Here is a 72089-nt window from a genome sequence, read left to right as displayed (position 1 = left end):
TCGATGAGCTGATGTTTCTTCCATATGCAAATGGAATCAACGAAGTGAGTCGAAAAACGAGAGAAAAATGGATGAAACAGAGAAAAAACAGTGGGCGCCAATGAAGAAACACTAGATAAACGACCGGGATCGAAATATCTAGGGGGTTTGGATTTGCATAAAGGGGTTTGTTCTCTCTCGTTCGATTCGAGGTTACCGATCTTCCTCTCCGATAAACTCTGCAAAACAAAGCACTGTTAGCCTCGTCAAGGGGAGAAGGGGGTTCTCTCCTTGACCCGACTCCGGCGTGAGAATAAGTATGTGTTTATGAAGAAGAAGAAGAAGAAGTATTGAAGAAGTGTGTTTAACTTGAATTTCATACCTGAATTGTTCTCATATTTATAGTCGAGAATTTTGGGCGGGAAAACCCGTTGGTGAAATGTTGAGGGAAGATGCTAACCCCGTAAGCGGTTACATTTCCTTCCGTTAATCTTCTTGATCCGATGTGGGTGCACATGGATCGTGGTTTGGATCTATGGCTGGGAGTTTGCCACATGGAAAGTGATCAAGTGAGGTTTCTCTCTAATTACATGCTATCATCGTGATTTTAGAGACGCCTAAGGTGCTGACACGTGTCCAGACGGTTGTAACCGTTTAGTGGTGCACGATTGGGTCTTTCTAGAAGATTACTGTTGTAATCTGGTGTGACTCCTTATCGTGTGGAGTCAGCTGAATAAATAAATCCCATGTCTGGGTATTATCCAGCGGGAGATGCTTATCTCAGGAATTTCATCCTTTGTTTTATGGAGGAAAGCGCAAGGCTTTATGATGCGCAAGTGTTACTTGCTATCTGACTTTTTGAGCCTTCTTTGTAGAACCAATGCGCGGCCGCGCAAGGTAAGAAGGGCTGGAAGACGAAGTTGTGGTATGGTCCCAAGTACTTATTATGAGGTTTTTGGGACCTTACCCCTTCACTTTCTTTAAAACTAACCGGTCTATATTTAAACTTAAATAAGACCCGTTAGGAATCTAATAGGTTATTAAAACCTTCGTTCCAGATTTAGGAGCCCAGTAAAAGATATTTGCACTTGCTGATTGTATACGACTGAGATAAATTTGTATATTTTGCTCAGGTAAATAGTTTTAACTTAATTTCCGTTATACGGGCTTGGGATACGGTATTATAATAATACTGTTTGGTCGGGTATGTAGTTATTTAAATCGGATTGTGATTAATATTTTACATAGCCCTTTTAATCTGTTTTGTTTGGTGCAATGCCTTTGGGGGGTTAATGACCATGTCCTGGATATCCTCGGCTCATTCATTGAAATGGTCACGACTTAAGCACGGGGTGTAGGCATACACCTGACAGTTGCGTATGTATAAAAGGTATCCCACAATAAGGAATTTCCTTGTGGGCATTATACTTGTGGTGTGTCAGTTAATCTTGTCCGGCTCTTCTAACCGGCCCTGACGGACGACAAACATGTAAAACTGTATACAAGATTATCTTTAAATAATTGTCCCAAGTTATAAAAGAATATTTGTGCCTCGTGCATTTAAATCAATTTTCTCAAACACTTTTCAAAAGAGTCGGTTAATTGTATTTACCAGTGTAAACTGACGTATTTTCCAAAAAGGTTAAGTGCAGGTACTAAGCGTAATTAGGCTGGAACTCCTGAGTGAATAAATAAAAAGTCTTGCAAGCTTTTATCACTTTAAATCTGTTGAACAATATTCCTTTTATCTTTGATCCGCCTGTGGATCCACTTTACAATCCGTTTGTAATATTTATGTTACTTTTATTCGGTTTGTAATATTATTACTTTTAGACTTCCTCTGTGCATTGAACTGTGATAAATTGACTATGATGATATCAACTACGTCACGATACTCCCCACCGGGCCACCGGTAATACGTGGAAATATCGGGGTGTGACAGGAGGGTCACATTGATAGCTAGAAGGATTGCTTATGGCATCAACATGCATCCCAGGTAGTTGCAAGGTGGCACAGAGGCCGCTGGTGGTGGCGGTAACGACCACCACGTCGATTGTGCAACAGTAGCCTCTTACATGTCGAAATAGGACAATATGTTCTGGCTTACGGTCCATGAGGACTGTGACAACCGGAATCCATCTTCAAACACTTTATGCACTGTAAGAGGAAGCCAAGCACGTAAGAACGAAATTTAGGAATGTCAATTCTAGTCCCTTAACTTCCATCTTTGATCCATTGGTAGCTTTAGTCCCCCAACTTTTAACAAGTTGTCATGGGACGAGCATCTTGACATGTGTCATAATCCGGGTTGATCTGGAAATACCAGTTGTTACAATGTATGTAATTGATAATATAAGTATAAGATGTATCATGAGGGAAGAAGATGCTTATCTATGAAGCATATCCTTTATAAAGGAAAATATGGGCTAGGATTTCCATGAGCCTCTAAGTGTTAGGCCCAAAACCATTGAGCCGGGTACAATCTAGTGGTATATTCTACACTCAAAATTTTATGGGAGTTGATTAACATCCTACATATGTTGCCTCTCCATCTTAGGAAGTAATTCACCAATCACCTAAGCACGTATGTTGGTAAAAGGGAAGGAATGGACAAAAGTAATTTAAAGGAGAAATAGCACTCATCTTAAAGTTATAAGGAGTAGATATTAAGCAATCAGATCTCCAAACAACTAGAATTAACACAAAGTTGATGCAACAATAGATAGTAGCATATGAATATGTCACGTGAAAATCGCCGGAAACAATCATTGAATGAATTGTGATACATAATGATATTGTTAACCGGTGCGTATCACTCGTAGACATGTTTTAACACATGTTTAAAAAACCCACTTCAAAGAAATTTTATTATCATATATAATTTTTTTTTCTATAAGCATTGTATTTGAGCATTTATTATTTATAAATGGTTCTAAAAATCGAAAAATTAAGTTCGATCAAAGTGATAGATGCATCAACTATACTCTTAAATGAAAAAGAAAGCATAACTAATATTAAAATGCGATCAAAATAACTAATATACTAAAATGCCAACATAAAACTAAATAATTAAACAAATTATATCAATTATTGGTGATTATGGGCTCATTTGTCTATATTTTCATGAATTTCCATCAGTCCACCAAGTAGTCAATCAAATGCTTGGAGTAGGGAATTCAGTTGATGTTTTATTTAGTTTTTCTATTTCCATTAATCACAACTCTCTTTTTGGTTTGAATTTTAATCAATTATTTCATGTTAGGTGGAATGTTTTCATGTGATTGTCTTCTTGTATGCTTCTTATCTTTTTTGATTGCTCTGCTGTGGGTTTCGGAGCCGAGAGTCTCTTTGGAAGCAGTCTCTTTATCCTCAAGGATAGATGTAAGGTTTGCTTACATCTCACTCTACCCTTCCACTAGCTTTGCTAGATGGGGGATTTACTGAGTATGGTTGTTGTTGTTATAAATTTTGCTAATATTTTAATACCCTCAACAATGGGAACACGATTGGTGCCATGAAATTTTATTCATAAATAGTTACTTGGACATCATGGCCACTCTCCACCACGCTGACATCATTTGTCACCTTTAACATGATGATTGTTGCTTTCTTACTCTTGTTGTCAACTTCTAGTCCTTGATAAATACAGCACACCATCATCATTTCATGATTTATGAGCTTCAAAGTTAAAGTTTACATCAAAATGAACATATTCCTTCTCATGCGAGAGGTTAATATAAATGACACCACCTCTTCATGTTCATGCGAGAGGTTAATATAAATACACCACCTCTTCATGTTGACAAGATGTCAATAGCTACGACTTGTGCTACAAACGTCTCCCTTGCTTGGAAGGGGATGTTGAATAACATTGTAGTAACCACTCTCGTGAATTTTATGAAGGTTTCCACCACCTACGCCGTGACACGCGGCTCTTCAAAGATCATATTTATTTTTTCTGGCCTAGCACAGAGAACCTTAAACACACAACACAAACGCTTAAGACCCGTAATATCAGCGAAATGAGGATGAAGATTTATTCAACGTCTTATGTCATCTAGAACACATGATTGCACAACCACGAAAGACGAAAGCGTAAAGCTAAATATGTTCTACAAAATGTTTGATATACCCAAATGAAAGATAGATTATTATAATAACATAAAAGTTCATATTAAACATAAAATTGCTTCTTTTATTTATATGCATTTTTAAGGCATTGGGGTATATTTTAACCCTTCTTAACTCCACCTAGGTGTCATATCACATATTTTTCCCCGTTTCACTTCGTCTCACCCTTAGAAAATAATTTAATCATGTTAACTTCATCTAACCACAATTTTTAGTGGTTTTTGATTTAAAAAAGAAAAAATAATTCAGTCTATTAACATCGCGTAAATATATTAATGAAAAACCCTTTTAACTCCTTTTGGAGGGAATGGTGAATAACGTAGGTTAACATGCCATGTCACCGTTAATGCCTTGGATGTTAGGCTACACCCAAGGGCTAATCATCGGAGTATTAAGTTCGTTTAAAGTGACTTACACCTTGTACCATAGTTTACAACTTTAAATTACAATGAAATTTCTTCATTTTTAAAGTTCCACCTATCAACGTTTACATTACAAATTTACAATGAAATTTCTTCATTTTCTTAGATTTCCACCTATCAACATATGATTCAACCATAGTGGTTATTGGGCTTGTTTAAATTTTTGGTAACCCATTATTCATGTCAGGCCAATTATATAGATCCAAATGTCCTATGATTTTGAAAGTAGGATAATTGAGTAAACCACTTGATGTGTTATGATCTAAAGAATGACATGTTATTAAACTGAATTATTTGGTGCTTGATGAAGACATTGAAGCTCCTTTAGTTGAATCTAAGTTAGACTTGCTTCGTTGATATTGATGATTCATAATTTCATAATCTTGGGTGTCCAAATTTGTTTGGAGAATAGACTGTGTAATGGTTTCACTAAAAGCCATGTCACACTAATGTCACGTGGGCATCGTGGTTCCATTTTTCACACATACTAAATGTGTGTAATGGTCTAGAGTTCCACTTTTTAAATTCTTTTTTTAAGAATGGTTAGTTGGCAGAGTGGGTTTGGGTCATTGTCATCATCATCATCATCATACTCAGTAAATCCCACCAATAGCAAAGCTAAGGTAGGGTCTGAGGAAGGTAAGATGTAGACAGCCTTACCTCTACCCCGTAGGAATAGAGATGCTGCTTTCGGTGAGACCCCCGTTTAATTCATCACACATATCCGCCCCACGCTCGTTGTGCAACTCGCACCTTTGCCCATCACACCCTAACCATGCCCCTTCTGGGCGGTGTTCCACCCCCAATTTGGGTGATTTGGCGAAGGGCATTAGCCCATTATTGATTGTCTTATGGGATAAAGGTTAAATAAGGAAAACAATTATCAGATGTGGCTGTGTTTATCATGGCTGGTATATTGCGAGTTAAGAGATCAAATGGTAAGAAAGTTAAGAGATTGTTGCCATCAAACCTGCTGATCAAAGGTTAAAGATATTGACCGGTATTAAATTCTAGATTTGGGTATCCTATAGAAAATATGGTTAAGTTTAGTATTGCAACCAAGTTTTAATAGATGATTTAAGTTGGAGGCAAATTGGGCCAGGCTTTATAATATCAGTTTCACCGAGGACCGACCGCCCAGGGAACTAAAATTTGTTCCAGTTTTCGGGTTTGTTCGGGTTAGATCCACGTATATATGTGTCATTCATTCAAGTTATCCGTCTTATTTAACTTTTAGGTAAAGCATTGTTCTTGTGAGGCCAATTTTAGGTAGATCCAAATGATCCTATGAACTTGAAAGTTCTTTGTTCAAATCATTAATCATCATAACATAATCTATTAAAACAACTAACAGTTAATATTAGTATACCACCAATGTGATACACTAACACATCAAGGAGTGAAATTGACAAATTGATCATATCTTTTTATTTTCAGGTGAGATTTTTTAGTTAATTATATTAGAATTTCTAAACAATACTATTAATTACAAAGGTATGATGGGGGTACAATGCTACTTGGTGTTAGGCGATACAGGATGGTGATGGTTTTCATCCGAAAACACGATAATCTAACCATATCCGTAATGTGTTTAAGTTATTTTTAATAACACCTTTTTGCTACAGTAATCTTCAATGATAGGTGAGCTACCACAAATCTCTGATAACGAAATAATCATGTAAAGTATGTTTTTACTTGTTTTTTTTTTTTTTTTTTTTTTTTTTTTTTTTTTTTTTTTGCCGTGTGAAATGCCTATGATCAATTAAATCGTTAATCAGCAACATATGCTAGAATCGTGTTAATAGGGGGGATACACTTGATGATTTGATTAAAGTTGTGTGTAAGAAGTTTGCTTATCAACAATTACGATCACAATAAGGAATTCAATGGAGTATATATGTCCTTCATTAACATGGATTGATGGATAAAGGGTAGGAACATTATACATTAGATGCAAAGAGCTACCATATGATATGTTAACCAACCTAGTGTTCATGTTCTCAGAGCTCTATATATAAGGACAGTGTATTGGTTTTTTAAATATGAACAAATTGAATTCAAGATTCCACATGAATCCAATTCGATGAGCTTAATGCCTGAGATTTTACACTGTGTTTCTTGCTGCGGATGACAAACAAAAAGAGGAGCAAAGGTGTTTCAATTCTTTATAGGTTTAATTAGATGACCTTTTTTGTTTACAAAGCCCTCAAAATACTGCATATTATCTCGTTCCATATGTTGAAAGTGATTAGCAAGAAGAGTCTCAAAAGATGTTGGAAATTTAGTGAAAATGAGTTTTTCACTAAATATTTTGGACATGAATAATATTTATATATGTGTTGTATAAATAATTATTTATGGGTTTGTGTTCAAACTATGTCCAAATAGAGCTAAGATGAATGAGATATCGAAGCTTGAAGTTGTATGTTTGGAACAAACAAAGATGAGAAAAATGGATTGAGATTTGTCATCTTGTCCCACATAGGTGGATAGACAAAACTTAAAGTGGTATATAAGGAGGAGCACTCCTTGAAGGCAAACACTAGTGGGGACCCAAAGGGTGCACCGCACCTGCACATATGCGCGCGTGATGTGGGCTATAAGCCCAATGTGGTGCGCTTTGAACTTCGCACACCGCGTTTGTATTTTTGTCCATGAGCGTGTGGTCAGATACATGGCGGGTCCGCTTATGGCGCACCCTTGGGTGGCGTAGGCGGATGCCTTGGCATGGCGCATGGCGCACGTCATTGGCTTTGGCGAAGACTGCAAGTGGCACGCGAGTATGGATGGCGCATAACCAGGTGGCATCCTGGTATGCATAGTGGCATCCAATTAGCGCGTGGCGCAAGAAGGTGTGTCTCCGCGGAAGCGTAGTGCAGGCTCAACTAAGGCGCGCCTGCAAGCGCGTTCGACCGGTTAAACCAGTCTACTTACTAGAGAGTTAATGTTAGACGGTTTCCACTAGTGCCATAAGTTGAATGGCAGTTTCTTTTTACTACCACTTAATATCCATTAAGTTAGAGTTTAACCCTTTTTATTACAAGATTAATTATCTTGTTAATTACAAGATTAATGATCTTGTTAATTACAAGATTAATGATCTTGTTTATGTCACCATTAAGAGGGTTGAATGAGTCTATGCATCTAATTATAAAATGAATATGGTTTATTCATTTGTGTAGAAGAAGAAAAATAGACACAACAAATTGGTCTTTTGTTCCTTGAAAATTTAGAGAGGAGCACTCTCTAAATTATTCTTTTCTCAACTTCATATTTTCCTAATTGTGTGAACACCAAATTATACCCGGTGCTATCTCGGGCATGAGAGTCATCTCCGGCAGTACACATACTGTTCCGGTTGTTGTACCCTGGGAGACAGACCGTCTGAGAGGAGGCGCGGAATCTGTTTTAAGGGAAGCGTGTTGAACACGTGCCTCAACCAAAAACCGTCAACAATTTTGCTTGTCTTGTAGCGGAGTTTTGATCTCGTAGATGCGGTTGAAGTTTTCCAAAGACATTAGCTTTGAATCAAGATTGGTACAATTATATTGTATTTTATATTCGTTTATTTAATTTTTGTAACCGATATTGTACTAGTCGAATTTCCCACAAATAACGAGAGTCTCGTTATTATATATTTTGTAACACATTTTATAAAAAGTGAACCTAGTTCCTACAATCTTAAAACAGACTTTCGTGAAGATTGTTGCTACAATCTTAAATCCCTTCTCTACGAGGATTTAGGTTCACGAAAGTTAAAATATTTAATGGAATTTTTGTTAAAATCTTGAAAATATTTTTTGGGAAATATTTATTTAGTACAATGAGTCGGATTAATTTTATGATTGGAGTACAATCTTTAATCCGAATACCGGGTTGCAATACGACTGTTTTGATTCAGGTTTTACAGTTCATAGGTTTTTGTTCGTGTTTAGATAAACCGAACCATATACAAAATAAATGTATTTCAATATGTTTTGAAATACTAAAATTTTCTAACGAGCGTATTAGAAAAATATATTTTGTAACCCCATACAAAAATGTTTGTAACATTTTATTTATTTATTACAAACATGTTATAAACTTTAATTGGTATATTAATATTGGTTTAAATGTCTTGAAACACATATATTTTCTAATGAGTGTATTAGAAAGTAATTTTTTTTATAAAATTACAAGTTTTAAAACATTAACGTATTCTAACAAGCGTGTTAGAAATAATTATTTTGAATAATAATAAGTTTTAAAACATCTATATGTTCTAACGAGCGTGTTAGGAACAATGTTTTAAAGACGGTTGGATATTCTAACGAGCGTGTTAGAGACAATAGTTTAAAAACGTTTAGATTTTCTAACGGGCATGTTAGAAAAGATTATTATTACAAATAATTGTTAAACGAGCGTGTTTGAAACAATTATTTTGGATAATAAGAAATCTTGAAATGGTTTCGTATTTTTTTTATTTCTAATGAGCGTATTAGAAATAGTTTTTTATAAACTTCAAAACAAAAATTGTAATAAGTTATTTCTAATGAGCGTGTTAGAAATGATTTAACGACTTTGGCAATTTTTAATATTTCTAACGAGCGGGTTAGAAAACGTTTATTTTATATATGCCAAAAACGGCTTATGGAAATAAATGATCGTTTAATTCTAACAAGTGTGTTAGAATTTTATAGAATAATAAGGTTTAATATCATCTATTATATCTAATGAGCGTGTTAGATACGATGATTTTGTAAACCGAACTACTTAAAAGACGATCACATTTTCTAACGAGTGTGTTAGAAAAGATTTTTGTTGCAAATAATTATTAACAAGTGAGTTGGAAACAATTTATGGATAATAATTAACCTTGTAACGGTTTCGTCTGAAACCTTTAAATTTCTAACAATTAAGTTAGAAACGTTTTTTTTTACATAAATGTTAAAACGGTTTCGTATTTGTTTATTTCTAATGAGCGTATTAGAAATAGTTTATATTTTTATAAACTTCGAAACAAATTCTGTAATCGTTTAATTCTAACGAGCGTATTAGAAACCTTTTAACGATTTGCAATCGTTAATTTATAACGAGCGGGTTAGAACCGGGTTAACCATGATAAATTATTTAACATGATTTGTATCCAGTTTATATATTTTCTAACGAGCGTGTTAGAAAAGGTTTGTGTTTATTTCTAACGAGCGTGTTAGAAAATGTTCATTTAAATAAACCAAAATTGGCTTATGAGAATAAGTGTATCCGTTTTATTTCTAACGAGCGCGTTAGTAACGGTTTACTTTATAAAAAAAAAAAACCGAATATTTTGAATGTTTGATAAACATTTAAATTCTAATTAGCACATTAGAATTGGTTATCATACAAACCACTCAATTTAACGATCGGTAATCGTTATTATCTAACAGCGGTTAGAAATGGTTTAAATATGATAAACCAACTATTAAAACGACGTGTATTCGGTTTATTTTTCAAACGAGCGAGTTTGAAATTGTTTTATTTAATAAACTATTATAAGGTTTATTGTTTTGATTTTTAATCAAAACATAAATATATAGTTTATTTTTAAAACACTTGTAAAACGAGAAATGTTTTGAACGAATAAAACATGTCTTTGCGAATTATAAGTGATTCGATATACTTCCACGAGAAGTATAACGTCTTGAACCATATAATAGTCTCTGAAAGACTATTTAGTGAAAAACAACTCGATGTTGTTATAGACATAACAAGTTGCTTAACTACTTGCGAGTAGTTAATTGTAAACAACTTTATATTTTTGGACAACTTGTGATTATTCAAGTTTAGAGTTCCAAGATGAGGGAGTACCTCAAAACATGACACCGAACGAAATAATTGCGTTTATTTCGGTCAAAAGTGTTGAAGATAATAACACTTTGGCATTTAATGTTTAGATATCTTTAGTGTATCCGTTTTATTTTTGTCCACTTTTAATTTATTATAAATGGTAGACTATCGTTTGGGTTTATTTAACATAAACAAATGGTTTAATTATAATAAAAGATAAATATTTATTTTGGACTACCAATAATTTGTCAAAAGGATACACATTTTGGTACAAAGTGTAAAAAGTAATTTACACAAACACAACGAGCGGGTTGTGATCATGACTTATGTAATAAGTCACAAATCAAACATCAAATGCATAACGGCGTCGTAAGAAACGTGGTGAATGGTTTGAGATGAAATGCACGAAAACGAAATATGTCATCTAATGTTGAGAGCATCAACATGGAAATGCACATGTGAGTTTTTCATAGAATATAACATATGAAAGAAATATATGTTATTATTATAAATGATTTTAATAAATTTAGAAAATTTATTAATGGAAATTTACAATAGTGATGGACTTGTAGATGTTTCTACCACCATCAATGTTGTTTAAACTATGTGGAGGCTTGGTTCTCAATTTGGGAGATCCCAATACATGGTGTTAAACGAAACAACAATGTAAATGTATATATCACTATAGGCATACGTGAATGCTTTGTTGTTGAGTGTCAATTTAATTGGCTATATCTCAAGACTCAAGTGATTTTATACAAAGATTTTTCATTAAAGTGACTTGTATTAAGACTTATGTTTAAGTCTTTAGGAAGTCAATTGTGAAGCCTTGGAGATAAAAAGGCAAACGAGTTATGATCCTAATGGATGGAGTTAACTATGGTTTTGAGGCCTTCATAAAACGGATGGTTTTGGAATGGTGAAATAAAATTCCATTATTGTGTCTAAACTAAGAAAAGAATGTTTGGAAGAGATAGTGCGTTATCTCTTAAGGCTGTGAAGAATCAGAATGATGCATCTTCTGTTCACATGCTAAAGTATTGTGGTCTAAAGCATGCTAGACTAATACTTGTTAATTTATATGCTCGACGGAGATTAAATTAACTTTAAACATTTAAAATATGTGATGACACAAGAATGAATTTTGTGCTAAAACAAAACTGTAAAGATAACCTCTTTTTAGTCCTAAAGGATACTTAATTAAAATGCAAGCAATGTGGGGGGAGGAACCATTTAAGAAACAAACCCTTTAGGGTATGAAGAAATGGTAGTTGAGAAGTTTTCTCAAACTCGAAACGAAAGGGAGAACCTTTCATCACCCCTTTTGGATGTTATCCAATTACACTTAAATGTGGGGGTGGCTTGCATTTGAATGTGGAAATGGGAGTTGAGAAGTTTTCTCAAACTCGAAATGAAAGGGAGAACCTTTCATCGCCCCATTTGGATGATATCCAATTACACTTAAATGTGGGGGTGACTTGCATATATTGCAAAGCATGACCAAGTGGAGTACACAATGGTTATATGGAGTCAATCGAGTAGATTGGACTCGAATGCCAATTGGTTAGATTCAAAATCTAGTAAGATGTCAGTCATGACACACCAAAAGCATGGTGAAAACGTGTCTAGCCATGAAATGAGTTTCATGTCATTCTAAAGACAAGGTACATAACTGGATCCAGGTTGAGATCACGAGTTATAAGTCTTATGAATCGACTAAAAGGCAAAAGTGACTAGCAAGTCAAGAACACGTTAGAACAACTGATCTAAACTGAAAAATTATTGTTATTGACTTAACGAAGTCAACAAATAATTTTGGATCCAACAACCAGTGGGTTGATAACAGATCAGGTTGTGGAATGGGACTAAAGCCATGGAAAAAAAAGGGACATGAGGGAAACCTAACCTAGTTGACTGGAGATCCCAAGATCTAGGTTCAATAGGCCAACTTAATCATGAACCGAAGGGTAGTCACTGTGGGGGCGTAGCTAATATATATGTTTATATATAAGCTAGTTTATATGTTTCATATACCCCCCAAACTATAAAAGGGTGTTTAATTACATCCTAGTCCATTCCTATAATATTCAGTGACATTGTTGTGAGGTTAAGCATAATATGTGGTTTTATGATTTGTGTAAATCATAGTAAACCATAATGCTTTTAATGATTTAAAGGGAAATCACCTATGTTGGAGAGAAGTGTGGTCGCTTCGAATGGAATTAGGGCATAATTCCTAGAGCTCCCGCAGAACCAGGAAAGTGCTCCATGACCATTATAGGACACGCTAGTGAGGGGATGGCCCGGTTAGGGAAAGTATTGTGTGAATGTATATTGTCGCTTACACAAATGGGGGGTTGTTCAAGGACATCACGTCTACAAAACCCTAGTAGGCTAAGTATGCTTCACAAAGGAAGGTTCAAAGGCAAAACCTACCTATCCTGCAATACTCGACTGTCGAGGTTTTATCGGGGAATTTTTTTGATGTTTTCATCGATCTCCATTCATGTGGGGGATTGTTGGAAATTTAGTGAAAATGAGTTTTTCACTAAATATTTTGGACATGAATAATATTTATATATGTGTTGTATAAATAATTATTTATGGGTTTGTGTTCAAACTATGTCCAAATAGAGCTAAGATGAATGAGATATCGAAGCTTGAAGTTGTATGTTTGGAACAAACAAAGATGAGAAAAATGGATTGAGATTTGTCATCTTGTCCCACATAGGTGGATAGACAAAACTTAAAGTGGTATATAAGGAGGAGCACTCCTTGAAGGCAAACACTAGTGGGGACCAAAGGGTGCACCGCACCTGCACATATGCGCGCGTGATGTGGGCTATAAGCCCAATGTGGTGCGCTTTGAACTTCGCACACCGCGTTTGTATTTTTGTCCATGAGCGTGTGGTCAGATACATGGCGGGTCCGCTTATGGCGCACCCTTGGGTGGCGTAGGCGGATGCCTTGGCATGGCGCATGGCGCACGTCATTGGCTTTGGCGAAGACTGCAAGTGGCACGCGAGTATGGATGGCGCATAACCAGGTGGCATCCTGGTATGCATAGTGGCATCCAATTAGCGCGTGGCGCAAGAAGGTGTGTCTCCGCGGAAGCGTAGTGCAGGCTCAACTAAGGCGCGCCTGCAAGCGCGTTCGACCGGTTAAACCAGTCTACTTACTAGAGAGTTAATGTTAGACGGTTTCCACTAGTGCCATAAGTTGAATGGCAGTTTCTTTTTACTACCACTTAATATCCATTAAGTTAGAGTTTAACCCTTTTTATTACAAGATTAATTATCTTGTTAATTACAAGATTAATGATCTTGTTAATTACAAGATTAATGATCTTGTTTATGTCACCATTAAGAGGGTTGAATGAGTCTATGCATCTAATTATAAAATGAATATGGTTTATTCATTTGTGTAGAAGAAGAAAAATAGACACAACAAATTGGTCTTTTGTTCCTTGAAAATTTAGAGAGGAGCACTCTCTAAATTATTCTTTTCTCAACTTCATATTTTCCTAATTGTGTGAACACCAAATTATACCCGGTGCTATCTCGGGCATGAGAGTCATCTCCGGCAGTACACATACTGTTCCGGTTGTTGTACCCTGGGAGACAGACCGTCTGAGAGGAGGCGCGGAATCTGTTTTAAGGGAAGCGTGTTGAACACGTGCCTCAACCAAAAACCGTCAACAATTTTGCTTGTCTTGTAGCGGAGTTTTGATCTCGTAGATGCGGTTGAAGTTTTCCAAAGACATTAGCTTTGAATCAAGATTGGTACAATTATATTGTATTTTATATTCGTTTATTTAATTTTTGTAACCGATATTGTACTAGTCGAATTTCCCACAAATAACGAGAGTCTCGTTATTATATATTTTGTAACACATTTTATAAAAAGTGAACCTAGTTCCTACAAAAGAGAATATTAAAATAGATCTGGGCAAACCATTTAATCTGCTGCTTTGTATAGTAAGGGAGAATGACATTCATATGTTAAACCCCAGCCCGGGTAAGGGTGAAATGTCACTGCTACAGAAGGTCAGAGATCAACATAATTCCATAAATGTTAAAAACTTTTCGTTATGGTGGTTACAAAAGAATTGCAACTAATATTGAAATGGCAATGTTAGCACTTTAAGCAACTATTGAGGAGCATATCATGGTGCTGTGATCATCAACCACTTCATGCATGCTGTTGAAATATATATAAATTACTCAGTTCAATAACAAACGTATTTTTATGGTGTTGTTTCTAATGTGAGTACTGGGTAGTATGTTTATTTTTTGCATGTTAAATATGACACTGGGCTGCATTGCTTTGTTGGGCCAAGGAGCGTTACTGGGCTTAAAGTAAGCTGATATAAGGTTCGTGAATATGGGCTAAGTGTATATTTTTTACTTTGCGAAGTTTCAATTCTTTGTATCATTCCCAGTAAAAATCAAGTCAACTCTTTTGTTGCTAACTAGTAGTTACGCCCGGCCCGCGTTGCGGGCGATTGCCGAATAATTCTCAATCAATTAAAAAAACACTACGATAATTTTGCTAGAAAAAACTAAAACAATGATAAGACCGTAATTTTCGGCTCAGGGCAAAACTGTAATTTTTCAGGACTAATAAGCGAGTGTTAGGCAACTCCTTGACAACGAAAAAAATTTAACGGAGTCAACCAATTAAAAAAAACTTTTATAGTTTTGCTAAAAAAAAGCTAAAACGATCGGAAAAACGTAATTTTGAACTGAGGGCGAAATCATATTTTTCATTCAGGGATAAAATCGTAAATTAAATGGACCAATGAGGGAGTCGCAGGCAGCTGCCGGCATGACTGTAATTTTCATTGGGGGCAAAATTGTAATTTAACTAGGAAAACAAAAAAAAAACGATCGAGAAAATGTAAATTTAAGTTGAGAGCAAAATCGTAACTTGGCTGTGAGAAAAAAAGCTAATGGCAAAACTGTAAATTTAAACGGGGCAAAATCGTAAATTTGAAACGATGGCAAATTTGGAATTTTTAGCTGGGAGCAAAAGCGTAAATTTATTTTTATGTGGGGGTAAAAACATAATTTTGAACTGATGGCAAAATCATAATTTTAAGGGGAAAAAACTAATGGCAAAACTGTAAATTTAAACGGGGCAAAATGGTAAATTTGAACCGCGAGCAAAATTGATATTTTTAGCTGGGAGCAAAAGCGTAAATTTATTTTTAAGTGGGGGATAAAATCATAATTTTGAACTAATGGCAAAAGCGTAAATTTAAAGCGGGATAAAATCGTAAATTTGTTGGGCCAATAGAAGAGTACCAGGCAGCTGCCTGGCACTATTCTCTTTGCCGCCCATGTGAGCCAATAGATGGCGACCACCGCCCATTTCACCCAATAGGTGAAAACCACTATTCCCGCACATTAAATTTGTATACGTTGAACCGGATCCCTACGCTCAACGCTTTATATTCGAGGGGCATTGTCCAGCATGTTGGAGCATGTCCTCTTTGCGGCCATGAAGACGAAAATGTAGGACATCTCTTTATCTCTTGCCATTTCGCTTCTGTTATTTGGTAAAAGATTAGTGTATGGTGTCGTATTTCGAGTATCTTCGCTTTCTCTATTAAAGATCTTTTGGAAATCCACAAGTTCAGCAGGTTGGGGTCGTTGGAAAAGAAGATTCTTCAAGCCATTATAATTATCGCTTGTTGGTGTATTTGGTTGGCCAGGAACAATTCGATTTTTTCAGGCTCCTGGGTTTAGTGGTGCACAAATCGGGTTTTTTTAAAAACCGGGTTTCGGGTAGGATCGGGTTCGGGTAGGATCGGGTTTTAAAAAATCGGGTTTTTTTAAAAACCGGGTCGGGTCCGGGTCCGGGTTTTCTACCAAAAATGTATACCCTATATACCCGGGTTCGGGTAGGGTTCGGGTCGGGTTTTATAAAACCCGGGTATTATAATACCCTATTTCCGGGTTCGGGTCCGGTTCGGGTATTCATCGGGTAGGGTTCGGGTATGCATCGGGTTGGGAAAAAACCCACACCGGGTATTAAAAAACCCGCATCGGGTAGTGCGGTTGTGGCTGGAGAAGGCTAGACGAGTGATGCAGGTGGCTGGAGAAGGCTAGACGAGTGATGCAGGTGGCTCAAGAAATTGCATGTTGAGCCGAAAAAAATCAAATGAGAACAACCAGGACCAGCCATGCATCCTATTGCCCTGTATTTCGATGGATGGTGGTCCCCAAATTAAGAAAGTCTGCTGCAAATCCGTGTTCCCATTTAGATTTCAAAACACTTAAGTTTGTTTTAATCGAAATGGTTCTTCTGGAAAATAAGTTTAGTTGATTTTACCACTTGTAGGTAGGTTGTCTCGAGGCACGGGGTGCCCACCTCTATCATTTCGGATCGGGATGCACGATAATTACCTTGAATGATTCTAGAGAGAATGTGGAAGCAAAAGTGATGAATGTCATCCCACCCGGTGGGGTTAATGACTCCTTGAGCTAAGTTCCAATCTTCTTGGGGAAGAATTGGTTCCATGGGAGGAGTTACAAGAATGTTTAACCTTTGGTGTAAGAGGTTGATTTCTTGGAAACCGTTTTCTAGTCACACCGTGAGACCTTCAACTCAACCTCCGGAGGCTCCGGGGTTTTGGTTTAGTTCTTTTGGGCTTTGAAAAGAAATATGTGGATTACATAATTTTGTTTATCATAAGAACTAGAAACCTAATACTTAAACAAGATTCATTACATCAAAGTGCATACATAATTTTGTAAAATCATAAGAACTAGAAGTCTTAACGCATACATCATTAAACAAGATTACATCAAAATCGGGTTTTTTTTAAACCGGGTTTCGGGTATAAACCGGGTTTTGGGTATAAACCGGTTCTGGGTTCGGGTTCGGGTATTTATAAAACCGGGTTTCGGGTATAAACGGGTATAAAAAAACCGGTTCCGGGTTCGGGTTTTAGATCAAATATGCATACCCGGTCCCTACCCTACGGGTAGGGTCGGGTTTAGGTTCGGGTATAAAAAACCCGGGTTTTATAATACCCGGTTCCGGGTTTTTTCTTCGGGTCCGGGTCCGGGTTTTTTGTGCACCACTACCTGGGTTAGAGTGGAGGATATTTTCAGCAATATTAAGTCAATGGGCTTCTTTTGGTTAAAATATAGGTCATCTTTTCAGTATATTTCGTGGAACGATTGGTGTAAATTTGTAATTATGTAGTTAATTGGTGTTGTGTAGTTGGTCCGGCTCGGTTTTCAGGTTCGGCTGTTGGTTAATGAAAGTTTAGTTTCAAAAAAAAAAGTATTACTCTACGTTGACAACCAAGTCATGGAACAAATAAACCACGAATGATATAATACATGCTAGAGATGAGCACACTCGGTTTTTTTTAATACCCGGAACCGGTTCCTAACAGTACCCGGTTCTTGAATGAGTGTGAATGGAACAGGTTCTTGTAGGAACCGGTTCCAGTTCCTACCCAGTTTTAGACCATTAATACTAGAACCGATACTAACCGATTTCGGGTAGGGTTGTAACCGGTTCCTCGGAAGAACCGCTTCCTTCGGGTAATTCAATGAAAAAGCTGCAAAAACTGTAGGAATCGGTTCCAACAGCTATAATGCCGTTAGAAATCGATAAATGGCCATTATGATCTGTTTCTACTATACATATTCATTGTCTCCTTTCATTTTCAAGCACCTACTCAAAAAATACATAACTTACACCTTAAAATCTATATTTTCAAAGCTCCACAATTAAAATGACATGCAACGATGAGGTCGTTATGGTTTTGGAAACAAAGAGAAACCCCACAGTTTGGAAGCACTGTGCTTATTGACCGATAGCCACGAGATGGCACGGTGCAAAGCATGTGGCAAATTCATGAAGGCAACGTTAAAAAACAAACCGATCGTCATTGTTCGGTTACAAAGGCGGAGAAAAATGAAGTCGGTGAAGCATTCGGAACCGGTTCTTCGAATGTACATTGTGTTTTATGTAACCGGTTACTATCTAGGATTTTAGGAGCTAAGTTATGTTTAGTTGTTAAATAAATGTTTAGCGTTTTATGTAACGTAGGATTTAACTTTCGTTTAAAATGTCATGTAATGTAACTGGTTTTAATAAACATTTATATTTTATGTAATGGGCATGTCGGTTAATGCACCGGGTTAGAATTGGTTACCGAGGAACCGGTTCCGGGGTAGGAACCGGGTACGGACCAATTTCTTTTATAAAAAGTGAAACTGGGTAAGAACCTACGTGTTTTTTGAACCCAGAACCGGTTCTTCAATAAAGCGGGTAGGAACTGAAAACCGGTTCCAGGTCGAGTCTACCGGATCAAGTTTGGAACCGGTTATTATGCCTATCTCTAAATGCTAACATCAAATTGTCATAACTTAGTAGTGGCAGACTTTATAAGTAAAAGTTACCGATTGACCTATGAGTACCACAGATTAAACAAAACCCCCATAAAAATAAAATGAAAAACCCGCTGTCCGTCGATGATCTCCAACGAAAGCATAGAGAACTTAAAAAGTAAAAAGAAATTGCTTGTTAATAATTACCTACACATCAAAAATATTTGTATATAAGATTTCGTTACGGGCTTTTTAGTAATTGTTGGGCAACGTTAAATTGTCTACGCACCATGTTAGTCCTTAATCTAAGGGGCTGTTTGTTTAACTCTTAATGAGACTCTTAATGGTTCAGACCTCTTACTGGTTTCAGTACTTAATAGTTCAGACTGTTTGTTTCACAAGCAGATGTCTGAATGGTTCAAACATTTGCCTCTGAATGGTTAAGATTTATACAGAGTCTGAATGGTTAAGACCTCTAATCTGAATTGGTCAGACAATTGCCTCTGAACGGTTAAGCATTATACAGGCTCTTAATGGTTCAGACCTCTTACTTGTTCAACACTTAATGGTTCAGACCCCTTACCGGTTCAGCACTTAACCATTCAGATGTTGTCAAACAGCCCCTAAGCCTAACATTTTTTTTTCAAATTTACTGGATTGTAGCCTTGCTTATGTGGTATAAAAAAGGATAAATTTCTTTTTAGAACCGCTGACTCACACATTCACTCTACTCCTAAACCTACATCTTTTGTACACTATGGGACTAGGACCATTAACATCAGCTCAATCATTTTAAGTGCCCTAGGCAAAGAAAAAAAGATAAGCAAGTTAAATGAGTTGTATAATTTTATTGCTCTTTGCTCTCATATTGAGAGATTACAAATACAAGCACATACCATGCTAAACTTAATTAAAAAGGGCCAACCCTACTCAAACCAATCAGGCCTCCACCAGAGGTTGAAACATTTAATGAAAGATTAATTAGTTCCAGCAAAGCCGTAGAGCGTAAGTCAATACTGAATTAGAGAATCATATAAAATAAAAGATCTAATAGCTGTGACAGCAAGTGAAAAGAAACATAGATGAGACAACCCAAGCGTGCATACTTTTAATAATCACATAAATTTGTATGATAATATATATGCATGACATCTATCCAATCCAATCTTGTCTTTTGTTAGAGGTTCATCGGCTCAGAGTTAGGCAACTGTTTTCTAGGCAGCTGCCTCATCCTTAATGAAACTGCTCTAGTAGTCGGTGTGTTTGTACTAACGTCATTTTTTTATTAAGTGTTTATATAATATTATTTCTGATAAAATTGATTACTTCAAATTAACACAATCTTTCAGAAGGAAATAACGTTGAGAATAAATACGGAACAAACTAATGTGCAATATAATTAAGGTGATACGTACTCTAAGAAAACATATTGTTGTTTAAAAATGTGGAAGTCAGGAATTCCTTTTTAGTAACATAAACAATTAGAAATGTAATGACGGTGAGAGATGTGGACATGTAGTATCGAATCTTTAAATTTGTTAAAAGAAGGGAAAATGTAACATATGATAGATAGTATGAAAGATTGTTGCTTTAAGAATAAAAAGGAGAATAAGAGATATATAAAGGGATTGAAGATTGGTAAACTATGTAGTTTTCTTTGATCGAATGATTGAACAGAGAGGAGACGAATGGGAAAACCCAAAAAGACGAGGGTTTGCAAGTATGGAAGAATTAGCTTTTGGTTTCAAATCGAAATTCATATAAACGTACTTGAAAGATCTCATTCATGCAGGTAAAAACTAAAACATATCTTGACTTGAGTGTTATATATAGGTCTATATTCGTTATTGAAAAATCTTGGGTATATGACTCTAATTTCTTTATGAAAATACGATTTTCTAAAATCCACTCAAATCAATAAAAAATCGCACATTACTTGGTATTATTCCAAATTCGATTTTGAACTTTTGGAGGTTTAAAGCAAATTTGTTTTTTTAGTTTTTTGGCGTAGGTATTCGATCTCTAAATTGTCGTATAAGTGAGCATTTAGACGACACTTAATAATATTATTTTAGAGAAATAACGTAAAACCGGTATAATGCTTAGTTTGATCCTACTTGTTACATAGGTATCTGATAACTAAAAATATTTATTAATTTAATAAACCTTTAGTTTTTAGTGTATTATTTTCCATAGATATTTGATAACTAAAACACTTATTTATTAAACGTCTAATTAGTTGTTCATATATTACAAATAAATATAAAAAATCATACTTAAACCTTTGTGGGATTTTCACATTTTTGAATGAAAGATACACCCTTTAATCATTTTTTGAAATCTACACGTTTTTTCAAGATATGATCTTCATATAACCTCTCCATGACTCTCTCGGTTCCTAGATGAAGGTTAAGAGATGGAACCAAGTGGCCTTTTTTTGGACCATTGAGTAGTTTTAAGTTGGCAAACTAAAAAAAGTATGAAGAAAAGTTGGGGCAACACGTGGTCAGGTAAGTGTCAACAACCCTCACATGGACCAATTAGCATTCACTTCAATACGTAAGCATGGCGCATTCATGGATTACATTTCCAGTAGCAATGGACATGCTTACTAGTGTTTATTATTGGCTTATTGAATTTCAATAATCTTAACTTTATAATCTCAATTCTAGAAATTTCCTCTAATGATCTCAACTCGTAAGAATTTGACCCCTATTGATTCTTTTCTAACTGAAGGTGCAATTAATTCAAATAAGGAGGTTGCAGATGCATTTGAATATCTTGAGAACACCAAATTCTTATATGTTAGGAAAGGATCAATAGGGGCCATATTCTAACAAGTTGAGATCGTTTAAGAGAATTTTAAAAGTTTGGATTATTATTAGCCAACGGGTGAAACTTAGAATTAATAAAATCCAATAACCCTTTATAATTAGACCCCCCTTAAAAAAATATCGAAATCTAAACCGAATAGAATTTTAATTTTGGTTTCAGATTTTTCGTATCTGGTAGTATCTGAACCGAAATTTGAATTCGGTTTTGAGAAGTGTTGATGCAACAAACACGGGACCAAGGATGGTAGCTTAGCTGGTCAGGCAAAAGGGCTGAAGGGTTCAGTTTTGCCTAACGCAGGTCGCGGGGTCCCTCCACGTTTGCAAAACGTGGAAGGAGGTTCACTAGTATGATTGAGATATTTGCTTTGAAGTTCTTTCTTCGAGACTAGCTCGAATTCAGAAAAGAAAGCAAATGAGATGAATCTGATGGAGAGTTATTTGGAGGTGACAAAGAACTCTTGAATGACAAGAGATTAAGGAATCTCTGCTTTTCGGAATGTCCAGGAAGTGTCTTCGAGCTGTCTTCTTATAGTGGAAGACACCTCTCGAAATGGTATGGACCATACTAGCGGAACCTGTTTGCTTATGGAGGGTTTCCCCTTTTGGGGTTCAAGGCTTTGGACCCCTGGTTAATAGGGTGTGCCTGTACAGACCTGCTCTGACTTTGTGAGTTGGTGAGCGTGAGTTGGTGAGATGAGTTGGTGGACATGACTAGTTACTGTTCCTCGATTCACTCATTATACAGCTTTTCATCCGATGAACCTTTCAACCTTTTAAGCCCTTTGCATATTAATAATTTTATTTGTCTTTGGGCTACCCCCGTCGTCAGCCCCCCAAGTCAGAGGTTTTTGGGGTATTGTGCTCAAAGACTTCTGACTTTTATGCATGTCTTGTAAAGGCTTCAAGGGTTCGTTGTTTGGAGGCTTGAAGGGTTTGAGGCGGTTACTTTTTGAATTTTGAATTTTAATCGATTTGACAGTTGATTTGACATGTGTCAGGCGGCGGATTGGCAGAAGTTACTTATTTACCTTTAATGCCCCTACTTTACTCTCTTATTTGTTTTAACTATTGTAAAGTTTCTTCACTTTCTTTGCAATCATTCACCGTTTTCCTCTTCTCAGGTTAGTTTCTCTCTTCCATTATCGCTTTTACTTTGTTCTTATCATGGGTGCCCTTAAGGATTTAGCGAGGTCATTCTCCCGGATGACTCAAGAGGAAGTAGACCTGTTTTGCCTTGAATATGGCATTGATAAACAGTTTAATCCGACCGCCCCTGCTTGCGATGCTTCCATTGACAAACCGATTCCTGGTTTTATTGCTTTGTATTGTCGGCATTTTGAATGGTCTAATCTTCGTTACCCTTTTTCGTTTTTTGTTCTAAATTTGCTTGAGTATTATCGAGTGTCTTTTGGGCAAGTACATCCGAAAGGAATGGCTAGGGTTTTGCACTTTGAAGTGCTGTGTCGTGCTTTAGGTTATGATCCTTCATTGTTGCTCTTTCGGAGGTTCTTCCGGTTAGCCAAAAATGGTGATTGGTTTACTTTTGAGAACACAAAGGTTGAAACTTGTCTCGTTTCCTCCATGGTTACGACCCTTGGATCATGGAAGAATACGTTTTTCTGGGTTTCTGAATCCATCATTCCTTTCAAAATGGTGTGGAGGCATCCGGATGCTGTTCTCAACGATCCGGAGCCTTCCGAGTCTGAATTAAATGATGCCTTTCTTTCAGCCATTCGGGGGTGCCCTTCCAGGGTTCGTCCTTTTCCCGAACATTTGTTAGTGCTTTTAGGGGTTAGTAATATTTGGGCAAAAGTTGATCGGGATCCGGTGTTGATGAGAAATGGCCTTGGTATGCATTTTCTCCCCTATGCCTTTTCGTCTTACTTTGTTTGTGACTTATTTTCTTTATTTGTTTTTTGGCAGTTATGTCTGCTTTGGACTTCATCAAGAGTGACGATACGTCCGATGTGGTTTTTGAAGATGCTCCGACTGTTCCGGGTGAAAATGTTGTTGTGAGGACCTCTGAGCAGAGGTTTGAGGGCTCGGGTTATGTCAGTGTTGAAAATGTGAAGGGTTTTACCAAGTCCAATGTTCCCAAGCCTTCAACTCGCCGGTTATCTCGTCGTTTACTGAAGGCTACTCCTCAATCCACTTCCACTGAGCCAGTGGATTTGAGTGATGACATCGAGGTTTCTGAGGATCAGGCTGAGGCAGAGGTTGAGAAGGAGAAGGAATTAGTTGTGCGTGGTAAGAAGGTTCGAGGGAAGAAGGGTGTTGCTACCCCTGTTCAAGAATCGTCGAGCAGAGACGTTGAAGGGTTGAACCCTGAGGGCACTTATGTGCCTTCTTGGTTGGTTAAGAATGATGACACTTTTAAGGATGCTGCTGTTTGTGAAGATGCTCTTAGTCATCTTGCTCCTCCTTCCGTTCGTGAAGTTATTGCTGAGATGGATGATGACACTATGTTATCTCGCATGGTTTTAACTACTTGCAACCTTGCAGCCATGCTTCCCCAAGGGATTACACGCTTTCGCCAAAGGATGCGGGAGTATGAGGATTTTTCTAAAAAGAAAGACAAAATGAAATCCTCCCTTGCATCGATGAAGAAGGAAGTGGCTGGGTTTGCAGAGAAGGAGGCAGCTTGGAAGAAGGAGATTGAGGATTTGAAGAAGATGCATGCCATTGAGATGGGTGACCTGAAGAAAAGCTTTGAAGCTAATTTGTTGAAGTTGAAGGCTGATCGAGAGGCCTTATCTGTCCAGCAGAAGGCTTTTCGTGAAGAAAAGGAGGGGTTGAAGGCTTCCGTTGGTCAGGTGACTGCGGATAATCAGTGGTTGATCGAGCATGGGTTTCAGCAGGTTGTGACTTATCTTTTGCACTCTAAGGAATTTAACTCTGCCCTTGGTGATGTTTACACAAAGCTGCTGAACCTGGGGAAGCATCAAGGCCTTACTGCTGGCTATAAACTTCATGAATCTGGGCAACCTTTGGAGAAGTCACCCATGTATCGCCCCGAGGCTTCTGATGTTTTCAAGGCTTCTGTTGAGCAGATGGAGAGGCTAACTTACCCTTATATTCATGAGGTATCCTCCTGCTTTGGTAAGCCTTTGTCTGTTTTACAGGGATTGAAGCCTGAAGGGTTGAATGAGAAGGTTTGTGCTGAGGTTTTGGGCTCTTTGTCGAGGAAGAGGTCTTACTCCGGGGACAGTGATGATACCCTTTCCAGTCTGCCTGAAACCTCGAAAGATGCTGGTTTGGAAACCTCTGCGGTTGGTGGTGAAGAAGGTGTGAAGGTGAAGAAGACAAAGAAAGCTAAAAAGTCTAAGGGTGAAGGTTCCAAGCCCTCTGATAACTGACATTTATTCGTAGCTTTCTTAGCAAACATTTTATGTTGTGTAATGTTTTAAACAATGTTTAGGTTTTGGGGACCCTTAAGGTTCCCATGGTTGGTTGGTTGGGCCTATATGGCTGTTGAACATTAGTTTTATCTGCAAGTCACTAGGGCTTGTTTTGACTATCTAATGAAGGTCTTTTATGGCCTTTCTGACTATGACATGATGGTTTGGTGTTTTTGTTTATTTTACTTGCTTGGTTTGTTTTGTGGGGTTTCAACCCTTCAAGCTTTTTGTATGGTTGCTGCCGGGTTGAAGCCTTTAACCTTTCAAGCTAAGTATCCGTTGGTTGAACACTGGGTAGCTTCTGATTTGGTTTGTATGTTTGGTTGATGGGCTTGTTTATTTTTATTTTCTTGCCTTGTCTTTGTTTACTTTGTCTTTATGTTTTTTACACTTTAAAGGGTTCAGTGCTGCAGTCACTTTGCCTTAGTGTTTATCATCAAGACGTAGTATCTATCCTTTTCTTTTATTTTGTTGCGATTTGTTTGATTTCGTAAGTCTATTTATTGGGTACATTTTTTAGACTTAAGGAACGATTGGTGTAGGCTGTTCAAACCTGTCTATGAGACACTATTGTTTTTCTTTGATAAGTCTCATGGAGTTGTATTGATTTAGGAACTCACCCCTTATATAGGTCCATTCAACCCTTGAACCTATTTTGCGATATGGCCTGGGAGCTCATCCCCTTACATGGCCCTTGCCATGGAGTTTTTTGCTAGGTTCTCAACCTGATATTAGGATAGAAAGACAAGTTTGATAAAGTAACTTCATTCATTCAAGCAACATTTGCTTTTACAAAAGGTTTTTGTTTTGCTACAAACCAAACTTTCTAAACATAAAACCTTCTAAGGGTTTTTCCGTTCCAGTGCCTTGGAAGCCTTTTGCCTTCTGAATCTGCCAGCTTATAGGATCCGCCCTTGTGTGCTTCGAGGATGGTGTAAGGACCTTCCCATTTTGGGCCTAGTTTCCCTTGGTTTTCCTTTTTGCTGGCTTCATTGTTTCTGAGGACTAGGTCCCCTGGCTTGAATCTTTCGTTCTTGACCTTTTTGTTGTAATAGGCCTCCATCCTTTGTTTGTACTTGGCTTCTTGTATTGCTGCTTGATCCCGGGCTTCTTCTAGGAGTTGCAAGTTCAACATGGTCTCTTGTGTGTTTACACTGGGATCCATGTTGACAACTCGTTGGGTTACAACTCCTATTTCAGCTGGGATTACGGCTTCGGATCCGAATACCAAGCTATAAGGTGTCTTTTTGTGACTTGTTTTTTCCGTCGTTCTGATTGCCCATAAAACGCTAGGCAATTCTTCCAGCCAATTACTTTCATATCTCCCCAATCTTGTCTTGATGCCCTCTACAATACTTCTGTTGGTTCTTTCAACCTGGCCATTTGATTGCGGGTAGGCCACTGAGCTGAAGATTTGGTTGATCCTGTACTCCTTGCACCAAAGGCTGAAGGGTTTCTCGGCGAATTGTTTCCCATTATCGGTGACAATTACCCCCGGTAACCCATAGCGACATATGATATTCTCCCAAACAAAGTCTATGACTTGTTTTCCTGTGATTTTGGCAAGGGGTTTAACCTCTGGCCATTTGCTGAAGTAGTCGATTGCTACCAATAGGAATTTTACTCCCCCTTTGCTTGGAGGGAATGGACCGACAATGTCCATTCCCCATTTATGGAATGGCCATGCTGAGGTTATGGGGACCAAGTCGTGTTTGGGACTTTTTGGTATCGGTGAGTGGATTTGGCAGGCATCGCATTTCTTTAGTTGCTCAGCGGTGTCACGATGCATTGAAGGCCAGAAATATCCCAAATTCATGAGCTTTGCAACCACCGATCTAGCTCCAAAATGAGCTCCACATATTCCTTCATGCACTTCTTTGACCAAATATTTGCTTTGTTCAGGGCCCACACACCTTAGTAATGGTGCAAGGTATCCTTTTTTATAGAGGATTTCTCCTTGCAACACATATTGTCTTGCTTTGATCTTTACCCTTTCAGCTTCCATTTGGTCGTTGGGTAGTTCATTGTTTTGAAGGAACTTCTTTATGGGAGTCATCCAATTTGGACCTTCCTCGGTGACCACATCTTGTACTTCCAATTCATCAATTGAGCGAGCCTTCAACACTTCAACCAACACCTTTTTTGTGAGGTGGGCGAATGTGAGGGACGCTAATTTGCTTAAGGCATCTGCTTTTTTGTTTTGGGATCTTGGAATTTGTTTGATGTTGCATGCTTGAAAGGTGTTCATTAATTCCTTGGATTTTTCTTTGTACCTTTTCATGTTGGGCTCTTTGGCAACGTAGCTGTCATTGACTTGGCTTGATACTAGTAGTGAATCAGTGAACACTTCAAGCTTGTTGACTTTCATTTCTTTGGCTAGCCGGAGACCAGCAATCAGTGCTTCGTATTCAGCCTCGTTATTGGTGGTCTGAAAGTTGAAACGAAGAGCATATGTGAATTCTAGCCCTTCAGGGTTGATTAAGATTATACCAGCTCCTGACCCTTCAACGCTTGAAGCCCCGTCTGTGAACAGTTTCCAGGCTTCAGGGTTGGAGGGTTCAGTGGTTGTGGTGTTTACTTCCTCAGTCTTTTGGCTTGGGATTTCTACTAGAAAGTCAGCCAAAACCTGAGCTTTGATTGCTTTTCGTGGGACATAGGTGATGTTATGTTCACCTAGTTCCACTGCCCATTTTGCCAATCTTCCCGAGTTTTCAGGTTTTTCAAGCACGTTCTTAACGGGTTGGTCAGTGACCACTTGTATAGGATGTGCTTGGAAGTACCTTCTAAGCCTTCTGGCTGTTTGGACCAAGGCTAGGGCTAATTTTTCAAGGGGAGGATATTTGGTTTCAGCCAGTTTTAAAGTTTTGCTGAAAAAATAGACGGGTACCTGAGCCTTATCCCTTTCAATGGTTAGGACGGCACTGATGGCTTCATCGGCGACTGAGAGGTACACCGATATGAGCTCTCCGGTTTCCGGTGCTGCGATATCTGGCAGTGAAGCAAGGTGCTGCTTCATTTGATTAAAAGCTTCCTCAGCCTCATCGGTCCATCTGAAATCTTTCTTATCTGAACAATTCTTGAGCGTTTTGTAGAATGGTAGAGATCTTTCGGCCAGTTTTGATGTAAAACGTTTCAAGGCTGCAAGCTTCCCATTCAGGCTTTCAACCTCCTTCTTGGTTCTTGGCGGTTTAGCTTCGAGAACAGCCTTTACTTTGTTGGGGTTGGCCTTGATGCTTTGCTTTCCCACAATATGACCCAAGAATTTTCCTTCATCAAACCCAAACGAACATTTTTCAGGGTTAAGCTTCATGTTGATTTTTCTAAGATTCTTGAAGGTTTCTTGGATGTCATCAAGCATCTGGTATTCCGTTTTGCTTTTGATCACCAGGTCATCGACATATGCTTCCATGTTTCTTCCAATTTGGCTTTCGAAGGCTTTATCGACGAGCCGTTGGTAAGTGGCTCCCGCGTTCTTAAGGCCAAAAGGCATTTTTTGGTAGCAGAAAATGCCCTTGTCGGTGTGGAAAGCCGTCTTTTCTTCGTCTTCCTTTTTCATGAGGATCTGATGATAGCCTTTGTATGCATCGAGAAAGCATTTGAACGGGTATCCCGTGAGTGAATCAACCTTGAGGTCAATTTCTGGGAGTGGGTAACAATCTTTAGGACAAGCCTTGTTAAGATCTTTGAAATCTATACACATTCTCCAAGAGTTATCAGGTTTTCGAACCATAACAGGATTAGCAATCCATGACTGGTACTTAACTTCTCGAAGAATGCCAGCTGATACGAGTTTTTCAACCTCTTGGCAAGCTGCTAGGCTTCTTTCGGGTGCCAGGCTTCTTTTCTTCTGCACCACTGGCTTGACGTTTGGTGGTATCCTTAGCTCATGTTCAGCAATGCTTCGAGGAATCCCGGTCATGTCTTCGGGGGACCAGGCGAATACATCGCTGTGGTGTTTTAGCAGCTTTTCAAGGTATGAAAGAGTTTCTTGAGAAAGGTTGGGGTTGACCCTTATCCGCTGTTCGGGGTACTTAGGGTTGATGACTAACCCTTGCTTGTCTTTCTCGTCATTGGAGCTTTCTCCTTCGATTAGATAAGCTTCCTGTGAGGGTTGAAGGGTTGCAATCCCTCTCTCGGTGGGGAACTTGACAGTGCCATGGCCAACGGATACAGCCATGTAAAATGCACACTGTCCGGGCCTCCCTATGATCACATCATAGTTGGAAGGGATATTGATAACCACGAAGGTTAGTGATCGAGTCCTTTCCTTTAAACCTTCCCTGAAACATACGTTAAGAGTTATTTGCCCCAAAGGTTTCAAGGTTATATCAGCGATACCTTTTATGGAAGTCCCGGAGGGTTGAAGCCTTGAACGCTCCTCATTGCTTAATCGGTTAAAGAACTTTTCGAACATGATTTCAGTGGCTGCTCCCGTGTCTATGTATGCTTTGCATGTTTGTAATGTCCCCACGAGGGCTTCGACCACAAGAGGGCCAGGTAGTGGGTCCTTCTTTGTTGGGGGGAAGCAGACACACTGAAGCTCCCAAGCTTCCAGGCGTTGTTTCTTGTAAGGGGCCTTGTCATCAGAGTACACCATGTTTACTTCCTTTCCTTTGCTTTCAACCATCTTGTCTCGGACTCCTTTTACCAAGTGGGCAAGTTCTCCCGACTTGACAGCCTCTTCAATTCTCTTTTTCAGTTGGAAGCAATCATTGGTGTGATGTCCCTTTTCTTCATGGAATTCACAGAACTGAGTGGAGTTCTCGTTTTTCCGACTTTTGGGAAGAGGCCTGGGAGGTCTGAAGTTTTGCTTGACCTCTTCCGTTGCCAGAATCTCCTGAGGGGTTTTGGTGAGAGGAGTGAAACTCATGTTTTTATCTCTGCTTGAAGGGTTACGCCCTTCAACCCTTCGAGGGTCTGAACCCTTTGGGCGTCTGTCGTAAGAGTTGAAGTTGCCTCTTTTTCTAGCTGGACTGCTACTTCGCCAACCAGAACCCCTTTTCCTTTGTTCCTTGATGTCAACAGCTTCTTCTCCTCGGATGTGAGCCTCGGCTCTTTCAAGGGCTTCTTCCAAGGTTTTGGGTAGAGATTTGTTGAAATCTCGTGTGAGATACTTAGAGGTTATGGCGTTCATAAAACCGGCAACCCTCATTTTCTCATCAGCCCCCACGTAGGTTAGCCCTTCTTTTTTGTACCGTTCAATGAATGCTCGTAGGCTTTCGTCATCTCGTTGTTTTATTTGGAAGATTACAGTCGCGTCTTTGACGTATCTCCTTTGTTGGGAGAAGTTTGCCAGGAAGCCTCTGCTGAGATCATCAAAGCTTCGAATGCTTTGAGCAGGAAGATCGTTGAACCAAATTCTAGCTGACCCAATGAGGGTTTGCATGAACATTAGGCAACATTCAGCATTCGACCATTTTTCTATTCGAGCAGCACCAGTGAAGATTTGAAGATGATCTTCTGGATCTTCGGTCCCATCATACGTTTTGATGTGGGCAGGCATTTTGATTTTTGACTGGAAGTCATAATCAGCTATCTGTCTTGAAAAGCATGAAAGGTTGCTTGGCTTGTAAGGTTTAGCCAAGTCCTCTTCAGTTCTCGTGCCTCCGTTGTTATTATTGCCTTGGTTTCCCTGGGTGGCCAGCACTTGATTGATGAAGTGCTGCCAAGGGAAGTGGGCCATCATCTGAGACATCACATTGGGCACGAAATTGAAACCTTGAAGGCTTCCAGGACCAACCGAGCAACTTACCCCAAGAGGGGTGCTGGCAACAGCACTTCGTGCTAAAGGGAGCACGGACAGGGCTTGCTCCCATGTGGTATTCAGAGAAGCGGGACAACTGGTCACTGGGGATTGTAGGAGTTGGTCGAGGGTTAACTCGTGTCCCAGAGGAGTACCACTAGTGGTTGGTTGGGAAGAAAGAACAGGATGAACAGTGGGGTTTGTCATAGTGGACAGGTAAGGATGAAAGTTTGAAGGGTTGCTGGGACCGGCCTCACCTCTTGTAACAAAGGGTGGTAGAGGTGGCCCAGGAGACAACGTTGGTTCAGGTTCGTCGTAATCGAGACGGATCCTTACACCTTTTTCCCTTTCTCTGTTCACATGTTGGTTAAGGAGTGATCTTAACTCAAGGAAGTTGTTAGCGACCCCCTCGGGGGTAAGTTCAACGCGTGTAGGAGTGTCAGACACACCAACGTTGGGAGACGGAGCTCCAGATCTGGATGGGGTTGGTGTGTTAAAGGTGAGGAACTCGGGTGTACTCCCCGGAGTTGAAAAAGGCGTTGTTATTGTTGTGTGAGCTTGACCACTTCCCGGGGTAGAGGTGTTAGGAATCTGGTTCACCTCCCCCGGAGATCCACTTTCTGACATGGTGATTTTGAACGAAAGGAGCTACACGTACCAGGTCTCTTTTGAGGAGAAACAGCGGCGTAGCCCCACGGTGGGCGCCAACTTGTTGATGCAACAAACACGGGACCAAGGATGGTAGCTTAGCTGGTCAGGCAAAAGGGCTGAAGGGTTCAGTTTTGCCTAACGCAGGTCGCGGGGTCCCTCCACGTTTGCAAAACGTGGAAGGAGGTTCACTAGTATGATTGAGATATTTGCTTTGAAGTTCTTTCTTCGAGACTAGCTCGAATTCAGAAAAGAAAGCAAATGAGATGAATCTGATGGAGAGTTATTTGGAGGTGACAAAGAACTCTTGAATGACAAGAGATTAAGGAATCTCTGCTTTTCGGAATGTCCAGGAAGTGTCTTCGAGCTGTCTTCTTATAGTGGAAGACACCTCTCGAAATGGTATGGACCATACTAGCGGAACCTGTTTGCTTATGGAGGGTTTCCCCTTTTGGGGTTCAAGGCTTTGGACCCCTGGTTAATAGGGTGTGCCTGTACAGACCTGCTCTGACTTTGTGAGTTGGTGAGCGTGAGTTGGTGAGATGAGTTGGTGGACATGACTAGTTACTGTTCCTCGATTCACTCATTATACAGCTTTTCATCCGATGAACCTTTCAACCTTTTAAGCCCTTTGCATATTAATAATTTTATTTGTCTTTGGGCTACCCCCGTCGTCAAGAAGCATTTGAATTTGCGGTTTTTGAACTGATGGGGAGAAACCCATACATGGGGCAACTAGATCTTCATTCACGTGACTAAGTTCCGTGAAAGTTGTAGAACACATTATATTTCGTTACTCTCGAAACATCTACTTCCATAATGCTAAAGTAAAAAAAGATAAGATTGAAAGAGGCAATGCTTAGATGCAACGTGTATGTAAAGTGGCACGTTCTAAGGCTATAGACATCCCAACCCCTTCGCCACAAAGAAAGTGGCATATATCATTGGGGTGCATACACCAACTCAACAATGGAAAAAACCAACGTTTTTTTCCGGAAATTATTATTTCTATGGGCTTTGTTTGACGTTTTAGTGTAAATCGGTAACTATTTAAGAGTGACATGAAATGAATATGTGGAAATAGAGGAAAGAATAAGGCCATGTGTAGTCATAAAGCCCCCAAAGGGGCGTTATGCGCCATATGGCATGCCACGTCATCCCGGGGCTTTATGGGGCTTGAGGCCGTAGTCATAAAGCCCTACCTCATCATAACCAAAGTGTAAAATGCAGGGACCAAAGTGTAAAATGCAGGGACCAAAGTGTTTTAATGCAGGGACCAAAGTGTAAAATGCAGGGACCAAAATGGAAAATGGAAACCTTCTCGCGCCGCGAATTTTTTCACGCCAGGCTTTTTTTTTTGATCATCGCGCTGGGGGGGGGCGGTGTATGGGGCTCCATACCGGCGCTATGTTGTTGGTCGCGCCCCATTACATGTGGGCTAACGGGTGGGTAAAGCCAATGAGCTAGTGGTGGAGTGGTAAGGGAGAGACCTTGTGTTCCAAGTGACCCAAGTTCAATTCCTGCCCCTAGCATTTAGTTTCTGCGGCACCTGGTGATGATGGGAGACTAGGCGAGTAGGCGGCGATCGCTAGTTTGATCCTTGAACTGAGCGGGTTTTACCTCACCGCACTGTCGTGCCTTCGGGCGAGTGTTCACGGGCTTCAGCCCTAGGTGAGGGTTTTCCCCGGTTCGGAAGGCGAGTGTATCCCAATGTGGTGAATTTCGCCAGTAGCCCATTTGGAGAATTCGTTGGCCGTTAAAAAAAAAAAATAACGGGTGGGTAAAATAGAAAACGAATCGAAAGAAAATATAAAATATAGGAAGTACAAGTACTCATTTTCTAGCCATCTCATTATTCTCTTCATAAGAATTATTTTTCAGTATCATTAGAGATGAACGATTTATTTTAGAAAATTAAACGATTATTTTAACTTTTATATAAATTTATATAAACCTTCTAATTTTTTCTTGTTATTTTTTTTAAATTATAAAGTGGTTATAATCTCATCTCGTTTTTTTCATACCCTAAATCCCAATACTAGACTTGAATTCACACTCGATACTTCATCATGAAAAGTTCGCATCTACAGTCAGACAAACTATTTCATGATGTTCAATTCTTTACCATTTATTGTAAATTTTTTTGTCCGTTTTAAGATCCGTCACAACTCGTGTATTATGCAGAATGTATATAGCCTCAAATCCAAACACCGTAAATTGCCCTAGACGAGTTCTAATCATCCCATCAAAGTATCCTACAAAGAATCTGCTCATTTTGTCTAGTAGTGATTTGTTTGAGACTATAAATAGGAATATGAAGTATAAACACTTTGAAAAATATGGATTCCAGCAAAGCAATATAGAGTGGGATTAAGTCAATACTGAATCTGACAATCATATAAACTAAAAGATCTAATAGCTGTCGAAACAAGTTAACAGAAACATAAACGAGACAACCCAAGCATGCGCATATATAAAACTCACATAATTCTTGTACCATTTATTAATTCTTGTCGTTTGCTAAATATTCATCTCATCGGCAACTGTTTTTGAGGCAGCTGCCTCATTCTTAATGGCTGATGGCTTCCACGAAATCGGCTCCAAGAAAACATGGCATGGATCTGGGCATATTGTACCATTTCATGTTTTATTATATCACCTCAACCGAATAAAAGGACCAACCCTTGTGGGGCAACACGTGGGTCGAAACTCTATTTCTTTTTCCTAAAGTTAGGTTCCCTAGTAGAAAAAATAGCACCGTAGGCTGTTTACGTGCTAACGAATCGAACTGAATATTTTTTTTTTTCATGCTTGTTAAGAAAAGTGAACATGTAGGTGTTCATTCATATACGATCACTAAAAATTTAAACGAAAGCTCACCAATGATTATAAATGAATATAGTTAAAGAAACATAAACGAACAAGTCTAATACGTTAAGTATCCAATATAATGAATTGCCATCTAAATTAGTGGTTCAAATGTACACAATTCATGGAAATGGCCGGAGCCGAATGGCTAATTATGGAATGGAAAGTCGTGGACCTGTGATTATGTGAAAACCGACACTTAGGCTATGGGGTATACTTTCACGCCCCTTAACTACACGTAGGCACCACTTCACCTACTTGACCCTCTTTCACTTCACCGCACACCAAGGAAATGGTTTAACCCCATTAACGCCCCTTAAAATTAATTAAAATACATATATATAGCATGTTGTTGTGTGTGTGTGTGTGCAAATTTTGCAATGCTTGATTCTCTCCCTCTCTCTGCTAGTTAACTTCTTAACATGTAAAGCTTTTAATGCTCCTTAACACCCTTCAGGAGCGGTTTAACAGGTGTTAAGGTATGCCAACTAGGATTAACACCTATGGGTGTTAGAGTATACCAGGTGGTGTTAACTAAACTACCTAGTTTTAGTAAAAAAAAAAAAAAAACCTAAACCATTAATTTCCTTTTTAGTGGTTCATGTATATTTTTAAAGTTTAACCTTTTACACACAAATTAATGTGTGTATTAGATGTTGGCCCCGGATCTTCACAACTGATATTGATTACAAGAAACAAGAACAAGAATAAGAATGAGAAACTAACCAGAACTTCTATATATATCACTTCTATATATATCTGAATGATTGTATGTGTACAGAGATTACTAAACAATTGAAAACTACAAGCCTATTTATACTACTTGAATAGATGCGAGTGAAAGACATGTCTCTTCGCGAAACATCGCGTCTTCTTGATCTTGTGATGGTGGCGACGATTGGAACAGATGTGTCCCATGGGATGTGTCGCTCCATCAATTTTGTAGGTTATAATCTTTGCTTTTGCTGCGTCTAGTCCTCGCACTTGTATACTATTCTAATTTCAATATAAACTATTTATTAACTATTTACCGAACAACCCTCGAACTTAAGGATGTGTAGGGATTATAACTTTCATTCACCCCCTAATCACGAATATCCTTGAGTTGTTGTAGATCTTAAACTCCAAACAGTTTTATCTTCACGAATCTCCTAGGTATCCAACACTTCACATGTATCTTCTTATTCATGAACCTTGCTCGTCACGAACTTGCTTCACACGAACATTTTCTTCACACTTGTCTTGACCGCACTTGATTTGTATCACACGAACCTTTTCTTGTGTAGTTGTCTCAACACGAACTCCACTCGGTCTTGATTAACTTCCCCACCATCATATCACATGATCGGAATCCATCTCGCATAGATTTTTGATAAACTGACTCACTCAGATCTCTCTTGTGGTTGTATCACACAACAATTTTTCCTGACCCAGTCACAGGATACGCGTGTCTTCTTCTTGATCTATCACAGATTAAATATCCTCTTCACGGTTGTCTCTCACAACGGGTTCTTCATAAAGATTCCTTCTCTCATGGATTCTTCGCTTTTAACTGACCCACTCACTGGACTGTTTATCGTAGTTTTCACAGGTGCTCTCTCCACATCGCACAATTTCTAATGTTCCATTGATTCATCACAAATCGACTTCTTTGGTTCTCACCTATCCATTATTTTTCCTTGCACTCATTGCATTATTTCATGATTTCATCTGGTTCTCCCATAACCGATTCACAATCATCATCACAATGATTTTCTCCTTCAGATATGATCTTGTGTATTCATCTCCGTCCAATATGCACATAAGACTTCTTCACCAGCCCAACTTCCTTTCTTTTCTCTATATGAATATTCTTCACAAAGTCATCATGACGTGAATCACTCAAAAATATTGATCAGATCTACAACCATTTTGTGATACTACCAATCAAGGGCTATAATACGAGATTCCTTTCCCGTTCGTTTCTCAAACTCGGTAACATAGTTTTTCTCCAAATTTACTTTCACTTTGCCTCACGCATAAACAATCCTATTGACCCTTCTATCGCTTCACTTAACTTTCTTTGGTTCATCACGAACAAAATCACAGGTTTCTTTCTAAATAGCGATCACCGCTTTTCTTTGAATCAATCCCTCGAATGCTTTTCTTCACAGATTACAATCACAATCACAATTCCCTTGCATTTTGTTGGTCTTCAAATTCGAGTTAGATAACACTCCAAACGAAAAACACAACAGCCCCGATCTCATTCTTTCTCCCGTATGTATCTTGTTTCTAAACTATGACTTCCCAATACAAAAAACTAAAAACTCAGATTAGATACGCAAACCTAGATTGAACCTTGTATTGAAAAATCTTGATTTCCTGAATTCTGAAATTCGCAGCACTCTAAATGAACACAAAACAGCCCTGTTTTGTGCTCCAGATCGGTTCGACACACCCACGAACCCTAATCTGGTCGCATCTTCAAATTCTCACAACCCTTCACACAATCGAACCCTAATTGCATGATTATGCCTCCTGCGATCTCTAGTGCCTTGTGAATTGTTGTATTTAGTGAATCAATATCAATAGCCTGATGCTCTGATACCAATTGTTAGCCCCGGATCTTCACAACTGATATTGATTACAAGAAACAAGAACAAGAATAAGAATGAAAAACTACCCAGAACTTCTATATATATCTGAATGATTGTATGTGTACAGAGATTCTAAACAATTGAAAACTACAAGCCTATTTATACTAATTGAATAGATGCGAGTGAAAGACATGTCTCTTCGCGAAACATCACGTCTTCTTGATCTTGTGATGGTGGCGACGATTGGAACAAATGCGTCCCATGGGATGTGTCGCTCCATCAATTTGTAGGTTATAATCTTTGCTTTTGCCGCGTCTAGTCCTCGCACTTGTATACTATTCTAATTACAATATAAACTATCTATTAACTATTTACCGAACAACCCTCAAACTTAAGGATGTGTAGGGATTATAACTTTCATTAGATACACAAAAATCAATTAAATAATTTGTTCCTATATATATTTTATTGTTTAACTTTTTCTTACAAATATGTTGGGTTATGTGTAAGTGATAATCATACAGAGAACTTGTACATGTGTAGGTTGTATAAATAAACAACATGTATTCATATTTTATCAAATTTAAAAATAGATGAATAAAAATTGCAACTCAATGGTTTTCCTGTTATTAAAACTTTTAAGATTGAAAAATGAATTAATTATCTTTGTCTTCTGAAATGAAGATTCATGTATTAATAACGAAGTTAAATAAACATACATAAAGGAACATTCACGAATATAAATAAACGAACGAAACATGTTTTCATATTCGTTCATTTAATTAAAATGAACAAAAAAATATGTTCATGTTCGTACGTTTATTAAATAAACAAACGTAACCGAAGCTCTTGCCGAACCTCATAAACATTTCGCTGAAGTATGTTTAACTCATTTACATTCCTATGTCTTTTAGAACCCATTTATACAAAAAAATATATAAAATTTAAATTTTGATAAATTTAAATACAACTAGTTAAATTTCCGACCGCGCGTTGCAGCGGGGACTCAATGACTGCAAAACGCGTGTCAGTAACGGCAAGCAGATACCGAATATCAAAACATAAATAAAAATGTCGTGAAAATGATAGTTAATCCGTCCTAAAAAGGCGATTTTAATAACCTAATATATAATTATAGGACCCACACGTCCTACACGTTGGAAATTCGGTTGTTTTCAGTTCAGTTATTACGGTGCTAACACGTTAAAATATGGATGAGCTCGGTACCTGTAACGGCACCGAAAGTACCGATCCGGAAAATCATCGAAATTAGGTACCGGCACCAAAAATGCTCGGTACAATACGGTATGGTATTTGAAGGTAAAAATCAATAAATATAGGTATGGTGCTAGTAACGATTATGAAAACGCCAAAAGGTGGGTACCAAATTGGTACCGAAAATGATTTGGTATAGTAAATTTGGTACCGATACGATACCGGTTTGATTACAGGATTTGATACGATTTTCTCATCAATAATATAAATATCCAAGTTAATTTTATATGCTACAATTCATTCATTACGTAAAAAACAAAAAATAAAGCAAAATAAGTTGTTGTGTATATAAAACCTCATTCAAACGAAATACAGTTTACTTAATGTGTGTATGAAAAGTAATCTAAACTGTGCAATTACTTGCATTGCTACGTTGCTACAGGATTTGATGAGCTCGGTACCAACCGGTACCGAAACTACCGTTACCGAAATCCCAAAAATGGGTACCGGTATCGAATATACCTAGTACAGTACGGCTTGATACGGTCGGTACTGGTACGACACCGGTATTTGAGGGTAAAACCCGACGAATACCGGTGCCGAACAGATACCGAAAATACACTCAGTTTGAGAAATTTGATACCGGTATCAGTACCTAATACCATTCATTAATTTATATTTTTATTACTTTTCATTTAAGACTCTTTTAATATTTATTTATTGTTACTGTTGAGTCCCTTCTATTTTTTAATTTAATATATAGGTGAATACTAAAAGGGTTGCGTCAATAAAAGATTTGTCGGTAGGCCGTTGCTAAATATTTTGTCAGTTAGACTAGAAGGTATGGGGGCCGGCTTGGCCCGGCTTGGCCCGGCGCCGGACCCCCACACCGCCCCCCTCTTCCGGCTTACGTCACAAACGGCGACCCACAGCCGGGTCCGCCGTGCCTCCTTCTTCCTTTTCCTCTCACATATACCTATACATATATACATATATATACATAAAGGGGTTCATCCCCCACCCCCCTAGGTCCATCCCCTCCAAGCCACTCCTACGTGGCGCCTATGTGGCGGCTCATCCCCTCCAAGCCCATCCAAACCATACCTTCTAGTCTTAGCAATCCGTAGAAAATCAGGCATTTTGAATTCATGAACAAAGAGACTCATATGTGCAAAATTCTTAAAATACCCCTTTTTAAAAAAAAAAAAGATTCACCCAAACCTGATACGTGGACCAATTAGGCCTCCACTACATTACGCAAGCATGACATGATTCACGCACATATCACTTTCTACCCAAAAATACAACCTTTACATGCCACCTATACTTACAAAAACCTATATGGCACTTTTTAAATCTGTACACTTCACCACTCTTCACCTATAACCTTTTAAAAAAAGTAACAATATTCATCTACGAGAATCACTTTTTATTTTATAACACATATAACTGATGACCTGTACACTTTATACAAAGATGTTAGCACGTATCTATCAAGTATGGCAGTAGGTCCAAAAAGAAGTTGGCAAGTATAATTGGGAAGACTGTTGCGTTGGCCCAACACCCGACACAAAGATAAAAAAACCCCATGCTACCTTCACATGCTTCACACACTTGGACCAATAGCATTGTTTCACACTTTCAGCCTCCATCCACCCATAAACTAATATTAATACCCAATATGCACATATATATAACATGACATAAAGGATAAACTCACCAATTATACAAAAGTAACAAAACACCTGATCAATAGAGCTTCCCAAAAAAATGGTTGTTTCTTCAAAATTTAGTAGCAAAGGTCAAGTTAAATCCATAAGCTTGCCTAGCAGATCGCATCCGACGACTGTTAGGATCGAACAGGAGCTTAACGCTGCGAAAACTGCTGCGGCGGTTGCAGCGTCGAAGCCGTCCGTGGACAACATTTGTATCGGTTTGTTATGTCTGGCGGAATTGTATAAATGTATGGATGATCTTTTAAACTTGTCCGCCACTCGAGTTTTGGTAACCGGAGAGCAAAATAAGAAGTGGGTGGAAGAGTTGGTTGAAGAGTCGGTTAGTTTGTTGGATGTTTGTTGCAGTGTGAGGGATATGGTTGCACAAATGAAAGCGCACGTTAGAGATGTGCAGTCTGTTTTACGCAGGCGAAAAAGCGAGTTGAGCAATGAGAAGAGTGTTATTAACTACAATTGTTTTAGAAAGAAGATGAAGAAGGATGTTAAAATGTTGGCTGGATGTTTGAAGCAAGTTGATAACATGACAAGTGGTGGATCAGTGGTGGTTGACTCAAACAATCACCATCTTGCGGCGGTGATGAAGGCGGTGATTGGAGTTAGTGAAACCACAGTTTCGGTTTTTGAATCTTTGTTATTGTTGTTATCATTGCCGAATTCAAAGCCTAACAGATGGGCGATTGTGGTATCGAAGTTGATGCATAAGGGGATTGTCGCGTGTGAAGATCAACAAGAACATGGGATTGGGAACGAATTCGATAGCGTAGATGATGCATTGCAAAGTTTATGCAAAAATGGATCATCAATGCAACTGGAAAAGATGCAAATTGCAAAATGTAGATTGGAAATGTTGGAAAGTCAGCTTGAATATATGGAAATTAGGTTGGAATGTGTGTTTAGGAGGTTAATTGGAAGCAGGGCTACTCTGCTCAACATCATATCATTGTAAAAACAAAATTAGCCTTTAGAAGTCCTGCATAGGCATAGAAATTTTTAGATGATATGCTTATGTAAATGTGATTCGAGTTTTAATGTTAATAGTGGTGTATCTACAGTTAAAATGTGTTATTGAAGTTACATTTAAATTAGATTACCCATCTATATCTGCTGCTTGTTCAATCTATTCTTTTTTTTTTTAACGGCCAACATAATAAACGCAGGGTACTTCGTAGCGGCACCCAATGGCTGAAAGGTTACCCGCGGCGGCCTCTATTCTGCACGCACGAAGCCCCTAGCCCACCAAGCCACCAGTTCCGGGGAAAACCCGACCCAACACCCACCCGATGGCACGACAGTGCAGGACCGGTAAAACCCGGTCAAGATCAGGAATCGAACCGATGACCTTTCGGCCAACGGTCTTCCATCACTTCCCATGACCGCTGAGCTATAAGCCCGGGTCTGGGTCTGTTCTATCTATTTAAATTCGATTTGTTGATGTTGTCATGTTGCCCACCTCGAGTATTGGATAGTCACGTTTTAGTGCTTTTAATCTCAAGACTAAATTTTTTTTTTGTTGGCTCAACTGTTATCAGGCCTGAACAAGCAGCCCAACCAGTGATCTAGGGGTTTTGGCTGGCCCAAAACGAGTAGGTTTTTAGGGTTGTTGATTTCTTGTAAGCCTAGTCGGGTTTATATTGTTAGTATTATAAAGAGATGTTACTCAGTTTGGGTTTCATAAGGAGATTGTATTAAGTTTTTGAGTTATATTTTCCCAATACGAGTTGTTTAATATCGATTGGGTTGGGACTTAAATTGGAACCAAGTGTTGGAAATTTTGTCAAAACTAGAATTAAGCAACCCCCCCACCCCCCCCCCCCCCCCCCGGCCGCAACGCGCCTAAAACTATGCTAAATAACATCAATGCCACACCGCTGGTAGCGACCACCAACACTGAAGTTGCGGCGTGTTAATGCGGAAATATAAGAACGAAACATATAACATGAAAAAATAACTATGTCGATTTAGGGCACACGCGTTGCGACGAACTTGTTACATGGAAAAAAATAGACGCAAAAACGTTGAACCACACATGCACGTTGCGCCGTGTTAACTCGCAAAATAACGTAGAAAAGAATAACTAAGTCAATGTAGGATCCGCCCGTTGTAGCGAACTTGCCAAAGGGGGAAAGTAGACACATTGCGACATACCTGTCAAATGTGAAAAAATAGACGAAAAACGTTGAACCACACACGCACGTTGGGACATATTAGCTCGTAAAATTTAGAACGAAACGTAAAACGAAAAACTTGCGAAAGATAAAAAGTATGGGGACCAAAGTTGTAAATAAAAAAGTTTTGGGTTAAATTACAAAAGATAAAAAGTTTTGGGTTAAAACTAAACAAGTTAAAAGTGTTAAAATACAAAGATTAACACTTTTGGGTTGAAAATGAAAAATCACAATTTTTTTTGAAAAATCCCCCAAGCATGGGGTACAACACATAATGCAACAATTTGTTGCAAATTTATATTATGGAAATAGTAATTTTCTAAAATAGGAAATGCATTTACTATAAATAAATATAAGAAACTGGGGTGTTTTTATATATTTATTTGTGGGTTTGTGTTCTATGTTGGAAGGGCTTCGTAATGAACTAAACCGCATCCAAAACGGAGCTAAGATGAATGAGATATCGATGTTCAAAGTTTGGTGTTTAAAACGTTGAATGCTGAAAAATTAGGAAAGTGACACCTTGTCCCACATATGAGGAGAGATAGAAACTTAAATGGGTATTTAAGTGGGAACACTCCTTCCTTACTGTTATGTGGAAGCACACACTAGTGTACTCGCGAAGGGTGTGACCTAACTCGCGCGCGTGGCGTGGGCGCTTTGATGGCGCACTTTGCACGCTCGCAACGCCGCGAGCCGCTTGAGAGCCTCCATTCTATTTTTTACCGAAGGTTTTTTTCACACAAAGAAATCGCGGAGGAGGAAGAAGTGGTTACGAGTTCATATGCCCTTGCGATACAAACCATGCAACACGTTAGCCATTCTCCTCCACGCCCCATTTTGAGGCGCACTTTTATCTTGCGAGACTGTGAAGCCGCAAAAAAACGTTTGATGAAAGACTATTTTGATCCCACACCGGTTCACATGCCTGATGTTTTTAGACGGCGGTTTAGGATGAGCCAATGGTTATTTTTGCGCATTAATGATGATTTGTAAGCTAAGTATAATTACTTTAAGCAAAGAATGGATGCGAGAGGATATCTAGGGTTCACCTCAATTCAAAAGGCAACTTTCGTTTTACCTATACTAGGCTATGATTGGTAGTTTGGATTGTCGTCAATGGCGTTAGTATAATTGTCCAAACGCATGGCGAGGTCAACATATACGCGGTGACCAGAAAGGACCAACTTTGGTTTTACAAGCGGTTGCATCATACGACCTTTGGGTTTGGTCGACTTTCTTTGGTGTAGCCGGGTGTATGAATGACATTAATACCTTCGAGTGTTCACCATTGTTAGAGAGCTACATTTCTGGCACGATACCGAAAGCCGGTTATCATGCAAACGGGAATGACTACGAGTATGGATACTATTTGGGCGATGGTATATACCCTGAGTATTCGAATATTGTTAAAACGTTTTTTTTGAAACGCTCAATGCGAAAAGATAATATTTAAAAAAACTACAAGACTATTCGCGAAAGGACATCGAGAGGTGTTTAGGGTTCTTCAACAATGATGACATTTTATTAGAAATCATTGTCTTATGTGGAATAAGGATAGAATTCGAATGGTCATGTATGCTTGCATCATTATGCGTAATATGATCATAGAGGATGATGGAAAAGCGATATGGAAAAAATATTTTCCGGAAGATGTAGTTGAAGGAACCCAAGCAGCAATGGAAGAGAGAATCTTAAATGCTCAATTATTACGATCTAAGGATATACATAACGCGTTAAAGGCGAATTTGGTCGAGCATGCTCGGGTGATTCGCCCAATTCGACACGATGGTGACGTCGAAGAAGACTACGAGGAAGAAGAAGTTGAAGAATTCGAAGTTGGGAACTTTGCAGACGGAGGTTTGGATGATGGAGAAAACGAAGAGGAAGAAGGAGAGAACGACGGTGAAGACAAAGAATAAATGTGTTGTTTTTTTTTATTGTAATGTTTTTTTTTTTAAATCTAATAAAATTGTTTTTTTTTTTTAATTTATTAGAGATTAAATGGATTTTTTTTTGAAAACTATTGATTAGATAATGATGGGCAAAGGGCTTTATGACTGTACCCTCTAGTGATATAACGCCCCATAAAGCCCATCTCTTACGCTTCGCCACTTGTCATAAGGAGCTTTATGTAACACCCCGTGTTTTCGAAAGTCAAAGTCAAAGATTGACTTCTCTGACGGTAGTTAGTCTATTTTATGTTTATGTTTACGTTAGTTGTATTATGTGGAGTAATTAAGTACAATCGAATTAATCAAAGTTTATTATCGATGCGAACCGCTTTATGACTGTGAATGGTAGGAAGTAACAATGCGATAAAGTCAATTAATCAATAATCGAGCTAATCTAATCATCATCGAACTCGAGACTCAAATACGCGAATTTTGGTGTTAATATACGTGTGTGTGCCTTATGTGTTACTTGTGCGTGTCTACTTTATGTTATGTGTGGTACCAATCGAAACTCGACTCGAAATCGAAACTCAATCGAAATCGAATCATGATAATTGGTGGAGAAGAGATAGCGCGAGATATAGATGATTGTATGTTAGATATAGTGGTTGGGATTAAAAGTAATTTGAATAGGAAACTCTATCGTACGCATCGCCCTCAATCGAAATCGAAATATAAAAAATCGTCGCATCAAACACTCGAATCGTGCAGCTGAACGATCAGGCTACCAGCCGATCGAATAGCCAGCCGATCGGACTACTGTCCGATCGGACAGGCTGTTCGATCGAGCTGCCTGGCCGATCGGCCAGCACTTTCCTCTTATGGCATCCTATAAATACCCCTTGTCACTCTCAAACTTTCTACTTTTGGCAACCTCTGACCGACCAGCTCGTGCTCCCTTCTTTTTCTTAGATATCTCTCGATCCCGGTAAGATTTCATCCTAAATCTTGTACTTTCTTGATCTACACGCACTCCTACACCTTTCTATCTTTCAAATCTTGATTTCTAACCATGAAATCATCAAGATTCATGTGTTCTAGGATGATGTCATGATGGTGTTCTTGAAGAACTTCATGTTTTGGCTTCAATCTGTTGGTGCATACATCTGTCGACTTCGTCTTATATCGAGTCTTGGTTTCGTTGCGGATCTGAACAAGAATGATGTCATCATTCTTAGTGATGACATCATATATATGACATCACTCTTGCATCATGGAATTATAGCATCACATGAAATCACATGCACACATGAAACAGAATTGTAATTTCGCATTAAAATAGGTATTCATGTAATTTCGTGTGAAAGGAGGTTTTGTAATTTCGTTTGTATTGTCACGGGGTAATTTCGCATGGACAGTCATGGGTAATTCCATGCGGAATTACCTATCTATAAATAGGGGTGTCTTGTCTTCTCATTATACACGAAATTAGATTGTGATACCGAGGTGCTGCCGGTTTGTCTACTGATTGTAAACAATGTTATATCAATATACAAGACGTTTAAAGTGATAATCAAGCTGTTTAACAGTCTATACGTCTGTTTCCGCCTTTCATATTGACAAGTACTCTTCTGAACGACTCATTTGGGTCACGATTCGATCCTACAAGTGGTATCAGAGCTCAGGAGGAGGAGTTCTGCAGTTTTCAGCTTGATTTCATTCATTTTCTTATTTCTACACCTTCTTTTCTCATTTAAACTAGTGACGGTTAAAATGGCCTGAATTTCACACATCATAAGCAAAACAGTGTTTAACAAAGCCTTGAGAGAATTGGACCATAATTCAATCAAAAACTGATAAAATCTGTAATTCCGTATGAAAATATGTTCGAACATGGTGACATGAGCATGATTTTGCTTGAAAATATTCTTTAATTCCGTACGGAATTACTGTGTTTTGCTAATTCCGTTTGAAAAACACCTAATTTCCGTGTGAAAGTGCATATTCCGTTTGAAGATTCCACGTGATAGTAGTAATTCCGCGTGAAATTGTTATTTCGTTTGAAAGTGTTTATCACCCACATCGACTGAATACAAAGAATCGGTCCAATCAAGTTGTGTTGATAAAGTAATTGTCAGACCATTTATTAAAAAAACAATCATCGGTCCAATAATAATTCATGCAAAATTAAAGGCAGTTGTTGTTTCAGTCCATGTGATCATTAAGATTTTAAGGCCCAATAAAAAATTGTCGGCTCATTAATCAATAGATAAAGTAATCAGTTCACTAAGATTTTTGGTCCAATCAACAATCTGTTTGCATGTGAGTGACTTTATTAAAGTTGTTGGTTTAAGTGCTGCATGTGTTAATAAACAAATGTGTATTGTGCATGTGCGTTGATCATCGGGCCAATCAAAATTGTTTGTTCATTAATTGTTCAATAATATCGGTTCAATCATATATATTTGAAACTTGAAGTTGTCGGCTCATTTAGATTTACATGTGGTGATAAATTGAAAGATCATTTTAATCAAAGTTTCGGTCTAATAGAATTTTAGGTGGTAAGTGTGTTTGTCGGTTTTTGACTAAAAAGACTATGCATGTGATTATTAATTGTGTCGGCCCAAGATTTGTTTGTGTGAATTGCGTGTGATAAGGGAGGCCCAAATCATTCTAAGCCCAAAAGTGTATCACATCAGTCCATTCTAAACCCATATTTCTAGGCACATCCAATCAAGTCCATTCATTCCGTGATTTCACTCGAACAACATTGGATCGAGTCCGCAAATCTTCGACACGAGTCTTAGATTGATTTCATCAACACACACTTTTAAGTATTCAGTCCATTTAAACTGATCGTTTGTTTGTTTGTTTGTTTGCAGGTGTTTTACGAGGTGATCCAGCTCGTTTGAGACCAGTATTTTTGAAACAAGAAAGTTTGTGTTTGTGAAACTTTGACTTTGAAACATGGAAGAGGAATTCTACAATGCGTTTGCTACACCAATTGCATCAGTTACAGCTGCTGAAACATTGTACAGTGAGAATGAGACGGGAACTCATCAGAAACCACCGAAGCTGATGTACATTGAAGATTTTAAAGGTTGGCAAAATCGATTTGAGAACTGGATGCAAGCTTACAAATTTGACGCATGGTGTTCATTAGAAAAAGATTACGAGAAACCGAAAAATGAGCGTGGGCTTGAAAAAGCTTTTTGTGACTTCTCATAAACTGATAAATTGAAATATACAAGTGAAAAAATGATGATCAGTATTCTTCAACAAGCGATTAAAGAAGATATCTTTGTTTTGCTTCAACATGAGGGCACTGCAAGATCAATTTGGAATGCATTGATTCAGAAATTCAAAGGATGTGCAGATATGATCAAAAACAAAAATGCATTATTGAAGAAATCATTCGACATGTTTGTAGCTTTTGATCATGAAACAACAAAGATGACCATTGACAGATATTGTCATCTTGTGTTGGAAATGAGAAGATTGGATATAAAGAAAGATGATGAGGAATGGGTTGATAAACTTGCTGATGCATTACCACAACAGAAATGGGGAACTTATCTGTTGATTATCAAACACATGAGAAAATCTGAAAATATGAATCTGGCACAATTTATTCAGAAGATTGAAGAGCACGAGTTGGATATTCAGAAAACAGCAATCATGAAGAATCCAAATGCTCAACAACATGAGAAAATCTGAAAATATGAATCTGGCACAATTTATTCAGAAGATTTGAGGCTACTCCCAGCCCAAAGATTCAAACTGGTTTCAGTGCTGATAGTTCTTCTGGAACAAAGGGAAGTGCTGTGACTCAGAGTGGTGGACATTCATCCTCGTATTCAAGCTTTGATCCAAATCATACCACACCAAGTTCTCAACAGCAGAATTCTACAAATATGCAATGTAATGTTACTTTGAACATTCAAAATGGTCAAAATTTGTCTCCGGATATAGCCAAACAACACATGGCATCTCTCGTTGCTATGTTGGAATCATATGAAAGTTTGATTGCTGGCAAAATTGGAAATCCGATGCTTACAAAAGAAGATTATGACCAAATTGACGCAGAGGAACTTGAGTTGATGGATGTGAAATGGTGTATGGATAGTGCTGTTAGACGTGCAGAAAAATTTCAACAAATCACAGGAAGAGATGAGTTTCGGGGATAGGCTAATTCTCCATTAGGATTTGACAAGTTAAAAGTAACCTGTTTTCGTTGCAAAGGAAAGGGACACTTTAAATGAGAGTGTAAAAACCAAGAAGCAACCGAGAATCAAGAAAAGAACAATTATTATCAGAAATCAATTTTCCATTAGATTGCTCAACAACCGCAAACTGCACCTGCTCGTGCTATTGAAGATGGAAAGAAGAAAGCTTTACTTATTCATCAAGATGATGAAAAAGTTCCAGAGGGATTTAGTTGGGACAAATACATACCTGGTTCAGCTCTTATTGCTAGAATTCTAGGTGAAGATGAAGCTAGTCAGAAAAGAATTCCAATTTTTCCAGACTTAGGAAGTGATATTGATACTGATGACGAAGAAGAATATCTTAACAGAGCTAGAAAAGGCATAGATCCTGATAGTTTCAATTTGTTCTTTGCAGATAAAGTTGAGTTGCTGAATCAGAAGAAGATTGCCAGATTGAGAAGGGAGCTAGAAGCAACAAGAATTCTAGCTGATGAAAAGGCAAAAACAGAAGCTAGAGAAGCAAATGTTAAAGCAGTGACTAAGAAAGTAGTAGAGAAAATTGTTGAAGTGGAGAAAGTGGTAGAGAAAATCGTCGAGGTAGAAAAAATAGTCGAAGTTGAGAAACTCGTCGAAGTTGAAAAGATTTTCGAGGTTGAAAAGATAAGTGAAAAGGTGGTTGAAGTTGAAAAACCGTGTTTGAAATGCTTAGAATCTTGCAAACATTGTGAGGAGAAAGACAAGAAGATTACTGAGCTGGAAGAGCTGAAAGAGAATCTGTTGTCTGATTTGAAGTATGTAAAAGAGTCGTACGATGTGTTGAATAGAACAGTCGATGGGTTGAAAAAGACAAACTCAGAAATTGATGTTGCTATGTCAAAAATGAGCTCAACATTAATGATGAAACAGAATATCATCAATGAGTATATGGAAGACTGTGCTAAACTGAAGCAGGAATTGGAACTCGAGAAGATAGAAAGTGAAAGAATCAAACACTTGTTGTTGAGTTATACAACTTGTGATTATTTGATTGATAGAGTTTATCCTACTGTTGTAGGTCTGGAAGCTTTCAAGGAGGAAAAGACTGAAGTTACTGATACTGGTAAGAAACAAAGTGTCAAATATAACAGATGTCCGCCCCTGATGTATGAAAGTTATTCTCCCAGAAAGCCAAATGAGGAACGTTTAACTAAGGCTCTAAACATCAAGTTAAAGTCTGAAACCATTGATGAGTTACCAGATAACATTGATGTTACATTCACAGCGTCTGACACTGATCATGAGTCTGAGTTAGAAAAGAAAGTTGTTGATCAGGTGTTGGATACGGATGAAGAGTCAAAGTCGGAGTCTAAATCTGAGAGTTCGAGTTCGTCAGAAAAGAGTCCGAGTTCGTCAGTTAAAAGGGTTTACAATAAAGAATTTCTATTATCAAAAAATAATTTGGATGATGAAACATTTAAGGTTGCATATACTTTGAATGATTCAGACAGATTATTTTCTGATGAAGAATTTTCGATAAGAAGTGTCAAAACTGAACAGATCAAACAGGTTTTCAAATTAACAGAAATTAATATTTCTGGAATAAAAGATTTAAATCTTTCTAAAAAACCTAAAAAGTACACTTCAAGAGTTCAACAGAGAATGAACAAGAAAAAAGGTTACGGCTCTGGTTATGGTTTTCAACAGAGATCAAACCATAACAGTAATTTCAAAAAGAAAGGTTTAGGGTTTATTCCTCCAGAAATTATAAAAACCAGAAAATTTATAAACCAAATACTAAATTTGTGGCAGGAGGAAGTGCTGAAGAGTAACAGAAGAAACCATTCTGGAAACAATCAAATCAAGAGTTTCTTGCTGAAAGGAGGAAGAAGTTTGTGTCAAGAGTTGATAGAAGAACTTGTTTCAAGTGTCAAGAAGTTGGGCATATAGCTTGGAATTGTCCAAAGCCCTACAATACAAAACAGGGAGTTTCTTCACACTCAAAACTGAAAACTTGTGTTGATGAGAAACAACCAACTGAGAAAATTAAAATGAATTCAACTTCTGAAGACAGTGAAAACTCAAAACGTTTTTACAAAGGAAGAGTTGATTTAAGTAAACAAAAATGGGTTGTTAAAAGTTCAGAGAGTAGTTCAGACAATGAATCTGATTCCACAAAATCAGAGGAGTCATTTGTTGAGAAGAATGAAAATTCCATTCCAGAGATGAACGATGAAAATTTTCCACCATTATCAAAAGATAATTTGAAGTTGAAAGTGGGTAAGGTTGAAATCTCAGATCAATTCTTTGCTGGTAAGAAAGAATTTGATGCTGAAAAAGCTTTTAATGGAAAAGTTAAACATATTTTTGGAAAAATGGTTAACAGGAAGGTTAAAGGTGCAGAAGAATTCTGTCAATTGAAAAGATGGTGGGATAGATGTGTATCACCCGAGGTTGGTCAGGCTTGGGTGACAGCTTTTTCTAACTAAAAACCTGACTTGCCGGAGCTCCCAGGTTGGTAAGAGTGGAGCAGGAATCGGCATCATTCTTCATATTAGTTTTGATTGTGCCTACTTACAAGTGGTACAGAGGTTTGTTCTGACAAAGTGATTAATCAAGGTCATTAATTTGAACTTGATGTAATCCTCATGCAAGTGTTTGAAAACAATGTGATGAAATGATCCCCGTTTCCTACAAGTGGTAAAATCAGCAAAACTTATTTTCTGGAAAAATATTTTGATTAAAACAAACTTAAGTGTTTTGAAATCAAAATGAGAAAATAGTTTGTTGATAGGGGGAGTTCTGATTGTTTATGCTAGGTGAATGGCGAATTGAGGTGATTCGATATTAGTTGTCAACTTACTTGTATAGTTTGTTTTTAAAATTTCTTTTAAATGTGTTTGCATTTTAGGGGGAGTAAAAATTTCAGAAAATCCAAAAACATTAGAAAATTTGAAAAAGACAAAAACATGATAAAATCAAAAACGAGTTTTTTTGTGAAAAGAGGAAATGATAGTACATCAGTGGACTATCACAACATGCTAAAGAAATGGAAAGTTAAAACGTGATAAACAATCTCACTGTTTATGTGCCAGTATGTCACACCCCAACCGATGGCGGAATCATCGGGGCGCGGCACTGAGCGAAACAGATTGTTCAGAAGTTTCCACAACAACTATCATACAATTCAGTTATATAACACGTCCCATACCGTGTCCCAAATAATGACAAGTTATCATAGAAATCAACTAAACAATATGGGAACTGTTCCGACAACTCAAGTTCTTAATTATTACAGACCGAATTTTAAATATTGTTTTAAGACTTCTAGACGGCTAACTGTAGATCTTACTGACTACAGGTGCCAGTACAAGATCTACAGATAATTATGACCCTGGAGCAGGTATGTGGACACTGTCCTAAGGTCACAGGCTCCTAGAAGCTTATTATTGCCTCGCTTCCCTAGCACGCTAGTAGCTTAAACACCTGTCACATACGTTAAAATAAAAGTCAATACATATAATGTAAAGGTGAGTACACAAGTTTGATATAGCATATAGAGTTCGAATAGTTTACGCATAACCAAGCACGTACACAAGGGCAAACGATGCATGTAAATTATCAACATGGGACCATCGATACCAATGACTTCAAGTTGACTGTCCGAGACAGTTCGCAATACATGATTACCACCGTAATCCATGCAAGTAATTGTCCTTAGCAACCCCCGTGTGAACGGGTGCTGAGTCCAAACTATAGTACTACGTTGCTAAAGCAGGCAGATAGCACTCCACGTGTAAACATAATAAACAGCAATCATTTAGACAAGTAATACATGCAAGTAGGTTAGCGTTCAAATAGTTTGTGTTGTTTGTGAATTTGATAGATTACGTATGTAACACCCAAAAGTGCTGAAAGCAAAAAGGGATCGAGTATACTCACAGTGGTTGATCGTGGATTGAGAGGAACACTGAGAATAGGTTAGCCTGAATAGTTCGATAACACAACGATGAGTAATGCGGAAAAAAAAAGTAAACAATGTACTTGGATCGAGTAGACCATTCGATCGGACAGCAGTTCGATCGAGTGGGCTGTTCGATTGGTTTGAAAGTCCGTTCGAACATCCATTCGATCGGCCGGCTGGCTCGATCGGCTGGTTCCTTCAAGTGGATTGTTTCTTCCTTTGATGTGAAGGATGTGTTTGTGTATGATGGTTTGTACTACCTTTCAAGTTGGCCGATCGAACAGCTGTTCGATCGGTTAGCCCAACCGATCGGCTAGCACTTCATTGTTTTCAAATATGTCACTCGATCGGTTGGCATGCTCGATCGGATGACATTCCAATGTTTCGAAAAGTCTAAGTGTTTTGAAGTATAGTATCTCATGATTCGAGCAGTAATGATTACAATCGAGTGGCGTAGTCGATCGAACAGTACCTCGTCAATACTACACTTCATGAGTTTGTGGGACTAAGTGCTAGTCGATCGGTTAGCCTAGTCGATCGGCTGGCATAGTCGTTCGGTTGGGCTGTTCGATTGAACAGCCTAGCCGTTCGGCCAGCTTCTCGATTCGGTTAACCTATCACTTAACACTTGGTTATTCCCGTTAATTGTTGATGTTTTAGAGATATTTTGACTACGAGCTGAACCACAAAACTGAAGTCCCCACTTAGCCTACTGACTCGAGCAGGAATCACCCAAACTCGGTCAGAGACGGTTTGGAACCCAAGTTTAACGTTTAACCCGGAATCGGTATATCTCTCGATAGAACTCGAATCTTGAACCATGTGTTTGTTTAGATTGATTTGTAAATCGGTTCAAGTCTCGTTTTCACCTCTTTGAGTGTAAAAGAGTTGAAAGATAGATGAAAACCCATCTTCCAATCCTTTTCCACCGTGAAATGTTAAGATCTTTGGAAGATTTTAGGTTATTTATGTGGAAATCGGTTAGATCTAAGTTATTCATGGTGGAATGATGCCAAAACTTTGTGTTCTTGAAGAACACATGATGACATCACCCAAGAACACCTAGATCTTGGTGATTTCATGGATGAAATCCAAGTTTTGAAAGATAGAAAGATGTAGAATCGATTAATGAACAAAAACGTACAAGGATTAGAGCGAAATACTTACCGGTTTGAGAGAAATCTGAGATTTAGTGAGAAGAAGAGGCTGGTCGGTCAGAGCTTTTCCAAAAGTGGAAAGTTTGACAAAGACAGCCCTATTTATAGGCTTCCAAAAGAGGAAAGGGTCAGCTGATCGAACAGCATCCCTGATCGAGCAGCTGTCCGATCGAACAGCCTGTTCGATCGGCTAGCCTGTTCGATCAGGTTGCCCTGTTCGATCGGCTAGCATGTTCGATCAGGTTGCCCTGTTCGATCGGCTAGCCTGTTCGATCAGGTTGCCCTGTTCGATCGGCTTGCCTGGTTTTGAGTGTTTCGCGACGATTTTTGATATTTCGACTTCGATGAACGATGATTTGAGGATGATAGAATTCCTAATCAAATTACTTTTAGTCCCAACTACTATATCTAACATACAAGCATCCTTACAACCATTTCGGGTTCGATATCCATTGAGTTTGATTCACCTTTGAGTCTTGATTGATTTTGATTGATTCACCACACACTTTAACATAAAGTAAACATGCACAAGTAACACATAAGGCACACACACACGTATAAAAAGTACTAAAATCCCCACACTCGAGTTTGATGATCGATTTGATTAGCTTGATTATTGATTGACTAGCTTTATTGCATTGTTACTTCCTATCATTCACAGTCGGGCGTTGATTCACAGTTCGATTATCGGTCGATTAGTTTGATTATACAACACTTACTCCAAATAATATGAAAATCAAAATGAAACTAAAATGAAATTAATCTTTATTAATCTTTAATTCCAATAACAGTCAACACTTGACTTTGACTTTGACTTTGGGAAAACACGGGGTGTTACAGTCTCCCCTCCTTTAGGGAATTTCGTCCCGAAATTAGGCCGAGAACCGTACATCGCCGCGTGATTTTACCAATTTGATGCTTCAGATCTATCTGAACAACTGCGGGTACTTGGCCTTCATGTCACTTTCGAGTTCCCAAGTGAACTCCGCGCCTCGTTTGCCTTCCCATCGTACTTTTACAATAGGAATGCGAGAGCGTCTGAGTTGCTTGGTCTGTCGGTCCATGATTTCTACAGGCTTTTCCACGAAGTGTAGCGTCTCATTGACCTGAAGATCGTCGAGTGGTATTATTGCGTCGTGGTCGGCTACGCATTTTCGAAGGTTTGAAATATGGAAAGTCGGGTGGACATTGCTGAGTTCCTCCGGTAATTCGAGTTTGTAGGCAACTTTACCGATCCTTTCCAGAATCTTAAAAGGTCCAACAAATCGAGGCGCAAGTTTCCCTCTCTTGCCGAATCGGACTACTCCCTTCCAAGGTGATACCTTTAGGAGCACGTAGTCGCCAACTGCAAATTCGCGGGGCCTACGTCGTTTATCGGCGTACATCTTTTGTCTGTCCCGGGCCTTTACCAAGTTTTCCCTTATCTGGTGGATCTTGTCAGTCGTTTCTTGCAGAATCTCGGGCCCAGTCAATTGTGAATGACCGACCTCATGCCATACAATAGGCGAGCGACATCTCCTACCATACAAGGCTTCGAAAGGTGCCATTTCGATGCTGGAGTGATAGCTATTATTGTACGAAAATTCGACCAACGGTAGGTGTTTGCTCCAACTACCACCAAAATCGATAACACACGCACGGAGCATGTCTTCAATAGTACAAATCGTTCTTTCAGTCTGCCCGTCGGTTTGCGGGTGGAATGCGGTACTCAAATTCAGCGTCGTACCAAGAGCTGCTTGAAAAGTTTCCCACAATCTCGATGTAAACCGAGCATCGCGATCAGAAATGATGTCTCGAGGCGTACCATGATTCTTAATGATCTCGTCGGTGTAGATTTGGGCTAGCTTGGCCACCTTATAGTCTTCTCGTATTGGCAAAAAGTGGGCTGATTTGGTTAGACGGTCGACTATTACCCAAATACTGTCGTGACCTGATGGCGTGGTCGGAAGCTTAGTTATGAAATCCATAGCTATGCTTTCCCACTTCCATACGGGTATCGGCGGTTGTTCGAGTAAGCCTGACGGTCTTTGGTGTTCAGCCTTGACTCTTGCACAAGTTAAACAGCTACCAACATATAGAGCAATATCCCTTTTCATCCCAGGCCACCAGTACTTGTAGCGAAGGTCCTGGTACATTTTGTCCGCACCGGGATGAATGGAATATCGGGATTTGTGGGCTTCGTTCATGATGATCTTTCGCAAATCTGTCCTCCTCGGAACCCAGATTCGGTCCAGATAATAGAATATTCCGTTGGCTTTGCTCACGAGCTGAGTTCCATCGTGATAGATTCGTTCTTTCTTCAACGTACGCTCGTTAAAGCAAGCGTGTTGTGCTTCGCGGATGAGAGCTTCGAGGTTATACTGAGCCTGGGTGTTTCGAACACCTATCACGTAATTCTTTCTGCTGAGGGCGTCTGCAACTACATTCGCCTTGCCTGGGTGATAACGGATCTCACAGTCGTAATCGTTGAGAAGTTCTACCCATCGGCGTTGACGCATATTGAGTTCTCTCTGGTTAAAGATATGTTGTAAGCTCTTGTGATCGGTGAAGATCGTACACTTTGTACCATACAGGTAGTGTCGCCAAATCTTTAAGGCAAAGACAACTGCGCCTAGCTCAAGGTCATGGGTTGTATAGTTCTTCTCGTGGATTTTGAGCTGTCGAGATGCGTAAGCTATAACCTTGTCTCGTTGCATGAGAACACAGCCAAGTCCAAGGTTTGAAGCATCACAATAGACAACGAAGTCATCGCTTCCGTCCGGCAGTGTAAGAACTGGTGCATGGCACAGCATGTGTTTGAGGGTTTGGAAAGCAGTCTCCTGCGCGGTTCCCCACACAAAAGGCTTGTCTTTATGAGTAAGGGAGGTAAGTGGTACAGCAATCTTTGAGAATCCTTCGATGAATCGCCGGTAGTAACCAGCTAATCCGAGAAAAGAGTGAACTTCTGACGGATTCTTTGGCGTAACCCATCCCTTGACTGCCTCAATCTTTGCAGGATCAACGTGTATACCCCGACTATTCACAATGTGACCCAGAAATTGAACCTCCTCCAACCAGAACTCACACTTGGAGAACTTGGCGTAGAGTTGGTTTCCCTGAAGCAACTCGAGAACCAGTCGCAAATGCTGCGCATGTTCGGCCCTCGATCTGGAATAGATCAGGACATCGTCGATAAATACAATGACGAAACGATCTAAGAACGGTTTACACACGCGATTCATCAGATCCATGAAGACCGCGGGTGCGTTGGTCAAACCAAAAGGCATGACAACAAATTCGTAGTGGCCGTATCGGGTTCGAAAAGCGGTTTTGGGTATGTCTTCCTCTTGAATCCGCAACTGATGGTAGCCTGAACGTAGATCAATCTTGGAGAAACACTGAGCACCTTGTAGTTGGTCAAACAGATCATCGATTCTTGGTAAGGGGTATCGGTTCTTGATGGTCAGCTTGTTCAATTCCCGGTAATCGATGCACATTCGGAACGACCCGTCCTTCTTTTTGACGAAAAGGACTGGTGCGCCCCATGGAGAAGTGCTCGGGCGAATGAAGCCTTTTTCAAGTAATTCTTGGAGTTGGTTTGAGAGTTCTCGCATCTCAGATGGAGCGAGTCGATACGGAGCTTTGGCCACTGGGTTGGCTCCTGGAATAAGGTCGATTCGAAAGTCGATATCACGACTAGGAGGTAATCCAAGAAGATCATCAGGGAACACCTGAGGAAATTCTCGGACAACAGGAACATCCTTGACTTCAACTTTCTTTTTCTTGTCCGTCTCTGCTACAACAATGTTGGCCAAGAAGGCTCGATATTCCTTGCGGAGATATTTGCGAGCTTGAAGACAGGACATGAGCTTGAGATCTTTTGCAGTAGTTTCACCATAAACACATAGAATATCACCACTAGCTAGCACAAAACGAATCATCTTATCGGCACACACAACTTCAGCATGGTTTTCACGAAGAAAGTCCATGCCTACTATGACATCGAAACTTCCGAGCTGCATTGGAATGAGATTAATCGGAAATATATGATTGTTGAGCTCGAGAGTACAATCACGGAGCACAGAATTGACAGCAATGGTTCTTCCGGTAGCGACTTCTACTTCGAAGGGTGTCGAAAGATAAGAGCGCTTACGTCTAAGAAGCTTCTCAAATTCAAATGACACAAAGCAGTTATCGGCTCCAGTATCAAACAAACATGATGCATATATACCATTCACAAGGAACGTACCATTGACCACGTTGTTATCAGCTTGAGCCTGGCGTGCATTGATGTTGAAAGTTCTGGCGTGAGCGGCTTGTTGTTGAGGCTGCTGTTGTTGTTGCTGGGGTTGTTGAGCTTCTTGTTTCACCACCCTGTTCGGGCACCGGTTTGCGAAGTGGTTAGGGTCACCACATGCAAAGCAGGTTCGAACATTGTTTGCCGGGGCCTGTGCAGCTTGAGGAGCTTGAGGAGCTTGAGGAGCTGGTAGCAGGGCTTGGTTAACAGCGGCTTGTGCTTGCGTCTGACGAGGACCATAGCGGCAATTTGCAGTGAAATGCCCGTAAACATTGCAGTGGACACAGAAACGGCAGGCCACACCCACCGGGTGATGATAAGAACATGTAGCACAGAGTGGGTGGGGGCCGGTGTACGCACGCTTAGCCGGCGGCGCATTGATCACTGGCGCAGTGCGCTGTGGTTGTTGCTGTTGTGGCGGTACTGACTGAAGAGGAGCAGCATTGGTTGCGGCGGCACAACCCTTGTTCTTCTTTCTTCTTCTCGAGGACTTGGAGGCTTGAGCAGTAGGGTTGTCGGTTGATGCGGTAGTAACTTGATGCAACGACTTGGATGGCTTATCCCAGACACCAGCCTTAACTCGCTTGTCGTTAATTTCGGCAGCGAGTAGGTAGGTTTCCTCGATTGATGCGGGTTTGGCGGCGAACACATAATCTGCAACACAATCCGGAAGAGCACGGATGTATTTCTTGATGGTCATCTCGGGAGTCTTGACCTGGTCTGGACAGATAATGCTCAGTTGCTTGAAACGGGCGGTGAGACCAGCGTTGTCGCCCTCCTTCTGCTTGATGGTCCAGAACTCATCCTCCAACTTTTGGCGTTCGTGGGGAGGACAGAACTCGTCCAGCATGATAGCCTTCAGTTCCTCCCACGTCAGCTCGTAGGCAGCGTCGTTCCCGCGCTTATTCCTTTCGGCTGTCCACCAGTCCAATGCCCGCGACTGGAAGACACCGGTAGCATTGAGAGTTCGAAGATGATCCGGGCATCCGCTTTGACGAAGGGTAACTTCCACAGAGTCAAACCAGTGAAATAAGCCTGTAGGGCCCTCTTCACCGGTGAACTCCTTCGGTCCACACGCCTTAAATTGCTTGAAACTGAACGGAGCTTTGCTGGGTTCAGTGAGGGTTCGGGATTCTTCCGACGACTTGCTGGTGTTTTCGTACACCTCACTGACAGCTTTTGCTACAGACCTCGAGATGAGCTTGGCGAGACGTCGGTCTCTCTTTTCCTGACGGGTAAGGTTTTGGCGAATTCTTGATGATGACGACATGGTCTGCAATAGACATCGCCATAGGGCTCAACACAACGAATTCGAATCTCGCACGTCTTAGTTTACTAAAGCTTAGAATCACGTCGCATCTCACGTCACGTAACGCATATAAACACACAAGCACATAATCATAGAGGCACATAAGCACAGAAGCAATTAGGGCACATAAGCAAGTAAGCAAATAGAGCACTTAATTTCCTAAACACGTACGCACTTTTATCACAGAGGATGTCAGAAAACAGAAACCTATAACCACAAGTCGAGTGTCGTTCGTTTTGCATATCGGATAGCATCACATGGTATCGTCTAACTTAATCGTATAGCGTAGCATAGCACACTGGTTTCGTTTAGATCACACCAACAGGGATTTGAACCGAGATAGGATAGCAACAAGAGTCACGCAGATCGATAACAAATGGAGCAATCAACGAATCTTTAAAACACGTAAACAGGTAAATCATATAAAATCAACGAAGCAACACTCAAAATCGGAAAATGGATTGTCTGCGGCTACTAGACTTTGACTAACCATGGCAATTTAACTATTCACAGTTGACTTGTCGTCACTTTCGACTCTAGGGGACACGCTTCTGCCTCGATTCTTGGGCATTATGCACGCGCATTCTAGGCCATACTCGTGAGTTCAGGTCATTGGAGTCCGTCAATTGCCTTGGCGAGATAAAATAAAGTCGGAATAACTGCCAAGGTTAGGGTTTCACCCCTAGCTCAGCAATTTCTTCCTTGTTTTAAGAAAATTTAGAGGAAAGTTTTCATCAAATTACGGGTTTCAGCCCTAATTTGGTATAATTCTCCCCCGTTTGTTGATAGAAATTAGCACAAAGTAATTGGCAAAAATTTGTAATTTAGGCAGGAATTCGCGGGTTTCACTCCCAATCCCGTCCAAACTACAAAATTTGGCTCGGAGTTCGGATGTAATGATAGAATAGAAGGAAACAACATAAAATAAGCACATAAACTTGGTCTCTTGGTTCCTAACTATAGTCTAGGTCTCTAAGACAGCGATCCGGACTAAATCGTGTCTAACCTAATTCCCTATAGTTATGGCTCTGATACCAATCTGTCACACCCCAACCGATGGCGGAATCATCGGGGCGCGACACTGAGCGAAACAGATTGTTCAGAAGTTTCCACAACAACTATCATACAATTCAGTTATATAACACGTCCCATACCGTGTCCCAAATAATAACAAGTTATCATAGAAATCAACTAAACAATATGGGAACTGTTCCGACAACTCAAGTTCTTAATTATTACAGACCGAATTTTAAATATTGTTTTAAGACTTCTAGACGGCTAACTGTAGATCTTACTGACTACAGGTGCCAGTACAAGATCTACAGATAATTATGACCCTGGAGCAGGTATGTGGACACTGTCCTAAGGTCACAGGCTCCTAGAAGCTTATTATTGCCTCGCTTCCCTAGCACGCTAGTAGCTTAAACACCTGTCACATACGTTAAAATAAAAGTCAATACATATAATGTAAAGGTGAGTACACAAGTTTGATATAGCATATAGAGTTCGAATAGTTTACGCATAACCAAGCACGTACACAAGGGCAAACGATGCATGTAAATTATCAACATGGGACCATCGATACCAATGACTTCAAGTTGACTGTCCGAGACAGTTCGCAATACATGATTACCACCGTAATCCATGCAAGTAATTGTCCTTAGCAACCCCCGTGTGAACGGGTGCTGAGTCCAAACTATAGTACTACGTTGCTAAAGCAGGCAGATAGCACTCCACGTGTAAACATAATAAACAGCAATCATTTAGACAAGTAATACATGCAAGTAGGTTAGCGTTCAAATAGTTTGTGTTGTTTGTGAATTTGATAGATTACGTATGTAACACCCAAAAGTGCTGAAAGCAAAAAGGGATCGAGTATACTCACAGTGGTTGATCGTGGATTGAGAGGAACACTGAGAATAGGTTAGCCTGAATAGTTCGATAACACAACGATGAGTAATGCGGAAAAAAAAGTAAACAATGTACTTGGATCGAGTAGACCATTCGATCGGACAGCAGTTCGATCGAGTGGGCTGTTCGATTGGTTTGAAAGTCCGTTCGAACATCCATTCGATCGGCCGGCTGGCTCGATCGGCTGGTTCCTTCAAGTGGATTGTTTCTTCCTTTGATGTGAAGGATGTGTTTGTGTATGATGGTTTGTACTACCTTTCAAGTTGGCCGATCGAACAGCTGTTCGATCGGTTAGCCCAACCGATCGGCTAGCACTTCATTGTTTTCAAATATGTCACTCGATCGGTTGGCATGCTCGATCGGATGACATTCCAATGTTTCGAAAAGTCTAAGTGTTTTGAAGTATAGTATCTCATGATTCGAGCAGTAATGATTACAATCGAGTGGCGTAGTCGATCGAACAGTACCTCGTCAATACTACACTTCATGAGTTTGTGGGACTAAGTGCTAGTCGATCGGTTAGCCTAGTCGATCGGCTGGCATAGTCGTTCGGTTGGGCTGTTCGATTGAACAGCCTAGCCGTTCGGCCAGCTTCTCGATTCGGTTAACCTATCACTTAACACTTGGTTATTCCCGTTAATTGTTGATGTTTTAGAGATATTTTGACTACGAGCTGAACCACAAAACTGAAGTCCCCACTTAGCCTACTGACTCGAGCAGGAATCACCCAAACTCGGTCAGAGACGGTTTGGAACCCAAGTTTAACGTTTAACCCGGAATCGGTATATCTCTCGATAGAACTCGAATCTTGAACCATGTGTTTGTTTAGATTGATTTGTAAATCGGTTCAAGTCTCGTTTTCACCTCTTTGAGTGTAAAAGAGTTGAAAGATAGATGAAAACCCATCTTCCAATCCTTTTCCACCGTGAAATGTTAAGATCTTTGGAAGATTTTAGGTTATTTATGTGGAAATCGGTTAGATCTAAGTTATTCATGGTGGAATGATGCCAAAACTTAGTGTTCTTGAAGAACACATGATGACATCACCCAAGAACACCTAGATCTTGGTGATTTCATGGATGAAATCCAAGTTTTGAAAGATAGAAAGATGTAGAATCGATTAATGAACAAAAACGTACAAGGATTAGAGCGAAATACTTACCGGTTTGAGAGAAATCTGAGATTTAGTGAGAAGAAGAGGCTGGTCGGTCAGAGCTTTTCCAAAAGTGGAAAGTTTGACAAAGACAGCCCTATTTATAGGCTTCCAAAAGAGGAAAGGGTCAGCTGATCGAACAGCATCCCTGATCGAGCAGCTGTCCGATCGAACAGCCTGTTCGATCGGCTAGCCTGTTCGATCAGGTTGCCCTGTTCGATCGGCTAGCCTGTTCGATCAGGTTGCCCTGTTCGATCGGCTAGCCTGTTCGATCAGGTTGCCCTGTTCGATCGGCTTGCCTGGTTTTGAGTGTTTCGCGACGATTTTTGATATTTCGACTTCGATGAACGATGATTTGAGGATGATAGAATTCCTAATCAAATTACTTTTAGTCCCAACTACTATATCTAACATACAAGCATCCTTACAACCATTTCGGGTTCGATATCCATTGAGTTTGATTCACCTTTGAGTCTTGATTGATTTTGATTGATTCACCACACACTTTAACATAAAGTAAACATGCACAAGTAACACATAAGGCACACACACACGTATAAAAAGTACTAAAATCCCCACACTCGAGTTTGATGATCGATTTGATTAGCTTGATTATTGATTGACTAGCTTTATTGCATTGTTACTTCCTATCATTCACAGTCGGGCGTTGATTCACAGTTCGATTATCGGTCGATTAGTTTGATTATACAACACTTACTCCAAATAATATGAAAATCAAAATGAAACTAAAATGAAATTAATCTTTATTAATCTTTAATTCCAATAACAGTCAACACTTGACTTTGACTTTGACTTTGGGAAAACACGGGGTGTTACACAGTAGGTTTTTACACATTCAGTACATTGTATTCGAGATATAAACCTAAATTTCAAACTTGCTTATATCGTGGGGAACATTTCCTGGATATATGGGTAACCCCCGAAATGTTGTTTGAAAGGTCCCTCTTTCTGAGATACTAGGTCTTTATACTCAGTGATATCTGGGGTATTATCCTGGGACTTCTGATTTTGTGGAAGCAATGGCCTAGTCCCCGTATAATACTTTGCAAATTGCTTGAAATATAGCGCCGCCCTCAGTACAAAAAATGATGAAACATTGAAAAATGCTAATCATGTGCTGTTGAAGAAAAGATCCTCTAAAGGGGACACACCAAAAGTCGAACCGTCATCTCTTTGCTGAACGGAAGTTCTGACCTGAACTCTCACGGTTTCGCATTTAACCCTTTAACAGATATCATCTAGGTATACTCACCTGTAAGACTGAATATTGGGATCTGGATACGGGAGTATATTCAAGTGGTGGGACACGCGAATACGTTTAAGTGCTTAAGACGTTAATCTCGTATCTCGAAACAGTTGAACTTTGTGTGAAAATTTAAGTGGATCAGTATACTGACAATCTAAGTGAATTGTTTAGAACTTAAAATGTTTATAGCTTAACGGTGTTGGTGATTTGTCTCATAAATTGATATAATCCTCTTACACAAACTCACAAAAATATTGCTTGTAAATATTTCGTTACTATATTTCTTTCAAAACGAAATTCCAAAAAGATTTTCAGTATGTTTTAGCAAAAATTTTGAAAAATCCAAAAAGATTTTCGACAACTGATATTGAAGAGCTGATTTTCAAAATTCCGAGTGCTGAACATGATGAACAGGTTTGGGAGAATGTGATTGAAAAGTTTTTAAGTGAAAAGGAGTCTATTGAAAGTAAATTGTTCTGAAAATGAATGACGTTTTTACAAGTGGTAATCAAAGATTAAATTTTGTTATATTTGTAAATCTTATTTTGAGGTTAAGGATGTGCAGGATAGCCCTTGGTTTCTGACCCTGAGCAGACAGAGAGTCAGGTCACGATCCTGATCCTGTGAAAGCCAGACTACGATCCCAGTACAAGTTGACGGGGAGTCTGTTAGAGAAAGAAAGTCGGAAGTTGCTAGAGCCAGGTGCTGATCCTGAAAAATACAAGAGAGAGTTACATCATCTGAGGAGGAGATTAGTTGAAGAATGTTAGAGTGAGGCAAGAGTCAGATCGAGATTCTGGAAAGAGCCCAAAGACTGATAAAGACTGAAGATTGTAAAGACTCGACACTTAAGACTCGTCAACATTTGAGGGGGAGTTAGTTGGTGCATACATCTGTCGACTTCGTCTTATATCGAGTCTTGGTTTCGTTGCGGATCTGAACAAGAATGATGTCATCATTCTTAGTGATGACATCATATATATGACATCACTCTTGCATCATGGAATTATAGCATCACATGAAATCACATGCACACATGAAACAGAATTGTAATTTCGCATTAAAATAGGTATTCATGTAATTTCGTGTGAAAGGAGGTTTTGTAATTTCGTTTGTATTGTCATGGGGTAATTTCGCATGCACAGTCATCGGTAATTCCATGCGGAATTACCTATTTATAAATAGGGGTGTCTTGTATTCTCATTATACACGAAATTAGATTGTGATACCGAGGTGCTGCCGGTTTGTCTACTGATTGTAAACAGTGTTATATCAATATACAAGACGTTTAAAGTGATAATCAAGCTGTTTAACAGTCTATACGTCTGTTTCCGCCTTTCGTATAGAAAAGTACTCTTCTGAACGACTCATTTGGGTCACGATTCGATCCTACACAATCCACCAAGAATCACTTGGATCTAGCCGATTTCCACATAAACAAACAAGGATCTTTCATAGATCTAAACATTTACACGGTGAAAAGGATTGAAAGATGGTTTTCCAACTTTCTTTCAACTCTTTTACACTCAATGCCTTCAAACCGATAGAAACGAAGCTTGAGCCAACTTACTAATCATCCTAGTAGCTGTGCGGCTCAGGACTCAGGTTCTATCCACGAGGTTCATCGATTTCGGGTTGAACGTTAAACTCTATTCCGAACAAGTTCGCCGGCCGGATTTGGGTGATTCCTGTCCGAGCAGGAGAAACCAGTAAGAACGAGGGTTCTATGGTTCGACTCGTTGTCAAAATACCTCGGTATAACGACAAACAAACCAGAACAGCCAAGTGTTAGACGATCAGGCCGACCAGGTCAGGAAGCTGACCGATCAGACTGCTGTCCGAACGGACAGCCAGCCGATCGGACAGTCAGCCGATCGACCAGGCCAGCCGATCAGCTAGCACATGGTCCCACCCTTGAATAATTCATTGAAGTCTAGCATTGAACGAACTGCTATTCGATCGGACTACCGTCTGATTGGATTAATCTTCGGATCATGAGATACTATGCTTCAACACTTAGTTGATTTTCAACATGTTCAACGCGTTTGGAGTGCCACCCGATCGAACAACCGTCCGATCAGGTGACATCATGCTGAGAACCTATTTACTGAAGTACCTAACCGATCGAATAGCCGGCCGATCAAACGACTCTTCGATCGACCGACCTGAAAGGTAAAGATACTTCAATGTTTTCAAGTGCTACAACGAAAACTTCAAAAGTCAAACCATCATACACAAACACATCCTTCTCAAAGGAAGAAACAATCCACTCGAACATGCCATCCGATCGGCCTACCAACTGACCGGACAACTGTCCGAGCAGACTGTCAGCCGAACGGTTAGCCGTCCGATCGGACTACCGTCCGATCGACCAGCTATCCGACCCTCCAACACTTGTTTTCCGTTTTACGTGTTGCTTATCGTTATACTATCGAACTATTCAGGCTAACCCTACTCTCAAGTGCTCCCTTCAATCCATCAATCGCTATGAGTATACTCGAACCCTTTTTGCTTTAGCACTTTTGGGTGTTACATACGTTACTTATTGTAAAACACAATCGAACACACTACTCAATTACTTTCAACTCTAATCGTTACCGCATGTATTACGTGACTAAATGAATGCTTGTTGTTATGTTTACACGTGGAATGCTGTCTACCTACCTTAACGACGATAGTACTATAGTTTGGACTAAGCACCCGTTCACACGGGGGTTGTTAAGGAAAATTACTTGTATGGATTACGGTGGTAATCATGTATTGCGAACTGCCTCGGGCAGTCAACCCGCAGTCATTGGTATCGATAGATCCATGTCGATAATTAACATGCTTCGTTTTCCTCTGTGTACGTGCTGGTTATGCGTAAACTATTTCGAACTCTATTATGCTATTATCAAACTTGTATGCTCACCTTTACATTTTATGTATTGACTTTATTTTAACGTATGTGACAGGTGTTTAAGATGCTTATCTGCTAGGGAGGCGAAGCTAGAATAAAAGTCTAGAGTATAGTTGTCTGTAGATCTTGCAGCTTGAGTCTCTAGACATAGATAAACAATATTTATATTTAAATCTGAGTTGTCGGAACAGAATATTTGACTAGATTTTATCTGTAATAATTTGTTTGCTATTTGAGGTACGGTATGGGACGTATTATATAAATTGAATAGTAATGATAGTTATTATGGAAACTTCTGGACAATCTGTTTCGCTCAGTGCCATGCCCCGATGATTCCGCCATCGGTTGGGGTGTGACACTTTATAACTACACATGGTCTAAATAATGTTACTAAGTTTGGGTTTCATAAGAGAGATTGTATTAAGCTTTATATTTTTCCCAATACAAGTTTAATATCGATTGGGTTGGGACTTAAATTGGGACCAAGTTCAAGAACCCTAACCGGACAAGCCTTCGTCGAAGAAAGAACCCGATGTCTATGTGTGTCAGTCACAGTCGTTGCTGGGAAGAAGACTGACACTGTCGTTGTTCTCCACCATCGAAACCAAGCCGCCGAAGGGGAGCCACACAATCGGCCAAGAACAAGGGTCGCCGTTGGCGTTCTTGTGTGCAACCTCGTTCCGGGGAAAACCCGCCGCCCGAAGGCCCACTACGGTAAAACCTCGTTCAGCTCGGTTTCGAATTGGGCGAAACTTCATTGCCACCACCAGTGTCCTTTAAAGTGATGCTAGTGGGAGTTGAACTTGAGACCTTAAGGAGAGAAACCAAGTGATTAACCACTAGACCAACGTTGTAATTACTTAACCTCTTAAAATTATGTAAAGTTACATTTTTGTTCTTCTCGTATTTATTATATTTTAATACATATAAGGATGACGACAATATAATTTTACATAATTTTAAGAGTATAAGTAATTACAACTTTTAAAATAAATGGTAGAATTCTTGAAAACATATTGTTGACTTTTAAACCAACTATCCCATATTTTTAAACGACCATAATTTTTTCGTATGTAAATCTTTAAAAAAAATATACAAAAAACGAACAACTTTTCTTTAAATTTGAGTATAATATTGCTATAGCTTTTCTTTTAACTTAAAAAAGTAGCATGTTGCATGATTACCAATGTTTGGGTTCCCTATCACATTGCGCAGACACTCCTCTAGTGTGCGTTTGTAGAATGATCTTTCAAGAATAAACTTCAAAACACACATATACAGGGGAATGATCAAATACAAAACAATTTTAACCTCGGAAGTGTAGGAAACTTGGTCAAATGAGCTCTGATTGACCTCATTCCAATGGCGTTGGATTCGGCTCGTCAAACCCTATTCAAACCCCATTAATCCATTCCCATAATTCTGTACGGCCCAAGTGAATCCAATAGACAATCTCAACCCACTTCATAAATCAACCATTTAAATATACTCCAAAGTCCAAACTATAGGCTATGATTACCTCCGAACCCAAACAGATCATCCAAACCAGATACATTCCACCTATCTATCTTGGGGCAGGCCTAGTCATTTCCAACAATCCCAGAAAATCTTCATGTTTCGAACTTCGAAGTACAAGTGCCCCATACGGGAAAGAAGAGCATACTAATCCCTGTCACACCCCAACCGATGGCGGAATCATCGGGGCGTGGCACTGAGCGAAACAGATTGTCCAGAAGTTTCCATAACAGCTATCTATATAATTCAGTTAAAGATACGTCCCATACCGTATCCTGAATAAACAAATACCTTATTACAGATAACATTCAAACAAGTAATTCCGTTCCGACAACTCAGATTTAATTTAATACAAAACATAAATATTGTTCAAATGCCCCTAAAGACCCAGCCTGACAAGATCTACAGACAACTAAGCTCTAGTTGCTCTTTCCGGACAGACAACTATTTGTTGGGGGCCTCTAGAGCTTTATTCTAGCCTCGCTTTCCTAGCAAGCAAACATCTTAAACACCTGTCACATACGTTAAAATAAAGTCAATACATATAATGTAAAGGTGAGCATACGAGTTTGATATAGCATATAGAGTTCGTATAGTTTAAGCATGACCAACACGTACACAGAGGAAAACGAAGCATGTTAATTATCGACATGGACCCATCGACACCAATGACTGCGGGTTGACCGTCTGGGAAGGTTCGCAATACATGATTACCACCGTAATCCATGCAAGTAATTGTCCTTAACAACCCCCATGTGAACGGGTGCTGAGTCCAAACTATAGTACTACGTCGTTAAGGCAGGTAGACAGCATTCCACGTGTAAACACAATCAACAAGCATTCATTTAGTCACGTAATACATGCGAATCGGTTAGCGTTCAAATAATTGAGTAGTGTGTTCGATAGTGATTTTGATATGTAACGTATGTAACACCCAAAAGTGCTAAAAGCAAAAAGGGATCGAGTATACTCACAGCGATTGGTTGATGGATTGAAGGGAGCGCTTGAGGGTAGGGTTAGCCTGAACAGTTCGATAGCATAACGATGAATACACGAATAATGGAAACAAGTGTAAGTGGGTCGAACAGCCTGGTCGATTGAACGGCAGGTTCGATCGAGTGGGTTGTTCGTTCGGCTGGACAATCCGTTCGGACCGCCTGCTCGATCGGCCGGTAGGCTCAATCGGCAGGACTGTTCGAGTGGATTGTTTCTTCCTTTGGGTAGGATGTGTTTGTGTATGATGGTTTGAACTTTTGAAGTTTTTGTTGTAGCATTTGAGAACATTGAAGTGTTCTTACCTTTCAGGTCGATCGATCGAACGGCCTGTTCGATCGGTCGGCTTATCCGATCGGTTAGGAACTTCAGTAGTGGTCCTCATCAGGTTGTCACTCGATCGAGCAGCATATCCGATCGAACAGCCTGTTCGTTCTGATAGCATGTTCGATCGGGTGGCACCCCAATGCGTCGAACGAGTTGAAAATCGATTACCTGTTGAAGCATAGTATCTCATGATCCGACGAGTAATGTTACCAAACAGCTCATTCGATCGAACATCACCTCGTTCAATACCATACTTCATGAATTTGTCAAAGTGTGGGGCCACATGCTAGCCGATCGGCTGGCCTGGTCGATCGGCTGACAAGTCCGATCGGTTGGGCTGTTCGTTCGAACAGCCTAACCGTTCGGTCAGCATCCTTGTAGGATCGTTCTCGGCCCTGTTTGAGTCGTTCAGAGAAGTTCGTATCCGAATTAAGAGGCGGAAACTAATAATTCGGTGCTATTGAAGCTGTATTCACTTTAAACTTGCTGTATTATTGATATCGAACGCGATTACAAGATTTGACAGCACTTCGGCAGCATACCGAAACAAACACCTTCAACTGTGTGTTTCAGACTCGCTCATACGGACCTATATATAGACATCCTGGTTCGCTTATACGTACATGTACGTATAAGCGATCCTGCATCGTGACAAATGAGCGGACCAACTACATACCATATGAGCGACCCTAGACCTAGACATGACATAAAAGCGGACCTAGGCTATGTATACATAAGCGAACCTATTCAAATCACTATTTCTAGGTTTCCATGCCATATCCGATCTATCTATCTCTAAGACTCGATGTAAGACATAGTCAGCAGACGTAAGTGCACCAACAGACTCCCCTTCGGATGTTGACGGAGTCTTCATAGAGTCTTCGCACATGTCAATCTACAATCTTCATCAGTCAACAATCTGCCTCTGAAATATCTATCGTTCCAAGAATCCTCGTTCTCTTTATTCATTATCACCAAACTCCTCTCTCTTAGCTGTTGACACGGTGTCTTCAGACTCCCCCTCTCACACAGCTGGAATCGTAGTCTGGAATTCAAACTTTCACTGGTTCTAAGATCGTTAACAGGCTCCCATCAGGTTTCAGATCGATACCTGGCTTCATTCTCTCTCAGGATCAATATCTGGCTCAAGTCCTGCACAATCTCTACCAAACCATAAGTTTCTACAAAGATTAAACTTTTCAACAATTTAGAAACTATATTGAATCAAAACAATAATGATTTTGCATTCAAGAAATTATTACTGGTTATTATCAAAACAACTTTACTATCTACACACAAACACTCCCCAAACCAGTTCTTCAAGTTTAGCACTTTGAATTTTGAAAATCAGCATCTCAACACCAGTTGTCGAAAATCCTTTTGATTTTTCAAAATTTATGCTAAAACACACCAAAAATCTTTTTGAAGGATTTTCTGAATGTAATAAAATGCAGAAATGAAGTATTTACAGACAATATTTTTTGTGAGTTTGTGCAAGAGGATCATATCAGTTTCTGAGACGTATCACCAACACCGTTAAGCTTGATTACATGTTATGTTCTAAACAATTTACCTAGATTGTCAGTATGTTTGTCCACTTAAATTTTCACTCAGATTTCAATTGATTCGAGATACAATATTAATGTTTTAGAAACTTAAACTTAATTGTGTATCACTCCACTTGAATATACTCCTGTATCCAGATCCCAAATATTCAGTCTTACAGGTGAGTATACCACAGCTGATATCTGTAAAGGGATAAATGCGAAACCGTGAGAGCTCAGGTCAGAACTTCCGTTCAGCAGAGATATGACGGCTCGACTTTTGGTGGGTCCCCTTTAGAGGATCTTTTTTTACAACAACAATGACTATCAATTTTATTGTTTAATCAGATTGCTGAGGGCGAGCTTGTGTTTCAAAGCTTTTAGCAGAAAGTATTATTCGGGGACTAGGTCAGTATTTCCATACAGCAGAAGTCCCGGAATAATACCCCAGATATCACTGAGCATAAAGACCTAGTATCTCAGAATACGGGACCTTTCAAACAAGATTTCGGGGGTTACCCATATATTCAAGAATAGTTACCCACGAATTAAGCAAGTTTGATTTAGGTTTATATCTCGTTTCAATTTACTAAATGTGCGAAAATCTACTGACACATCTGCAGTAAGATTGTTTATCACATTTTGCCTTAACAATTCTTTAGCATGCTGTGACAGTCCACTGATGTACTATCATTTCCTCTTTTATGCAACAAAAACTCATTTTTCTGTTTTATCATGTTTTTGGCTTTTTCAAATTTTCTGATGTTTTTGGAAAATTCAAATATATCTAAAAAAATTGAAAAACAAACTGTACAGAACATGACAACTGATATCTAATGCTTCAATTCTCCATCCGTTTGACTTAAACAATCAGAACTCCCCCTCACAACAAAACTATTTTCCCATAATTATTTCAAAACATTTAAGTTTGTTTTAATCAGAATGTTTTTTCCGAAAAATAAGTTTAGTTGTTTTTACCTTTTGTAAAATTGGGGCAAAATCATCACATTGTTTTTACCAATTTTCTGAATAATAGTTAACTCAAGTTCAATTTAATGACCTTGATTTAACCACTTGTATGATCAACAACAATCACAAACATACAACCACTTGTAGATTTTGCAATAAAACATTTCAAACCTGTTTTTCAACCAATTACCATCTTTTGGTTGAATTCTCAAGGTGCCGATTCCTACTCCTCGCTTACAAACCTGGGAGTTCCGACAAATCCTGCAAAAAACTTCAAAAACAGATTTAGAAAGATGCCGATTCATGATCCACAATACCATCTTGGGATCTCCGGCAAGTCAGGTTTTCATTCTTGAAAAAATATATCCACCCAAGCCTGACCTTCCTTGGGTGTAACCTCATCGTTTTCATCGTTCATTTCAACCGACTTATAAACCCATCCTTTGGAAGCATAAAAATCCTTAATGCTTTGGGCCTTACCACTGACCATTTTTCCAAAGATGCGTTTTACATTTCCGTTAAAAGTTTTTTCAACATCAATTTTCTTCTTGTCAGAATAAAATTGATTTGAAATTTCAACTTTTCCGATTTTAGATTTGTAATTTTTAGCATTCAGTGGCGGAAAATTCAAATCGTCCACTTTCGGAACTTTCTTTTCAATCTTTTTCTCAACACGTGGCTCCTCTGATTTTATGGAATCAGAATCATTACCAGACTTTTTACCTGAACCTTTTACAACCCATTTCTGATTTGTAGCAGTGTCTATTCTTTTGGAAGCACTCTTTGAAGATTCTCCTTTTTCATAAGTTGAATTCTCAAAGCCTGTGAACTTCCGGGTTGACAGTTCAG

At 39.2% G+C, this 72089-nt stretch overlaps 2 protein-coding genes across 2 annotated transcripts; both read left to right on the top strand.

Moving 5' to 3' along the window:
- Nucleotides 1–22689: 22689 nt before the first annotated feature.
- On the top strand, nucleotides 22690–24881 carry LOC110907186. Its single transcript, XM_022152204.1, has 4 exons — nucleotides 22690–23374; nucleotides 23449–23955; nucleotides 24154–24383; nucleotides 24648–24881. Exons 1-4 carry the CDS (start codon nucleotides 22690–22692, stop codon nucleotides 24879–24881), a joined length of 1656 nt encoding a protein of 551 aa, XP_022007896.1.
- Nucleotides 24882–39746: 14865 nt separating this feature from the next.
- Nucleotides 39747–40658, top strand: LOC110907185. The gene has a single exon (XM_022152203.1). It carries the CDS (start codon nucleotides 39747–39749, stop codon nucleotides 40656–40658), a length of 912 nt encoding a protein of 303 aa, XP_022007895.1.
- The last annotated feature ends 31431 nt before the right edge of the window (nucleotides 40659–72089 follow it).

Source organism: Helianthus annuus, chromosome 14, assembly GCF_002127325.2.
Source record: "Helianthus annuus cultivar XRQ/B chromosome 14, HanXRQr2.0-SUNRISE, whole genome shotgun sequence".
NCBI classification, from domain to species: Eukaryota; Viridiplantae; Streptophyta; class Magnoliopsida; order Asterales; family Asteraceae; genus Helianthus; species Helianthus annuus.
The sequence above is the reverse complement of the archived record's forward strand: the minus strand, read 5'-3'. Positions and strand labels throughout refer to the sequence as shown.

Excerpts from the sequence above, each read along its gene's own strand:
- LOC110907186 (XM_022152204.1), top strand. The coding sequence starts at position 22,690 with ATGGGTGCCCTTAAGGATTTAGCGAGGTCATTCTCCCGGATGACTCAA. Across the intron at positions 23,375-23,448 it reads GTTGATGAGAAATGGCCTTG|TTATGTCTGCTTTGGACTTC; the intron begins GTATGCATTTTC and ends GTTTTTTGGCAG. Across the intron at positions 23,956-24,153 it reads TCTTGCTCCTCCTTCCGTTC|AGAAGGAGGCAGCTTGGAAG; the intron begins GTGAAGTTATTG and ends CTGGGTTTGCAG.
- LOC110907185 (XM_022152203.1), top strand. The coding sequence starts at position 39,747 with ATGGTTGTTTCTTCAAAATTTAGTAGCAAAGGTCAAGTTAAATCCATA.